The sequence below is a fragment of the Camellia sinensis genome, chromosome 6, assembly GCF_055761805.1.
Source record: "Camellia sinensis isolate YWXY chromosome 6, ASM5576180v1, whole genome shotgun sequence".
Lineage (NCBI taxonomy): Eukaryota > Viridiplantae > Streptophyta > Magnoliopsida > Ericales > Theaceae > Camellia > Camellia sinensis.
The window spans coordinates 28585275-28657363 of NC_138966.1; the positions used below are offsets into that span (position 1 = coordinate 28585275).

The 72089-nt window shown below is 39.4% G+C and overlaps 4 protein-coding genes across 4 annotated transcripts; 1 reads left to right on the forward strand and 3 right to left on the reverse strand.

The window, feature by feature from the left end:
• Positions 1–7419: 7419 nt before the first annotated feature.
• LOC114294967 (uncharacterized) lies at positions 7420–40280 on the reverse strand. Its single transcript, XM_082873041.1, has 4 exons — positions 40147–40280; positions 39941–40062; positions 8131–8258; positions 7420–7801 (listed from the first exon to the last, which is right to left on the reverse strand). The coding sequence occupies exons 1-4, from the start codon at positions 40196–40198 to the stop codon at positions 7657–7659; spliced, it is 447 nt and encodes a 148-aa protein (XP_082729167.1). The 5' UTR covers positions 40199–40280; the 3' UTR covers positions 7420–7656.
• LOC145792515 (uncharacterized) lies at positions 9857–13251 on the forward strand. The gene is made up of 7 exons (XM_082873192.1): positions 9857–9911; positions 10027–10058; positions 10295–10654; positions 11093–11363; positions 11581–11684; positions 11860–12218; positions 12609–13251. Exons 1-7 carry the CDS (start codon positions 9857–9859, stop codon positions 13249–13251), a joined length of 1824 nt encoding a protein of 607 aa, XP_082729318.1.
• Positions 33331–38020, reverse strand: LOC145792258 (uncharacterized). Its single transcript, XM_082873040.1, has 7 exons — positions 36854–38020; positions 36210–36345; positions 35194–36126; positions 34972–35062; positions 34777–34872; positions 33720–34169; positions 33331–33634 (listed from the first exon to the last, which is right to left on the reverse strand). The coding sequence occupies exons 3-6, from the start codon at positions 35247–35249 to the stop codon at positions 33939–33941; spliced, it is 474 nt and encodes a 157-aa protein (XP_082729166.1). The 5' UTR covers positions 35250–36126; positions 36210–36345; positions 36854–38020; the 3' UTR covers positions 33331–33634; positions 33720–33938.
• A 14221-nt stretch (positions 40281–54501) lies between the features above and the next one.
• On the reverse strand, positions 54502–60072 carry LOC114294970 (uncharacterized). The gene is made up of 7 exons (XM_082876008.1): positions 59217–60072; positions 58533–58958; positions 57941–58044; positions 57215–57655; positions 56197–56650; positions 55934–56067; positions 54502–54591 (listed from the first exon to the last, which is right to left on the reverse strand). The coding sequence occupies exons 1-7, from the start codon at positions 60070–60072 to the stop codon at positions 54502–54504; spliced, it is 2505 nt and encodes an 834-aa protein (XP_082732134.1).
• Positions 60073–72089: the final 12017 nt, after the last annotated feature.

Sequence of the window (72089 nt, forward strand, 5' to 3'; positions counted from 1 at the left end):
ATACTATTTGAATGCCTGTAGATAAAGGCTAATTGCTAGAATTGGGATGATTTGATCATTGTACATTTGAGCCCTCTTTTTAAAAGTGGCACATTCACAAACTCTTTTTTAAAAACATACATGAAATCAAATGTTCCAATTTTTGCAAATTAGTCTATACTTGTGTGCGTCACATAGTAAGTTAGTCTAATAAATCGATACAAGAGCATATAATGTAAATAAGAATCGCATCATGATTAGTAGAGGCAAAAAGATTAACTTGACCTGCACTTGCTCTAACGAGTGAATATAAGAAAGACTATAAGAATCACATCTAAGCAATTCACTTGTTTATTATATATTCACATATCAGTAACTAATAGTATATCTAACAAACTAACTAATCACCTAACAAACTAACTAATCATCAAGAAAACTAACTGTACAAGTGAATTGCTTAGATGTGACACAACACATGGCTTGTGATACAACTTTATTTTAAGTTTGCATTTGTTCAGCTTTCTTGGACTACAACTTGACCTGCTTTTGCTCTGTTTGGTCTGTTGCAGTAGATGCAACATTGGACTGCTGCATAATTCATTGATTCAGTGTTAAGTCTTCATCAAGTCTATCCAACTGGCTGTGGTTTTGAATCTTCATCCCTTTCACCCTTTGTTTAGGTGTGAACTCCGCTATGAAGTCTGCTAGGATCTGCCTATTAATTGCAATTCTTGATCTAAACTGTATATCATATTGTCTAAGCTCAACTGCCCATTTAGAGATTCTTCTCAATAACTCTAGCTTGTGAAGAATCTTTTTTAGCAGATGTTTGGAGTACACAACGATAGGATGAGACAAAAAGTAATGCATTAACTTCCTAGAAGTGGTTAAGGGGTAGGTGCCTTGTCTCTGCATCAAGCAAGGTTTGCTCATGTAGAATATGAATGACTACGTCCCCTCTAATGTTGTAATGAGTGCCGAGCTCATGGCATGATTGGAGACTGCCAAATAGACGTGCATCGTTTCCCCTGGTTCGGGACTAGTGAGCAAGGAAGGTGTAGCTAGGTATTCCTTTAATTCTTCTAGTGCCCAATCACACTCTACTATCCATATGAACTATGCCTTCTTTTTTACTAATTGAAAGAAGGGTCTACAGTGATCGGATGATCGACTGATGAATTTGTTGAGTGCGATAACCATCCCTCTAACTGCTTGTATTCTTTTAACCGTCGTGGGGGCAGCAATGTTGATCGGGGCTTGCTTCTATTTCCTGCTAAGTGATGATATAGCCAAGGAATTTCCTTGACCCTACCCCAAAGGCACATTTCTCTATATTCAACTTCATTATGAACCTTTGAAGGATCTCGAATGCTTCTCAAAGATCTACCAAATGATCATCACTTTCTCGAGATTCGATCACCATATCATCAATATGCACCTCCATGTTTCGTCCTATTAGGTCATGGAACATCTTGGTCACCAATCGCTGGTAGGTCACCCCCGCATTCTTTAATCCAAATGACATCACCTGATAGTAGAATGATCCTACTAGAGTGATGAATGTCGTCTTTTCCTGATAGTTCGGATGCATTACTATTTGATGATATCCTAATATGCATCGAGAAATCTCATCCCCTGACGCCCTGCCATGGCATCCACTAGTTGGTCGATCTTCGATAAAGGGAAGTTATCCTTTGGGCATACCCTATTCAGACTGGTAAAGAACACACATACTCTCACTTTTCATTATTTTTCTACACAACAACAGTATTGGATAGTCATTCTGGGTATTGAAACTCCCTGATGGCATTTGCTTCCAATAGTCTTATTACTTCCTTCTTAACTGCCTCGACATGGTGATGTGTCGACCTTCTGCTTTTCTGGATAGTGGTTTGTAGTTTAGGTCTATGTTAAGCCTATGGCATGCCACTTCTAGATCAATGCCTTCTATTTTGTAGGGAGTCCATTCGAACACATCTCTATATTGCATCAGAAAGTGGGTCAGGTGGTCTTTGTCTGTTGCCGAAGACTTTTTCTGATGAGAAAGAATTTCTCTTCGTCTTTTGGGTCAATAGACACCTTCACCAACTCTTTGGCGCTCTTTGCGGTGGGCTATCTGCTAACTAGTTCTTCACATACTTCTTCGGTGTGAATTTCATAGATTCTTTGTGTTGGATAGGACACTGTCAGACAATGTTTAGTGGATGTTTGATCTTTTCTTATTTCACCAATTTCTTCTCCGATCAGTAATTGTATGACCTGGTGAAAAGTGGATGGAACTTCCTTCATCTTGCAAAGCCACGTTTTTCCCACTATTGCATTGTACGGGGAGGGAACGCCATAACCTGAAATTCTACTTACTGAGTTATGATGCATGCCCTTATTGACAAAAAGATCTTGCCCAAGGGATAAAGCCGAAAAATGGTGACTCGGATGGATGTAGGTCGTCATGTGACAAACCTAATTTCTTGAACAATTCGTAGTACATGATTTTTGAGGAGCTGCTTTAGTCCACGAGAACCCTTTCTGACAGCGAATTCTCCAATTCGGAGGGTTACTACCAAGGTGTCGTTGTATGGGTGTTGTATCCACGGTAAATCATTGTCGGAAAACGAGATCTGTAGATTGGATGGTTGTCCTCTTTTTGTGGGGATCTCAGATAAGGGCATGACTTCCTTCAGGTGTGCCAACCTTCTTACCTCTCCTCTTCTCTGGTTCATCTGCTTCGTCAGTGGGATTGAGTATATCATGTTGATGGTTAGGGCTAGTCTCTTCTACTAGGTGTGCCGACCTTCTTGTCTCTCCTCTTTTCTGGTTTATCTGTTTCTTCGGCGGGATTGAGTGTATCATGTCTACCTCGTACTAGGTTTAGCATATGCCTTAGTCTTGTCTGTTCTACACTCGTCACTATTGGATGATGCCTAATCCGACGTCTCTCATTTATTTTATAGATTTGTCTTCCAGAAAATTATCTTTTATATTTGATTGTCCTCTCACACGCCTTGATTGGATGCCAAGTTGTTGTCAATTGTCCTTCGTGGGCTCTAAGGGATGGGTATGGACTTATCACTTTTTTTCTTAGGCTAGTGTGATTGGATTTAGGTATGAGCTCATATTTTTTCTCTCCACATAACCAAATATCACATGAGATATAACCAAACAATTCTAAGATCAAAACTAAAATAATGTCATAATCAACATCATAATGCGTCATGACTAATAACACAATAGATTACAACCAAAAACACAATAATCATAATAAAAAATGCATGCACACCCCCCTAGATTTTCCCCATCTTTTTGGTTAAGTGGATTTATTATTAAGGTAATATTATTTAACACTTGTTTTGGGAGAAATTACAATTCAGTGGTACCTTATCAAAACAAATAGGGTAAATTACACTGACACCCCCTGAGGTTTATGTTTATTACAGTTTTCCCTTCACATTTGGGAAATTGCACTGACCTCCCTTGTCAGTGTAATTATTTGACGGTGTTAACTTTTAAGTTAAAATGACATAATTACCCTTAACCTTTACATATACTTTAAAGGGTAAATTACATTGACACCCCTTGAGGTTTCAATTTAATACAAATTCCCCCCTAACATTTAAAAAAAAAAACTAATTAAATAAATTAAATATAAAGAAATATGTGAAACCCCATATTTTTGAGGTATTAATATTTTAGCAAAAAGTATTGGTGGTAGTTTGGTGGAGAGATTCTTAGATGAGAATCTAACTTATTTTTCTCTATTTATTTTATCTCTTTTTCTCTCCACCTCATTATTATTCATCTCCTTTGTTTTCTAATATTTTTTTCATTATTCTTAGGCACCAAGTAAATTTTATTTTATTATTTTTTCATCATTTCCTTGCTTACCAAGTAATCTTTTATTTTTAATTTCTTTAATTAAGTTACTTTGTCTCCAAGGAAGTTTCTTTTCTTGTTCTCCAAGTAAATCCCTTTCTTGCCCACCAAGTAAAGTTCCTTTCTTTAGCCCAAAGTCTTTCTTTTCTTTTGCCCCAAGTATCCTTGTCTATAAATTGAGCTCACATCTCAACTTCTTTCTATGGTTCTTCCCATATCACTCTCCATTTGTTATATAGATATAAAGTTTAGATTAAGAATATTTAAAGTGAGAGTAAGCATTTTCATAAAGGAGGAGAGTTGTAGATTTTGTGAACCCTTACATATCTTATTGCTTAAAATTTGGAAATCCATGGAGAAATATTGAGATTTGAGTGTTGCGGACGGAGGAGATTGATTTGAGGTAATCCGGGTGGTATACAATATGATTCCTTTAGATCTCTTTGCAAAGAGTTTATTTTAATTACTTCCAATTTGTAGTCCTCTTAATTATTGTGATCATTTGATAAATCCTGTGAAATCATTATCTGTTGACACGTTTGAGTTCTCTGGTCATTTGATAAGTTTTCTAAAGTTGTTCTGTGTTGTCAGTGTTGATTTGTCTAGTTAAATGACGTGGAAATGCTTCGCACATGGATTGAGTGGACCTTGCCAATAGTTTGGACCAATAGCCCGGATAAGCAGTTGTGCTTAGGTGAGGTGAGTGAGGCCAGTCACTGGTCATGTAGCGAGTAAGACCAGGTATTTGATTCTGGATAAATTATCATATGTCGAGTTGACTTGTTTGTGCAATTTGGTAAATTGTTTGATTATCGAATCTAATCGGTTCTGTAATTGTTGGATCTCTGTTGATTTATTCTCCGTCCGAGCCTTGTTACTCCTGTTGTATTGTATACTTCCTGAATTAATTTATTTTTCAGGTGTGGAACAAATATAGTGGCGATTGGAGTTGAAGGATTTAAAGGATTACCGAGTTGGAGATTTTTGGGCCTACCACTACAAATTGTTTTTGGAGATTTGTATAAATTATAAATTATAGACATTTCTGTAATTATTTTGGAGCTAATTTGTATTTTTGAGGTTGATTTGATTTATTAACGACTCAAAAGTTGGGGCATTACAAAATATATTTAATTTGTAAAAAATTATTTCTAACCACTCGAAAGATAAAAATTATATAAAAATGACAATTATTTTTTATTTTTTCTTTCTTAACCAAATTAATTTTTAATTTTTAATTTTTTTTTTAAAAATCAAACCATACATAGCCTAAGAATCTTTTGATAAGTCATTTCTTATGTTGATAACTTATTTAATTATTTGTCAATTTTACAACAACTTATTTAATTATTTGTTAATTTTACGACATTTTTACCATCTGAGGCTTGTTTGGTAACCATTTCGTTTTCAGTTTTCAATTTATATTTACAAAAATTTTAAAAACTGTCATAAAAACTTGTTTGATAATTTTTTTTTGATTTATAAATTTTTGTCTTAGTTTGTAAATTTGAGGAAAATACGTAAATTCAAAAAATGAGTTTACGTTGGTTTTTAAACAAAAATTTAAAAATTTGACTAACAAATTTTTTTTTCAATTAATTTTTTTTTTCAATTATTTTTTTTTCAACTAATACTAACCGAGAGGGCAATTGGTAATGCTACTTTAAACCTTGGGGAGGGGATTGTAATTTCTATAATGTGAGAGGTGTCAATGTAATTTACCCAGTGAGGGCAAAATTGGTATTTGAAAAAATTAAATTACTGACATCCGCAAAATCTGTTAGTTGACTGTTAAGAGAGTAATCTGTAATGAAACTTTAAACCTCATGTAGAGGGATGTAATTTCCAAAATGTGAAGGGGAACTGTAATAAATATAAACCTCAATGGATGTTAATGTAATTTACCCAAATAAATAAAGATTCATAAAAAAATTTATGACTTCAACCATTATAATTTGTAAAATTTGCTACTAGGGCTGCAAATGAACCGAGTCGTTCATGAACAGCTCGAAACTCGGCTCGTTAACAGCTCGTTCGATTACCAAACGAGTCGAGCTCGAGCTTTGTTACCAAGCTCGATTATTAAACGCATGGAGCTAATATGAACTCGACTCGATTAGACTTGGCTCAATTACATTATATTATATCATATCATATTATATATTAGTTACAAACAAAACAAAAAAATAATTGAAAATATTAATGATAACTCAGTTTCCAAGTCATCAACAAGTAATAAAGTCTCCAAGTCATCAAGAATTAATAAACAAATAATAAAGCATTGTCCCACAGAAAAGTGAGAGAATGGAAAACAATTTATAAAGGGTGAGATTACTTCAAGTTTCCTTATCATTCGACGTGGGACAGCCACTGAATGAAATTCACAAAAAAAAAAAAATATATTGTAAGTGACGTATCCAAGGTTTGGGAATCTTCAAGTGTCCCACATCGCTTCTTTTGACACATTCAATAGGGATAAGGGCTCTATATAAGTGGAGGAAGCCAACAGCCCGCCTTTGCTTATGTGGTTCAAGTGACTATTTATTATAAAGTCGAGCCACACGAGCCGAGCTCGAGTTTTGCTACAGCCTAATGAGTCGAGCTTGAGTTTAGTGGTGTTAAGTTCGATTTTAGCTCGAGCCGAGCTTGAACATTGTAATATTCGGTTCGGTTGATTTGTAGCTCTATTTGCCACGAAATTTATTATTATTATTATTATTTTAATAGGGGTAAGTCAGAGAAGGCAAGCTAGAAATTAGTAAGACTACAAAAGGAATTTATAAAGTAAATGCAAGTTTGCTTTCCTTCCTGTGTTCTTCTTCTTCACAATCATCTTCCGTCAAATTGAACAAAATAAGAAGCATATATAGCAAATCTGAAAACAAATTCATTCCAGGTATACATATGCCATATGTTTGTTTTGTTTTATTTATTTATATTATATATATTTAATTAGTTTAACGGTTAATGGGTAACTGACGTATGTCTACTATCTCATATGGTAGTGTCATGAGAGTTACAACTCCCCTTACAACTTCCCTGATGGTGGGAAGTTATAAAGAATTACACTTGGATATGAGTCTAACCCTTACAACTTTCCTGATGGTGAGAAGTTATAAAGAGTTACACTTGGATATGAGTCTAAGCCTATCTATTTGTGAATAGAATAGGTTTGAAACTCTGTTTTTTCTACTTTTCCCATATGGTTTTGTAGAAGTGTTCAGTGAGTAGGTTTTGTTTATACATTCAAAGATAAAGATTCAAAGGCTTAAACATCATAACAGGAGATACTCTCTTTCTGAATTAAAATTATTTTAATTCTCACAATACTTACATAACTCTTTGTTTGAAAAACAAGATTAATAATAAAGGATTAATAATCTCATGAATTAGTATAGGATTAGTTATCCAATTAAATTAGTGAAATAATCATTTATTATGTATTCATTTTATTTTGTTTTGTTTTGTTTTTTGTTTTGTTTGTTTTTTGTTTTGTTTGTTTTTTTTTTTTTTTTGTTTTAATATTGAAATTATGATCTTCAACCTTTTTCAATATTAAAAATTCATCAATTTTGTCGAATTAAATATACGTTGTACATGTTATTCGATTAATAAAATTTACAATCAAATATGAAATTGTGAATCCATAAATTAATAATGCCAATCCTATGTTATAATCTTTCTAATAAAACATTTAGGTACTGCATGTACATGGTAGCAAAGCACAACTCTGTTATATGCAGTATACATAGATATATAATATATAAAACATATACAGGACCCTATTTATATATATGTATATATATATCAGCTACTAATTCCAGTGATGGAGGATGGCTTGGAGGTGGCAATGCCAGCTGCTACATGGTACCGTGATGCATACTTGTTAGCAGGGCTTTCTGCTGCAATTACAGGAGGTTCATTCAAAAATGCAGAGCCGCTTCTAGTCCACCTGCAATCCATGATGCTGTTACATAAATTTTGAGCAAATAGAAAATGACAAATTATATTGGTAGTCCATATATTTTATTTTTTTGTGTCATTTTAATCTTTATAGTTTAAAGAAAAATGTTTGGAAGAACTAATTTGGCACCATCAATCTACCTTTAATAACACGGAACGGATCATGTGAAGGATTGTGCCCACACTCCCCTCTCTATTCTCTATCTTTCCCGTCATTAGAGATAGATAATAACTTAACTTCAAAATAAATAATTCAACCATTCGTTCTAGCACACATGATAACAAAAGGGTCAATTTAATTAAGTTGTAGATACATACCATCCATTTTTGTTTACAAGTTTCTCCAAGTTTGTCGGATCAGTTTCCATTTCCAGTTGACTCTCCTTTGTATTGGGCAAAGGCAGAGAGCTCGATCTCTTTCTTTCAGACTCCATGATTATGCTTTTCTGTCATAAAGGTTTCAAAACCACTATTGTTCAATTTTATCTTACAATAAAATTATTCAAAAAATGTATATCTATAAATAACAATTATTTTGAGTGTGATTAACATTTCGTAAATTCTAAATTTATACTATTCATTTTATTTTCAAGATAAATTTTAGAACAAAAATTTGTGGTTCATAAAATTTTTCCAATGTACCATACTAAACTTCAAAGACAAATGAGGAGATGGTTAAAAGTTTTCTTCTAATTTTTAATCTATTTTGGATTACATCATTTCTCACATTTTTTATACATTTTTTTTTAAAAAAAAAAAAAGCCAAAAAAAAAGAGAGAGAAGATTTTACCTATTTTCTCAAAACAACCCAAAATTTTCTAAAATTAAGGCTGTAATTCGGCCAAAATTGGTTAGGCCAAGTTTGGCAATCCAAGAATAATCAATCTTTTTATCTTTTTATCTTTTTTCCATCACATCACCTCTCTACTTTTATGCACATCTTTTCGTAAAAAGACAAAAAGTACACTTATTTAGATTGAGGGATTGCCCTAGCCCAATTCTCGAGTTGTGAAACCCATCTAAGCTTGACGCTAAACTTGAGCTTGTCAACTTAAGTCGAACCGAAGGCAATAAATTGAACTAGAGGTAGCCTCAAGCTAATGACATATTTGAACCGGGTTATTTTTATTTTATTTTATTTTAGGTTAATTTTTTTAAAGGAAATGCATGAAAAAATGTATGAAAATATGTAATCATGTTTTGAAATATGTGCAAAAAGTATATTGAGTTTTTAATTATAAAAAATGATCCGGACCCTCACTGGCCTGTGATTGGCCAGTTTTTTTTTTTTTTTTTAATTAGCATGACTTTTTTTTGGGGGGATTTTTATTGATAAATCCATCTTAGAGTTGTTATAACCCATTAAGTCCACAAAGGAATATTATAACCTGATTAGTCCCATATACTTTTCTTTTTATTCCATAAAGTCCATTTTTCTAATTTTATATTTTTACATGGACTATTATGCCCTTATATATATATATATATATACATATATATACACTGTCTTAATACATAACACATTCCTGTGATTTCGTGATTCAGTTTTGGCAGTTTTTATCATTCTAATTCAAATGGATATGTTTCTATCTTGCATGCTATCGTTCTATCGTTCTGAGGCTTTGATGTGCTAGGGTTTCATTGTTGATCTGGTTCGGTGATTTTCAAGTGAAGACGACGAATTTCATATTGTTCGGTTCTCACATTTTCTAGAGTATAACTACTTCAAAGCAGTTGTTTTCGAGTTTCTGGACAATTGTAGGATTGCATGATTAAGGTTAGTATCATTTTGGTTATGAATACATGTTCACTTTATGTTTTGATTTCTAGGATGGATCAGATGCTTTGTTTTTTGATTGCTATGGATCGGATGCTCTGGTTTTTCAATTACATGCATCATACGTGGTACTGTGGAGGAGAGGTCATTCAGATTATGTGAAGAATGTTATAATATTCCTTTTACGTTGATGTATCCATAATGAGGCTCTGTGTGAGTGATATAATTCAGAGTTTATGGATCAATGTGAATGTTTACATCGTGGTCATGTGGAGGGGAGGTCATCAAATTAGTGTTGAATGTGGATCTGCTATAATTCAGAGTTTGTGGAACAATGTGAATGTTTACATCATGTTAGTGTTATGTGAAGAATGTGGATGTTTGCATTTTACTTTGATGTTTGCTTAATGAGACTCTATGTGGGTGATATAATTCAGAGTATAGTGGCAATGTAAATGTTTACATCGTGGTAATATTATGTGAATAATGTGGATGTTCTCACTTTACTTTGATGGTTGCTTAATGAGGCTTTGTGAGGATGATATAATTCAGAGTATATGTATCAATGTGAATATTCACATCTTGCTAATGTGAATCATGGATGTAACACTTGAACTGTACACGTATTCATCTAATTTTTGCACAATGTGAATTTTCATATCAGTTTGGATTATTGTTGATTGTTGTGTTGTTGTGTTTTTACAGGAGATGGATACCTTTATGATGTTGGTGTGTACATATGGTTGCAGTACCACTATAATAAATGCTGCCCGCGCATTGTGTTATTTGCGTTTGGTGGACTGTTTGTGTGAAAAATGGGAGGAGTTGTCTGCTAGTTCTATTTCATTGTTCTGTCGGTTACCTGGGATTAGTAGATGTGATTTGGACAATGAGGAAGAATTTCAAAACATGTTACTGCTTGCTAAATCAATAGGGGTACAACAAGTAGAAGTTGTGGTTGAGTTGAAAAGTGATATTGGTCAGTCAAGTAGCTCGGGATCGTTGTGTGTGGGGGTTGAGGAAGATATTGATGCGCTACGGAGATTTTGCCACCATAAGGAGAAGGTGTTGTTGTCAGCCCCTTGGGCCAATGGTATTACGCATATGGGACAACGGTTTGTTGGAGGTGCACAAGAATTTCGTGAGGTTTTATGTAAGTATGCCATCCAATGTGGGTTTCAGTTTACGTATGTCAAGAACGAGACAACAAGAGTTACTGCTGTATGTGCGATGCGTGAGGAGAGAGGCTGCTTGTGGGCTATACATTGTAGAGCACAACGAGCAAATGGTTTTTTCTACATCAAGAGGTTTAGTGATGTGCATAGTTGTGATACGGATGTTCGAACATCGAAGAATCCGCGAATTAGTTCGGATTTGGTGTCGAGTACCATATCTGAAATTGTGAGGGACAAGCCGTTGACTCGGCCGTGTGAGGTGGTGACTATTTTGAAGAGGGATTATGGGCTAGATGTGAGTTACCATGTCGTATGGTTGGGTGTGCAGAAAGCAAAGGCTGGTATTCATGGAGATCACTCATTATTGTTTGACCAGCTGCGGTGGTATTCGGATGCTGTGATGCGGTACAATCTGGGGAGTTACGTCAATATTGACTATGATGCTAGTAGTCAACAGTTTTGTCGTTTCTTTGTGTCATTCGCTGCGTGTATTTCTGGCTTCAATTCTTGCCGGCCTTTATTATTCCTGGATGGAACATTCCTCAAAAGAAACTACAAAGGTCAACTACCTGCGGCAACGGCGAAAGACGGAAACAATGGTTAGTATTTTTTTTAGCTGTCTATTCATGTCGATATTCATTCTCTGCAGCATAGTCTGGACAAATGAGTGATTGAGAAATTATAAGTAATGCGAACATTGACATTAGTATGCACTGATGTGAATGTTCACATCTGTGTCTGCTAATGACAGTAATGTGAACATTCACATTAGTATACGCTAATGTGAATGTTGACATCAGTGTACACTAATGTCAGGTGATCCATTAATGAACATTATTGTGAATGTTCACATTATCAATGACTCAACAATCAACAATGAATCATTAATGGTCGTTAATGTGCATGTTCACATTGTTGATGTTTGCGAATCCGAATCCAAAAATAACAATAGTAATAGGGCAATGTAGATATAAACATTCACATGACCTGTTTCGTTTATACTATTTTCTATTCACTTTGGAATATTGTGAAGAGTTGTGTATTGGTGTTGTGTTGTAGGTTTGTTTCCTGTTGCATTTGTGATTGTTGATTCAGACCACGACCAATTGGTCGTGGTTCTTGCATGAACTTGGGAAGGTTGTTGATGGTAAGTGCCAGATTACTTTCATTTGGGATCGTAATCTTGGTCTGTTAGAAGCTATGCCAAAGGTGTTTCCATCGGCTCATCACGATTATTGCTTACAACACTTGAAGAGCAATTTAAGAGACTGGATGAAAGGAATTGATAATGGATTCAGGGATCACCTAGTAAGTAGTTTGGATGACTGTGCTTACGAGCCAACTGTGGTAGGGTTCCATGAAAAGCTTGCAAAATTAAAAGAGGAGGGTAAACAACGAGCTCATAATTTTTTCAAGGACTTGGCACCTGAGCACTGGGCAAATTCGTACTTCAGGTAATAATAGTTTCCTAAGGTGTTCCATTTGTGAAGTTTAGAATGGTAGTGATGTGAATTTTTAGTTTAGAATGGTAATAATCTTCTAATTGTGTTTCATGTTCAATGTAAATGATGTGAATGTTCACATCTACTAAAGATGACTGGTGTGAACGATGTGAATGTTCACATCTGTTAATTTGTCAAACAGTCATGCAATGTATTACAAATTTCAATGTTGACACCTATCATATTTTATTGTTGTTAACATTCACATCTGTCAATCATTTAAGTTGACAACATAATAAGCATATAATGTTCACTGGGAATGACATTAATGTTCACATCTGTCAACGTGAATGTTCAGACCTGTTAAATTCCGTATTGTACAATGTTTGTGATGTTGTGCAGGGGCATGCGTTATGGGGAGATGACATCCAATGCGGCGGAGTCATTTAATAATTGGATTAAAGAAGCACGTAATCTTCCTATCACTCAAATGGTGGACACAATTCATACTCAGTTGATGCGGCAAATGTCTACACGACATGACCAAGCAAACAAATGGAATGAGCTTATTTGTCCTACATTCGAAACAAGGCTTATGGATTTGTTCAATGGCAGCAGGTCTTGGCAAGTTAGCAAAGCCAATGAGGATGTGTTTGAAGTTCATTCGATACCATCTGTTACTGTTGATGTGGCGAGGCGTACATGTTCTTACTTCAAATGGAAAATCAACGGATTCCCATGTGACCATGCTGTTATTGCCATTCAGAAGAGCCGTTACAATCTCAATGATTGTGTGGAACATTACTTTCATGTAGAGACATATTGTGCAGCCTATTTGGGTGCCATATTCCCTATGCCATCGGTGGAGAAGCCGCATTTTGATCCCACAGACTTCACTATATACCCGCCAACTGTGAAAAGACCACCCGGAAGGCCGAAAAAGAATAGGATCCCATCAAGGGGCGAGAAACTGAAGCAAATAAGGTGCGGGAGATATGATAAGTTGGGGAGCCATAATCGGAAATCATGCACGGAACCGATATAGGATGTACATTTTTCATTTCAACATTGTGTTTTACATTGGATTCTTATATTCATTTTTGAGATAAGATTGTGTCGGTTGGCAAAGATTGTGTTGCAATAAGATTACGTTGCGTTGGCAAACATAATAATGCATTAGTAATTGATTTGTGTTTTGTTTTTAATTTTTAAGGTACCAATCTGACATTTATGTTGTTGTGTTTTGGATGAATGCATGATGTTAACTTTCACACTTGTGTAATATAATCACATTATGTGAATAATTGCACATGGGTTGAAATTTTAAACATTTTTGTGGTGTGAATGTTCACTTTTTTGTTACTGTTAACAGCATCAAAGTAGATGACATGAACGTTTACATCAATGTAACCATTCACATCATCAACTCATAAGATGTGAATATTCATGACATCATTGCTGCCATTCAAATAATTAGAAGCTGTGATGTGAATATTCACATCATAAAATTAATAGATGTGAATATTGACTTGTGTTAAGAAATATCATATTCACACCTGTCATATTGTGTTACACGAACACTTTAAGAAATATTCATATCCATGTAGTTATAGACGCGCCTGTGGGCCCCACGCTACAGTTCGGACTCCATTTTAGTCACGGTTCTTAATCTGAACCAAAGAGTTCAAATCCGGCAAATCGTTTTGAGAAAACAGATTTTTAGAAAAGAAGTGCCAAACATGGACTGCTTTGCTAGATACAGAGTCGCCACTTAAATATTTTATTTTGGGGGAATTTAGGAAACCCTGACTCATTTGCCTAAGGCCACGTGTCCGTCATCGCCAAAGTTGTCTCGGCTCGGGAACTTGGGTACGATTGGGGAAGGTCAGCTATGAGCACCCCCTCTCGCCCGATCCAAAGATCGGTCTCTACTAACCATGATATCTAGTTTTGAAAACATTATGCGTTCTTATTCCGGTTATTAGCCTAGATTTACTACGTGATGCGCACAACACACAAGTATAGACTGGATCGCCTGAATTGGAACGAAATATATCATGTTTGTTTATTTGAAAATGGTTTGATGGTGCTACCCGCAAGTAGGCTTAAGACATGAATTTTGTCACCCTCAAGTGGGCTTAAAACTTGCATTCAATGCATTGTTCCAATTTAAGTAACCCAACTTTCACCCACAGGCATTCAGGCAGTTATAACACGTAAGCATATAGCCTCATGGTAAGCATGCTATCATGGCAACACTCACACTCATGCAAGGATGCTAAAACATAAATGCTTACCGAGTACTCCAAGCCAAAACAGAAACTAGTTAGTAATCACATGCATGATCCTAGTTCATGTTTAAAATGGCTAATGCAACACATGCAAAGATACAATCTAGACAGGCTCGGCTATCCTAAACATGGCATGTGAAATGCAACAGATAACACGTATTCAATTTGGGATTGAAATATAATGCAGTTAGCATGATGCGCCGAGCTCGGCGCATGCAAGAAAAATGTATGAATGCACGCATGCATAACATAAGGTATGCTAATTTAAATATGTCCTAATACTAACCATCGAAAGCTAGTAAATAAAAGGGAAGAAAGAAATGGGGGTTGGAAAACATACACACACTCACACACACTTATTACACAATTGCCCTCGCTCGGAGGGTCCGAATAAATATTATAAAACAAATAAATAATTAACTCTTCTAACTAATTAAATATTACATATCTTCTATTTAATTAACAATTTAAATGCAGAAAGAGGATGGCCGCAGCCCCGCCTCGGAATGCTTGGATGATGCATGCTCGACTCGCACCGTCCGGAAACCCGTGCCATGCCACTGTTGCCTCTGTTTACACTGCTTTGCTCCCATGAAAATTCTGAAAGTCCCCAGACCCATTTTGAATCACCCTCTGAGTGCTCTGGGGTGTCACCGGCCACAATTCAAGTTCACCGGCCATGAGGATGGACTTATCGGCCAAAAGTTACACCACCGGCTGGACATTGATGGTCGGTCGGCACTATATGTGGCCGGCTGGCCATTTCTTCCTGCAACAACCTGTTTTTGACAGCAGCAGAGGGCAGACAGTGCATGGCAAGGAAATTCAAAGCAATGTATGCATGGCCACTCTCCCAATCATGCTATGGACTCATGGGAGTGTGACCCTCGATACTCGGGCCATCAATCGCGCATTTCGATGCATGATGGCCTAAGGCACCAAGTTTGCAACTTAATGTAAATGCATGCATAAAAGAGATGAATGACTTATGCCCTATCATGTTGGGGTCAAGGGCATTGGCGACCGACGGTTGAGGCGTGTTTCTTCACTTTGAGTACGAACACACCTCACCCCTCATGCTTGGTTTGACACCCCAAACCAAACCATGCAATGCATGTTTACAAACATGGCTAAAAAATGCAATGTGGCTCAAATATGCAACATGAGGCTAAGTTACAAGGCATGCCAAATGCAAGGTAACCTATCATGCAAGAATGTAAAGTGCCAAGTATGCAATGCTACAATGCGATGCAACCTAACATATGATGCAAGCATGGTATAATGTAAGCACGTAATTAGAGGCAGTATGTCAAACATGCAACTATACACAAGGAGGGACTTAAACCGAAATGGGAGGCCTCAGCCACACCCCAAAACAGTGGCCAAAAGATGATGCAAAAGGGGACAAATTATGCATGCAAGTGTGCACACACCAAGGCCCATCACCCAAGCATGGAGGACTACTCTCAAGAACACTCAAAGGTGATATACATGGACATTAAACACTCATGTTAAACTCTGAAAAGCATTCCAAGAATGATGCCAAAACATGCTAGGGAATGGATGCAAAAATGAAAGGGATTCAAGGCCACAAAAGAGAGCATTGCTCAACACCTACCCCAAGCACTCATGGCGTGAACTAAGCAACCAAAAAAAAGAGTTTCTATGCAATCAAAATATACCCCAAAACCCACTGATATGGTAGCCTCAAATGCCTAAACATGGTATCATACACAATGACTCATTTCTAGGCATAAAAGAACAATCCTTCAAGGCATGAAAGGAATGATGAATGCAAGCATACAAGCATGGATTAGGGACTGAAATAACATGGGAAGTGATTCCAAATCGCTGAAATAACCCGACTAAAGCATGCTCATGACTCACACCCTCAAGGCTCACAAGCCAAAATACAAATGGGCTACCCTAAACACGGCAAATATGACCAAAACAGTTCCCAACAGACCTCAAGCATGGTAAGACATGGCTAAGAACTTCACAAAGTTAGGCCAAAACATGAGAGCATGGTAGACTAAATACATGATGCACTTATAGGCAAAAGAGAGGAATACAAAGCAAGTATATTAAGCATGGAAGGGGTCACTAATCTGACCAAAAACAGAGGCATAATATGACCCAATAACACCCAAAAACCTCTGAAATGAAGCCAAGAACAACTAATCATACATGCTACCCTTATGGGCCAAAAATGCAAACAAAAGAGAGACCAAGGGAGAGGGGTGTCCCTCCCCTATGCAAGACTTCAAAACCCCTTCTTCACCACTGAAAATCCACTGGATTTCAGTGGTGAGAAGGCCAATACACAAAAGTCCCCAAAGCTTATCAAAGAGAGCACAAAAAGGGCCAAACAAGGCCTAAGAGGGAGAGGTCGACCCCCAACACCGAAATGACCTTAATGAAAGATCTTAAGCATGCAAATACAAGACTTTTTTTAGTTATACACAAAGCTTAAATCAGCATGCAAGATAGGCTACAGACTAGTGAAAGATTGGGGAATATAAAGTAAATAGTGTTACCCTTGAAGAACACTTCAAGAACAGCAAGCTCAGCCCTCTTCTTCTGATCAAAACCGACCTAAAGCTCCAAGAACAAACCCTCAAGACCTCCAAAGTCGAAGTATGGTGTAATAGTAGGTGACTTAGTACAAAACTAAGAACTAAATACACTTTTAGACCCTCAAAGACACACAAATGAAGAGAGAGTGGGAGATATAGAGAGAGAAGATATATATATCATAATATATATGTTTTAGGTCTGATTTTGTTGAACCTCTCAAATGGAGAAGAGAGGTCTTCTTATATAGACAAGGCAAAGGCTTGAAGCGTCTTAAAGAAGCTAAATGAAAGGGTCAAAGGGACCAAGCTTCTAAGAGAAGCTATCCCAAAGATCCAAGCTTCTTGAGGAAGCTAAGACAAAGGGCCAAGCTTCCTCAAGAAGCTTGAGCAAACGGTGTAATCTTCTAGAAGAAGTTTGGATCAAAAAAATGGGCAAAGGGGCCAAAACAGCCACACACGTGTGTGGGGGGAGGGTCTGTGCATCCCAGCTGGCACAGTTGGCATGCACCATGCCTGCAAGAGGCAACAATGTGGTACCGGCCAGAAAAGGAGGCCATCGGCCAACTAAATGGTCGGTCGACCACACAAAGTGCCGACTGGCCATCACCAATGGCCGGTGGCAAGAAGACACGGCCGGTGGCCTCAAGTCATGGCCGGTGAGGAGTGGGGATGGCCAACAAGCCATTCCCTGCCCTCCAGACAAAAACACAAGTGTTTGGTGCAAAACCAAACACAACACAGTCGAGTCGAGAGGTCCTAAGGCAAGGCGTGTAGCCGAGACCTCCGGGAACTCAAGACGAACACAAACGTGAATGATCACCGAGTGTTCAAACGGTGACGTCCAAGTCTTGAGGGCGGTCAAAAATGGGGTGTCTACAGTTGCCCCTCTTTGACAGAACTCGAAAGTCATAACAATGACGGAAGTGAGTATCAAAGCCCAGAGACGGCCCATTTTTGACAAGACCGAAGACTTGGACAATGGATACAGGCTTCAAACAAAGATATGCGCCCGAAGGCAAGGGCAAAATGCAACTAATAATGCAAGAAGCTGAGCATAACTTATGATCATGCAAAGAAAACTGTAACGAAGCATATACATACAATAAATGCAACAGTTTTAAGCAGTCTAACATGAATCCAACTACACTATAATGCAGAAAGGATGTAAGAGAATTATGTAATTCTCGCTACGTTTCACGCGGAGAATACAATACCTGTTCGGTTCGTCTGGTTGCACCAGCCTCAAATGAACCGTACGTACAATATCATGTCTGTAAAATAGAGAAACTTAACAGGTACAATATCATTAGCAGCATGCATGACAATGCAATTGAAAGTTCGTGATAACGCAAATTGAGTGGGAAGCATAACAATGCAACTAAAGGCAAGCATAACAATGCTATGAAGGCCTAAACACATGTAAGTAAAGAACACGTGACAACGTGCACAATGTGTGAAGATATAGACACATGTAAGTAAAGCGTACGCGACAACGCATGCAATGTGTATAGAAAGGGATTCGAATACATGTAAGTAAAGCATAACGCGACAACACATGCAATGTGTATAGAAAGGAACTTGAACACATGTAAGTAAAGCACAACGCGACAACGCATGCAATGTGTATAGAAAGGAACTTGAACACATGTAAGTAAAACATAACGCGACAACGCATGCAATGTGTATAAAAAGGAACTTGAACACAAGTAAGTAAAGCATAACGCGACAATGCATGGAAGGTGTATAAAAAGAAACTTGAACACACGTAAGTAAAGAATAACGCGACAACGCATGCAATGTGTATAAAAAGGAACTTGAACACATGTAAGTAAAGCATAACCGGACAACTCATGCAATGTGTATAAAAAGGAATTAGAATGCATGTACAGCATAAGTATAGTGAAGGCATGCTACTCGCATTTGTTGAGATGCAACCAAATCAAGACGAGACATTTGTTGAAGGCAGGATGCGTAATGAGCGTGCTAATCATAGTCATATCAAAGTAATGTAATACAACATGTTTAAAGCAATTTGCGGACACCACGAGGTACAAAAGGATACGGGAAAGGATGCTCCTTGCACGCACCGAACATCGCACACAGGAGACATGGCTCGAGGTCAACACGAAGACCAGTTAACATTCCAAAGCGCACTTTCTTGCACTATCTCGAGTAATGAAGGTGCTAAACCATATAATTGACCCAAACAAAGGCGCGGGAGGTGCATCTATCATAGGGGGAGGCCACCGGTGTTAATCCAAACACTCTGCTACCATGCTCTCCCTTTGCTTTACTTTCCTTTTCTACTGTTAGTTTTAAGCACATTGCACTGCCTCGGGCAGATTTTACTTTCTTCAAAACTATACATCTTTTTGCAGAAGACATGATGGAAATGAAACAACTATTTTGTTCAAAAAGGCGTTACATTTGCACGTTCTATGCACCTCATCGCATGGCATCACATAACAATGTGAATGAAAATGAAATTTTGTTTGAAAATTAAGCACTTGCATCATAATAATTAGGTGGTGAGCTGACCAACGACAAAATAACTCGATAAGCAACAACAAAGAACTCGATAAGCTGACCAGGTGTAAATACAACTCGATAAGCAAATGCAAAGACTTGAGGAATGTGACATACAACTCGATAAGCAAATGCAAAGACTTGAGGAATGTGACATACAACTCGATAAGCAAATGTACAATAGCTCGATAAACAAATAGACGTGACTTCGCAAGATCACCACCGGAAGGCATCGGGGGAGGTTCCAACCACAATTCTTTAGCATGTTCAACTCATAAACAGCTTATGGAATAAGAGGGAGGGCCATCGGCCAGAGGGAAAGGCCATCAGCCATGAGAGATAGTCATCGGCCAAAAGTGGTGGTCGGTCGGCACTACATTTGGCCGGCCGGCCAAAAATGGCAAAGACCACCAGAATGCTGACACCTGTCCTCCACTCACACTTTATCCCCTACAAAGAGCCTCAGCTTCGTAGTTTTCCTCAATTCAACACTGATTTGCTCCAAATGGAAGAGTTTCTTGCCCAGAATCACATAGCTTGGATTGCCAACTTGGATGGCTCGGAAAAGCTAAATTTTCGAGGCTTCAACATGAATGCACTATTCACTCTGAGTCGTACTCCGCTGCACCTTCCGTTTCTCTATACCGCGGTAGGGTTTTGGAATCCGGTGACACATGTCTTTAGCTTTGGCGGGCAAGAGGTGTGTCCTACATTCGAAGATTTCCAAGCTTTGATGGAATCTGAGCGCAATGAAGAAGTCTTGCCTTAGCTTCGCTTCGGCCACGCCCAAGCCTTAGGAAAAACGTGTGGGCTCTCAATACCCGACGCTCGATCTTTGATTTGTGACGGAACGTTGGATGTTCCGAGTTTGACTTGCCGATTTTCCGATGCCGGTGACCGCGGTGACCATCATTGGCAAGGTTTTCGGCAATATGCACTTTGTTTGTGCATGCTATCTCATTTCTTACTTGCCTCAAGCTCCAGAGGATCTAGTGTCCGGTTGATCGAGGTTGCCCAAGGCTTGAAGAAGGGCAAAAGCTACATTGCCATGACTCTGGCCGAAACATTGATGGGCTTGGATGCCTTTTATCACCGAGAGACGACCAGATTTGCGGGGAGTCCACTACTGCTACAGGTAATGTTTTCCACCCAATCTCACATATGTATTGCTTACATCACTCGGCCCTCGAGCTCGGTTTTTCTCACAAAACCCTTTTCTCACTTTTCTCTCATCGTACACCTCTCTATTCTTTATTCTCTCATTTTTCATCCCTTCCCAGGTGTGGTTGATGGACAAGTTGCATGTTGTGGACTCTAGCCCAGCATATTCAGCTCGTGGCTACTTCTTCCGACAACGCCTGGTCGATGCCCTTGATAAAGGCTGGTGGTTTGACTGGATGTACAGTTTGTCCGCAGACCACATTGCTTGGCGGTGCCCTTGGCTTAACCTACCGGCGATAGGCTACAGCATGTCCCGGTAGACCGAGATTCAGTTGATTGGCTTGGCGCACTACGTGTTCTACTTTCCTTTTCGGTTCTAGCGCCAGTTCGGCCATGATCAGATTTGCCCGCCGGAGGAAATAGAGTACCCAGCTGCATTCCCAGTCCGAGGTGCGCAACTTGCTTGGTACGCCATAGCATGGAGGACTAGAGAACTTCTAGCCCCCGCTCCCACTTTCAGTTGCACTTTTTTTGATGAGTGCATAGATTGGCTTAATGAAGAGGCACAAATTGGGCCCAGCTTGGCATCGGAGGCTTTAACCAGCTCTGGGAGGGGGCGCAGGAGCACCTGACTTATCTATGCCCCGAATTTATTGCTTTATTAGTACTTTCAAGTTTTCTTTATGAATGTAATAAAAAGCAACTTCAATTTGTATGCAAAAGCAAGAGAACTCTGTATTGAAATCAATTAGATTGAAGGTTGTGGGTACTGAAAATTTTCCTCTTTGGTCAAAAAATGGTCTAAGTTGTAAAAAGGTTAATTTGAACAAAGTCAACTTTTATCAAAACTTTTCAAAACCATTTTTGATATGGATCAGAACTGGACACGCCTAAGATTTGTCACTGAGATGCACAACCTCGGATCCTAGCAACTGGAAAGTTCCCCCTAGTCTGAATAGTACCGCCGCACTTCATGGCAACGGAAAGTTGCCCTTAGTCTGAAAAGCACTCACTGGAGATCATAACCGAACTCTTGAATGCTGAATAGACAAAGATGGCCGAGATGATCAAATGGACAAAGTTGATCGGGAAAAAGTTTATGGCTGAACTTTAGGATGAAGTTGCCTACGTATTCCAAAGATAGGAATCAAGCCTTACGTAGTTCAGGCTAAGGTATACTCGAGTATTTTCACTCTTCTTTTGCGCTCTAACTTTTGTCAAGGCCGCCATTTGCGGGTTTTCAACATTGCGAGCTCAGTTTTTATAATTTCAAATTTTCTATGCTCTAACTTTTGCCTAGGTCGCCCTTTCCGGTTTTCGGCCTAGCAAGCCTCTCAGGGGTAATATTTCTTCAACTTGTCCATGTTGATCGGCTGTGAGAACTCTAGGCCATCTAGGTCCATCATAACCATAGCTCCACCTGACCAGATAGACTTGATGATGTAAGGGCCAGTCCAATTGGGTCTGAACTTGCCCCCAGGGTCATGGATGGGAGCTCAGTTGTCTTTGAGCACCAAATCTCCTTCTTTTAGATTCCTGGACTTAACTTTCTTGTTGAAAGCCCAGGCAATTCTGCGCTGATAACCTTGAACATGGTACAGTGCTTTCAGTCTTCTTTCGTCAAAGAGCATGAGTTCCTCAAATCTACGCTGCTGCCAATCTGCTTCGGCTATTTGACATTCAGCCAATACTCGCAATGACAGAACCTCAATTTCAATAGGTAGAACAGCCTCCATCCCATAAACTAATGAGTATGGGTCGCCCCAGTAGAAGTTCTAATCGAAGTCCAATAGCCCCACAGAGCAAACGACTGCTTATCTAGCCAATCCCGGCAGGTTTCCACCATCTTCTGCAGTATGTGCTTGATGTTCTTGTTGACGGCATCAACCGCTCCATTGGTTTGTGGCTGGTATGTGGATGACTTATGAAAAGCCACGTTGTATTTCTCCAACAAGTCAATCACTTCCTTCTTGAAGTGGGAACCATTATCTGAAATGACATCATTTGGGACCCCATATCGACAGATGATGTTGTTTCTGATAAACTTTGCAATGTGCGGCGCCTTCAACACCGCATAAGATTGGGCCTCAACCCACTTCATGAAATAATCTATCGCAACTAAGATGAACTCATGCCCATTTGACCCTTTCGGAGTAACAGCCCCGATCACATCGATTCCCTAAACTGAAAATGGCCATGGCGAAGTCATATTGTATAGCTTCGACGGCGGAATGTTTATATGGTTTGCATGGATCTGACATTTGTGGTATCGCCGAACAAAGCCGATACAATCCTCCTCCATGGTGGACCAATAATAACCTTGTCTGAGGATCTTTCGCGCTAGCATTACCCCATTCATATGCGCACTGCATTCCCCTCCATAGATGGCCTCCATCAGGCGTTTCGACTCTTCAGCTTCAACGCACAGCTTATGCATTCCCAGATGACCTCTCTTGTACAATTTACCACCGCAGATGATGAACTGAACGGCCATTCTTCTGATTGCCCTTTTATCCTTGGCATTTACCCTTGGTGGATACGCTTCCTTCTCCAAGAAATTCCAAATATCGTAATACCAGGGGTTCTCATCTTGAACCTCATCTATAGCGGCAATTGACTCGTAAGCCGACACAAATTTCTGGTCGATAATGACTGGACGCATCCGGACTCCAAACAGGATGTCTATCATGGAAGATAGAGTTGCAAGTGAATCTGCGAACCTGTTGTTTTCTCTTAGTAGATAAGTGAAGTTTAGCTTCTCAAACTGAGGAACCAGCAGGTCCAAGGTCTGATGGTACATTATCATCTTTTCTTCTTTGACTTTCCAATCCCCCTTAGCTTGGGATACAACAAGGTTTGAGTCCCCAATAACGTCCAATAGTCTTGCCCCTAGTTCCAGGGCTGCTTCTAGACCGGCAATGCATGCCTCATATTCTGCTTCATTGTTCGAGACTTTGAATCAGAGTTTAAATGCTAAAGGGATACGAGAATGGTCAGGTGCTATTAGCAACACCCCTATCCCATACCCATATTGGTTTGACGCTCCGTCAAAGTACATCGTCCAAGTTTCGTCTTCGATATGCAAAATGGCCTCATCTGGGAATAAATACTCAACTGCTTCACCTCCTTCCATGGGATGATCGGCTAAGAATTCTGCTACTGCCCTTCCCTTGACTGACTTGCGCATCACATATTTCAGATCGAATTCGGAAAGCAACAACAACCAACGAGCTAGCCTACCCATAAGTGCCGGTTTCTCGAAAAGATATTTGATGGGATCCAGTTGTGAAACCAACATTACGGAGTGAGCTCACAGGTAGTGCCGCAGCTTCCTAGTAGCCCATACCAAGGCTAAGCAAGCCTTCTCTAATGGTGTGTAGCGAGTCTCATACTCTAGCATCTTCTTGCTCAGATAGTAGATGGCTCTCTCCACTTTGTCCTCTGATTCTTGCGCGAGCATACAGCCCATTGTAGTCTCAGTTACTGAAAGGTATAATATCAACGGTCTCCCCGGTTCTGGCAGTGACAACACGGGTGGATTCTGTAAGTATTCCTTGATTTGTTCGAAAGCAGCTTGGCATCGGCCATCCCATTGGAACTTCTTTCCTTTCTTCAGGAGGCCAAAAAGTGGTTCACAAGTCGAGGTTAATTTTGAGATAAACCGTCTTATGAATTGCACTTTACCCAGAAAGCCTCGCACCTCCTTTTCAGTCCTTGGAGGTGGCATTTCTAAGATGGCCTTGATTTTGGAAGGGTCGACTTCGATACCTCTCTGTGTAATCAGAAACCCCAGTATTTTTCCCGCTGTAACGCCAAACGTACACTTCTGAGGATTCAGCCACAACTGAAATTCTCTGATCCTTTGGAAGAACTTTTGCAAAGCGGGGTAGTGGCCCTCTCTTTCTTTCAACTTGACAATCATGTCATCCACGTACACCTCTACCTCTTTGGGGATCATGTCGTGTAATATTATGGTCGCGGCCCGTTGATATATAGCTCCAGCATTCTTCAACCCAAATGGCATTACTCTGTAGCAGTATGTCCCCCACGAGGTAGTGAAAGCAGTCTTCTCCCGATCTTTAGGCGCCATCACAATCTGATTGTAGCCTGAGAAGCCATTCATGAACGAAAGCAAAGCATGCCCCACTGTGAAGTCTACTAACTCATCGATATGCAGTAAAGGAAAGTCATCATTCGGAATGCCTCTGTTCAAATCCCTGAAATCCACGCATACCATGATCCTGCCATCCTTCTTCGGTACTGGAACAATATTGGCCAACCAAGTCGGGTATTCGGATACCAGCAAGAAGCCTACGTCGATTTGGTTGGTGACCTTTTCCTTAATCTTGATGGCCCAGTCCGGGCGGATCCTTCTGAGTTTTTGCTTGATGGGTCGGGCCTCGGGATCAAGAGGGATCTGGTGCTGTACAATCTCAGGATCGATTCCAGGCATGTCTTCGTAGGACCACGCGAAAACATCTTTGAAATCCTTGAATAAAGCAACTAAGCGCTTGCGTTCCTCCGAAGACAACGTGGACCCAATCTGGACCAGCCGCGGGTCCTTCTCAATACCAACATTCACAGTAGTGATTTCATCCACTAAGGGTTTAATGAATCTCTCCTGCTCTTGTTCAATTAAGCGTTGCAAAACCGGAGAAATTTCTTCCTCGTCGTTTTCATCAAAATTTTGAAAGTCCTGATCAAAACAATTAAATCAAAGGCATAGAAAAGTACTCAGAAACTACAGCCACATCATTCTTATTAAGCACATCCAAATCGTCCAATTCTTCGATTACAACAGACTCAAAAGAGAAAGAAAAAGACGACCTGGACAGGACTGTGGCATCTGGGTTGTCACCCCCAGGAATACCCAACTCAGACTCAGTCGAGCTGGAACTTGATTCCAACTCACAAGACTCGGTGGAATCAGATTCCGGCTCACTACCTGACCTGGTGCTGCTTGACAAAAATCCCTCCTCGTACTACCAAATGAGAGAAGGTGCGATAGATGCATCCAAAATGTTTGCGGGTAGGTCCGCAGCCATTTCATTCCCGATCATGGACACCGAGAAGTTATCCCCCAAGCACTTCTGTTCGATCAGAAGATCAGAAAGTAGACAAGCCAGTGCTACGCCCATTTCAATTTCAATGTCCTCAGACTTCAATTTCTTGCTCTGCTCAGCCTCAGCTAACGGGTTCGTCTGCTCTTCGGCAACGTCATCCCCAGATAACTGTAAGTCGAAGAAGATCTCAAACCCTGGCACGCGCTTCCTCTCCGCGTTCAACCATGGCTCTGGGAAGCCACAAAGCGGAAAGTCCTCCCCTTCCCGGACGAAGCGTCCGTTTAGGGTACCCTGGATGGGTCGGTGCATTAACTCAAAAGGCTTCCCTGCCTGCTTCGCTCTGGTTCTCCCAGCCATCTCCTTGCATTTCCTTATCCAATCATCTTTGGTGCGCAGATAACCCAAGCCAAAGGTATGTGGGTTGTGTGGCGCTTCGGCCAATGTTGCGACGCCCTTCCGGCCACTCTTTCCCAATCCCATCACGGGGATGTGTTGGAGCTTATTCATGAGGTATACTGACTGAGCACTGACATACAACCCTTCATTAACAGCCATGATGTTTTGCACAACCCAAGCCTCAGCTAGGGTAAAACCCGACATGAACACATCCTCCATACCGTGCTCAATTTCCAAAACTGGCGTAGATACTTCCGGCGGTGAATGGATCGACGAATTTCCAAAAACAATGGCTACTCTTTTCCATGGGGGTATTTCACCATCTGATGCGAGGTAGAAGAAACTGCCTTCACTTGATGCAGCCACGGCCGCCCCAAGAGTAGATTGAAAGTGGCGGGAACCTCTAGGACGTGAAAGTCAATTTCATGCTGCCCCAGCCCAACCTTGGTCTGAATTTTCACTGTCCCCATGACTTCTCTGCTTGTGTTGTCGTGTGCCCGAATCACCTGGGCTGTCGGCACAAAGTCCGCGGTCTTTAAATCGATTGCATAGGCAGTCTTTGCTGGACACACATTGATGGCGGACCCTGTGTCAATAAGAACCACCGGTATCCATTTATTTCTACACTCCACAGAGATGTAGAGTGGCTTGTTGTGATTCACATCCTCAGGTGGCAATTCCTTGTCGGAGAAAGTTAACATCGGGGTAGCTCCTCCCAGAAAAACTAAGCCCACCAGCTGTTCGGGCGTGGTGTCTATTGAGAGCTTGGCCTTGTCCATGGCCGATAAGACAGCTTGTCGATGCACTCGCGATGCTATAAGCAGTCCCCAAATAGAGATGTCTGCTTGTATCTTTTTAAGCTGTTTGAGCACAGCCTCATCTTCAAGTAACTTCTCCTTCTGTTTTTCAGCTTCCTTATCCTTCCCAGACGCCTCTGGCTGATCTAGATGTGGAGGCTGGAAATACCGTCCACTCCTTGTCATATGATTGACCTCGCCGATGTACCAGGTATCATCCGGCTGGTTACTTCCCCAATCCTCATTCGTGTGGGCAAGACATAGATCGTCGTCTTCCCACCACATTCTATCGGCAGTCGACAGACACCTGTCCGGCTCCGGTATGATCACACTCGCAGTACTTTCCATCCACATGCTCGTAGCATTCTCCGTCCTTGTATACGCAGCACTTTCAGTTCCCACATGGGCTTTAGCTTTCCTGATTCTCTCAAAATCCTCAAACCTTTCTTGTTCTGACTGTGTCAATACAGCTAGCTGTTCCATAATTCCTGTATTCAAAATGCTCCGATCCTGAGCGAAATTCTCGACACCGACGCTCTCCGGCGATGTACTCTGTTCTTCGGCCCTTTCGGCCGTCACTGACATTCTCGCCCCTGTCGTGCCTCGTTCTAGTTGGAACTCTTCCACAACATCCAGTTGATCATCCAGCCACCCGGTAGCCTCTACCGATTCCTCATAATCAAACCAGTTGACTGTTGCGTCCCCTGGATCTTGGTCATTGAAAACTAGAGGCTGGCAAGGTCCTCTTCCACAGTCGTCAAACCATCTGTCCTCTATCCAAATCCATCCCCTTGGATCACACACAGTTCTGCCCCTGCCGGCAATTCCACACTTGATCTATCCTGGCCTGCCGACAAAATGTAGTCACTCGGACTGTATACCTTTTCAACGAAACTCCCAGATTCCTTAGATTCTGGCTCAACAACCCCATTCTCCTCTGAAACTTCCCCTGTTCTGTCTTTGACAGTCACCACCATTGGTTCAGGTTGGGTTCTGGAGATGTGTAACATGCACAAGTCAGTGCAATCAAGAAGGAACACCTCCGGCTTAGGTAGGTGGGAAGGAGTGATATATATGCTAGGATCGTAAGCCACGAGCCCAGTCTGGATAAAGTTGATTCTTTTGGGAGGTGGAGCTTGGTTGTGCGGTGGGAGAGGGTTTGTTGCAACATTGGGTTTCTCGGGAGGCAAAATCACCCCGTTATCAATGAGATCTTGAACCTCATGACGTAATCGGAAGCACTGGTCGGTGTCATGACCGTGCTGTTGGTGAAATGCGCAATATTTGGCTGGGTTGTGGGTAGGGAGAAGTCTTTCCGGTAATGGCCGCGACTCTAGGGGCTTCAAGTGCCCTTTTCTGATTAAAACCCCCAGAGCTTTGGACAGGGGCATATACAGTGGAGCGAAGGTTCTTTGGTTTTTGGGTGGGTATTTGGCTGTTTGTGTATGGCTTCCGGACGCACCGGAGAATGGCGTAGCTGCCATGGGTCTTGGAGGGGGAGGCGGAATGGTGGTGACCACGCTCACTTCTGAGGCTCTTGCAGTTGTAACGCCGCTCGGGCCTACATTGTTGTTGCGATTGAAAGTTCTTCTGGGTTGCTCCCGGTCATTATCAACTAAGCCCTGCTTCAAGGCATCCTCGATCTGTACTCCCATCTCATGCAGATCTGAAAAGGTAGGGAAGGGGAGCACGATCATTTTCTGCATCAGCTTAGGCTAGAGATTGCGCACAATCATCCTGATCTGATCTTTATCTGTGGGCCTTAGGGTCATCATCGAGGCCTTGGCCCTCCATCTGGTCACGAACTCCAAAAAGCTCTCCTTAGGCTCCTGCCTTGTCGTCTCGAGGTCACGGGTCGTAATCTCGATTTGCATGTTATACGAGTATTGTGCAATGAAGGTCTCAGCCATCTCGTCCCAGTTTCTCTTGACATCATCTTCTAATTTGGCATACCATATGGCCGCCACACCCGACAGGGTCCGGCCGAATAGAGACAACTTCTGCAGTCTGGTGAGGCCCATTGGCCTTAAGATATCTGAAAACAATCTCAGGTGCACCATGGGATCCCCGGATCTATCAAATCAGTCGATATGCGGCATTTTGAATCTGTCAAGCAGTGTCACAACTGTATCGGTATATCCATCTTCAATGTCAAGGATGGTCTTGACTCCTTGGGATTTCTTGAACAGTTTTTCAAGCTTGCTCAACTTCAATGCTGTGGCATCTGTCTCGAACTCGAAGGGGGAGTCCAGTAGGTTGGTGGGTGTTTTGGATAACTGGGGTAGGATCGGGGGCGGAGGTGGTCCTGTGGGAATGTCCGTATCATTCTGAACATTAGCTGTCTCCCCGAGTGTTGGAACTCCTGGTGAGGGAGGAGCTTAATGCAAAGCAGATGCTCCGGCTTGCTGTTGCAGCCTTACGATTAACTCTGCTTGTTTAGCCACAACTGTGGCCTGTTGTTTGGTGAACTCCGCTTGTCAGACAACGTCTTGCTGCATTGTTTTCATGCTCTCTTGAAGCTGGCGCACCATCTCCTCTAAGCTTGCCATACTACTCTGATCTGATTGAATTACTGGTATATATTCCCTTTCTACGGGAGAAACAAAACCTTGATCTCGACTGTACTCAGGTGGAGTAGACAAAGCCCTCTAAACTGACTGCTGATTTGATATCCTCTGCCTAACTGTCCTCCGTTTAGTAACCGAGGGTAGTGAGTAGTACACTGGTTGTCCATCTACCAGATCCTCAGATCGATGGAGTCGACGACCTCTAGTCCAGAGTGCTTGGGGAATATCTACTGGGTTAGAAGCAATCGTGCTAAACAACCCTAGCAAAAGGATAAATAAAGCATATAAGGAAATAAATAAACAGACAAACGGACAGCATAACGGCTTAAATAAACACATGACACGCAGTTGGGCACAACAACACGTAGTCAATAAGCTGAAAAGACTGTTCTCAAATGCTGATTATTATCCCCCCGGAATCACTGTCCTCGAAAAACTGAATCTGACACCCGCAGATAACTGATTCTCAAACACTGGTGCCCGCAGGCCTGATTCTCAAACTTGCAAACTGATTCGCGCATTCCCTGTAGAGATACACTCTAAAAGCACATAGCAAGTAAATGAGAGCCAATACACCCCTATGTTGGGGTAGGGTTTCCCTGTCCTATTTTGTCAGGAGCTAGGGTTTCACTACGCACGCAACGGTTTCAAACAACCTATTATCGGGTAAGCAACCTGTCCTAGTTTGGAATGATCACTATGGATTCCGAATATGCACTAGGTCGAATGTTCAAAAAGGGTGCCCCAGTAAAACCGGGGTTTGTGTTCCCATACCGGAAGAGCCCGCAACCGGTCAGCCTTATGGCACGCTTCTCAAACCGAGCCTCCGATAAATCGCTCAGGAATAACAGATGGCCAACACGGTATCCTAGGCGCACCAATGCACATGCAATGCAAAGAAACACATAAGCGTAGTCAAAACAAGATATCATGAGTTCGAGTCAAGTTCTCTAAATCCCCAACGGAGTCACCAGAAACTGTAGACGCGCCCGTGGGCCCCACGCTACAGTTCGGACTCCATTTTAGTCACGGTTCTTAATCTGAACCAAAGAGTTCAAATCCGGCAAATCGTTTTGACAAAACATATTTTTAGAAAAGAAATGCCAAACATGGACTGCTTTGCCAGATACAGAGTCACCACCTAAATATTTTATTTGGGGGGAATTTAGGAAACCCTGACTCATTTGCCTAAGGCCACGTGTCCGTCATCGCCAAAGTTGTCTCGGCTCGGGAATTTGGGTACGATTGGGGAAGGTCAGCTATGAGCACCCCCTCTCGCCCGATCCAAAGATCGGCCTCTACTAACCATGATATGCAACATGAGGCTAAGTTACAAGGCATGCCAAATGCAAGGTAACCTATCATGCAAGAATGTAAAGTGCCAAGTATGCAATGCTACAATGCGATACAACCTAACATATGATGCAAGCATGGTATAATGTAAGCACGTAATTAGAGGCAATATGTCAAACATGCAACTATACACAAGGAGGGACTTAAACCGAAATAGGAGGCCTCAGCCACACCCCAAAACAGTGGCCAAAAGATGATGCAAAAGGGGACAAATTATGCATGCAAGTGTGCACGCACCAAGGCCCATCACCCAAGCATGGAGGGCTACTCTCAAGAACACTCAAAGATGATATACATGGAAATTAAACACTCATGTTAAACTCTGAAAAGCATTCCAAGAATGATGCCAAAACATGCTAGGGAATGTATGCAAAAATGAAAGGGATTCAAGGCCACAAAAGAGAGCATTGCTCAACACCTACCCCAAGCACTCATGGCGTGAACTAAGAAACCAAAAAAAAGAGTTTCTATGCATCAAAATACACCCCAAAACCCACTGATATGGTAGCCTCAAATGCCTAAACATGGTATCATACACAATGACTGATTTCTAGGCATAAAAGAACAATCCTTCAAGGCATGAAAGGGATGATGAATGCAAGCATACAAGCATGGATTAGGGGTTGAAATAGCAAGAGAAGTGATTCCAAATCGCTAAAATAACCCGACTAAAGCATGCTCATGACTCACACCCTCAAGGCTCACAAGCCAAAATACAAAGAGGCTACCCTAAACATGGCAAACTTGACCAAAATAGTTCCCAACAGACCTCAAGCATGGTAAGACATGGCTAAGAACTTCACAAAGTTAGGCCAAAACATAAGAGCATGATAGACTAAATACATGATGCACTTCTAGGCAAAAGAGAGGAATACAAAGCAAGTATATTAAGCATGGAAGGGGTCACTAATCCGACCAAAAACAAAGGCATAATATGACCCAATAACACCCAAAAACCTCTTAAATGAAGCCAAGAACAACTAATCATACATGCTACCCTTATGGGCCAAAAATGCAAACAAAAGAGAGACCAAGGGAGAGAGGTGTCCCTCCCCTATGCAAGACTTCAAAACCCCTTCTTCACCACTGAAAATCCACTAGATTTTAGTGGTGAGAAGGCCAATACACAAAAGTCCCCAAAGCTTATCAAAGAGAGCACAAAAAGGGCCAAACAAGGCCTAAGAGGGGCAGGTCGACCCCCAACACCGAAATGACCTTAATGAAAGATCTTAAGCATGCAAATACAAGACTTTTTTCAGTTATATACAAAGCTTAAATCAATATGCAACATAGGTTAAAGACTAGTGCAAGATTGGGGAATATAAAGTAAATAGTGTTACCCTTGAAGAACACTTCAAGAACAGCAAGCTCAACCCTCTTCTTCTGATCAAAACCGACCCAAAGCTCCAAGAAAAAACCCTCAAGACCTCCAAAGTTGAAGTATGGTGTAATAGTAGGTGACTTAGTACAAAACTAAGAACTAAATACACTTTTAGGCCCCCAAACACACACAAATAAAGAGAGAGAGGGAGATATAGGGAGGGAAGATATATATATATATATATCAGAATATATATGTTTTAGGTCTGATTTTGCTGAACCTCTCAAATGCAGAAGAGAGGTCTCCTTATGTAGAGGCAAAGGCTTGAAGCTTCTTAGAAAAGCTAAATGAAAGGGTCAAAGGGACCAAGCTTCTAAGAGAAGCTATCCTAAAAGTCCAAGCTTCTTGAGGAAGCTAAGACAAAGGGCCAAGCTTCCTCAAGAAGCTTGAGCAAAGGGTGCAATCTTCTAGAAGAAGTTTGGATCAAAAAAAGGGGGGCAAAGGGGCCAAAACAGCCACACACGTGTGTGAGGGAAGGGTCTGTGCATCCCAGCTGGCATAGCTGGCATGCACCATGCCTGCAAGAGGCAACAATGTGGTACCGGCTAGAAAAGGAGGCCATCGGCCAACTAAATGGCCGGTCGACCATACAAAGTGCCGACCGGCCATCACCAATGGCCGGTGGCAAGAAGACACGGCCGGTGAGGAGTGGGGATGGCCAACAAGCCATTCCCTGCCCTCCAGACAAAAACACAAGTGTTTGGTGCAAAACCAAACACAACACAGTCGAGTCGAGAGATCCTCAGGCAAGGCGCGTAGCCGAGACCTCCGGGAACTCAAGACGAACACAAACGTGGATGATCACCGAGTGTTCAAACGGTGACGTCCAAGTCTTAAAGACGGTCAAAAATGGGGTGTCTACAGTAGTATGGTTTAAAACATAAGAAGGTGTACGATCATTCTGTGATGTGAACATTCACATCATGCCATGTGTTAGAAAAAAAAAAAAAAACACAATCTCAATGTGCATGACCAACGCAAAATAGCCCTGAAAATGCATATACATATATTGATTGAAAAATATTTGTACAAGCAGTTATATGGACTTGATTTACAATTAAGCTAGTCTCCTCTAATATGTAAAACGTATTGATACTAAATTGTCTTCAATGTGGATAACAGATTTGGGTAACATTGATAGGTGGACACCCCCCCACCTATAGGTTTTCACATTGCATTGTCTTTCTGTGGTTCAGAAAAAGGTATACTAATGAGTCTCTTATTTGACACTATTCAAAGCGATCTAGGCTGGCAACAATGTCTTCACGGTATACATGCGCCCTCATGATGTAACAAACTATAGGTCCGCAATCCACCCTGAAAATGCAAAATTCTTGTTAGATTTTGAAAATTAGGTGGGTAGTGGTTGTGGAACATGTGTACAAATCGATTTTAGGCTTACGAATTTGATGCTTGCTGAGGACAGATGTCTACTGATATGATTGTTTGCGAAGTATTTTGGCTTGATAATTTGGTCCATAATGGTGATGATGGTCCAATGTTGTGCACCAAAGCCTCTAAGTAGTCCCTTTGCCAACAATGAAATTTCATATTAGGCACCAACCAAGGCAGTGCATACGTCCAAGTTCCAATATTACACATCATACAAGTATTATATGTGTCAGCCACTTACCACTATTTGTGTTTTGTCAATATGTGGGTCATGTATGCCTTCTCCTGGGCGCAGCGAGTTATAATGCCTCCATACATTCTCTATCACGTCGTACACAACAATTGTCCAGTGGAAGTTGTCGTGTATTTGGAAGATTAAGAATCTCTGGCCTTGATACTCCTTGACGTGTACATCAATCAGTTTGTTTCTCTTGTAAGGGGGGTACTTTTGCATGATTTTCTGCACACAAAGGGCGTACAATGATGTACCCAGTATTTATATCAATGTTCGATGTGAATGATGTGAATGTTCACATCTGCTAATGGTGAGTGATGTTACTGATGTGAATGTTCACGTCTGTTAATGTGAGTGATGTGAATGTTCACATGTGCTAATGGCGAGTGATGTGAATGATGTAAATGTTCACATCTGTTAATGTGAGTGATGTTACTGATGTGAATGTTCACATCTGTCAATGATTAGTGATGTGAATAATGTGAATGTTCACATCTGTTACTAATTAGTGATGTGAATGTTTACATCTATTAATTTGTGAAACAGTCATGCAATGCATTACAGATATGAATGTTCACACCTGTTATATTATGTTGTTGTTAACATTCACATTTGTGTATCATTTAAGTTAACAACATAATAGGCATATAATTTTCACTGTGAATGATGTTAATGTTCACATCTGTCAATGTGCATCTTCTCATATGTCATTTTTATGTTGTCGTCAACATTCACATCGGCCTATCATTTAAGTTAGCAATATAAGCATATAATGCTGAGATGAACATTCACATCTATTGAAACATAAACAAAGCAAAAGTCTAGTGGTTACCAAACATGTGCTTGTAAAGATGAATGCTGAATCCTCCAAACTTGGGTTGACTAGCCCTTGTAGTTCAAGTAGAATTTCACCATATGCATGTATCACCTGCAGAAACAAAGGGGTGGCAGTACATTGTTTACAGTGTCTTTACAATGTGTGTGTCTGTGTGTGTCTGTATTTTGTACACATTTACAGTTTCCATACGTTGTTGGTTATTGATTCTTCCTTGATGATATGTATGATGTCATCAAAATACACATCTTTAGTCTTCGAGTCCCCTTGCCACACTAGCAACCTGTGCATTGTGATTACAGAAAATTTTAATGTCAACATTGCACATTAATGAAATGATCTAATTTATTAAGTATGTATGTGAACTGAACATGAGAAAAAAAAATTCAGTTGGGGATATGTAAGATCACTTACTCATCACCGTCGTTCTTGTGCAAATTTTGGACCTTCTGCTTTTTGAGTTTGCTCATGCTGGCCCAAACCTTGAGTTTGTTGTTCAAGGTTAACTTCTTTTTTTTTTTTTTGTGTTGGCTCTTTTTTCTGTGGTTGCTTGTCTAAATCTTGTGCAATTTGGATTGCATGGGATTGCTCTTCGGCTCCCTCTTTCCCTTTCTTTTGACCAGGCAAGTTAGGGTATTCAAACTCATCCAACCGGTGCTCTTTCCACACTTTCTGCTTGATGCGCTTTACCCTCGATGGTGGGCTGATAATGTGTTCCAATGCTGCAGTGGGATGCTTGTTAAGGCTGTCATGAGCCTTTTGTGCTTCAACTTGAGTGATAATGTGGACGGACTGATCGTCAAAAAGGTCTTGAAGAATTGTTTTTTCACATTCCAAGTTCACGACCAACTTTGTTAGCCGCTGAATTTCTTAATCTTTCCATTCCACGCAATTCTTCATGTCCATGTCCATATTGGATAGGCCCGATTGGTCAAATAGTTTGGCTTCAAGGGCAGCAATCACCCTTGCCCTCAACTTCCATTATTCTTCCAACTGTTTGTATTTCCCTTCCCATTGTCTTAGAAGACCCCAAGCTTTTTGGTTTTCTTTTATAAGTACATCCACAATGTTCGGCTCAGTTGGTTGTGCTATGATGATACCTCTCTCAGCATTGGGGGTGTTAAAGTTGGGGTTGATGTCATGTCCAACATCATTTAGGTCCATTGCATCGCCAGAAAATCCATCACTGTCATCACTGTGTTGATTGTCTTTTTTTTCATCATCAGTGCTTTCATCTTGCTTTGCTAGTGCACTTGACAAAACCTCAGGTTTGGGCTCCACATTCAATTTTGTATGATGGTACATCTTTGCTTCAGTTGGGGATACCATTAGCTCGCCGCCATATACCTGCAGTTGGAGACATTATGTTAGTTAGATAGTTCCTTGTCTGACTATGTGAATGGGCACAATATTTTTGGTTGTACTTCTACCTCATTTAAACCAAACTTAGCCAAAGATATGGACTTTCATGTTGCTATGTAAGGCTGTGAGGTCCCACTTTACACATCGTGGAATGGCATTGGGGTTGCGGGGTTGTAAGATTGTTGTATTCTTACACAACCAGTACTGAAACAAATAACAAATGTCAGTAATGTAAATGTTCACATCAATTAACACTGATGTGAATGTCTACACCAGTGGCCAGTAATGTGAATGTTCACATCAATTAACACTGATGTGTATGTTTACACCAGTGGCCAGTAATGTGAATGTTTACATCAATTAACACTGAGGTGAATGTTTATACCAGTGCTAATAATGTGTGTTTATATATTACTGAACAGTAATGTGAATGTTCACATTATTGATGTCAACTTCCACACCATTGCCAAGTAATGTAAATGTTCACATCAGTTATGTGAATGTTCCAAATTTGTTTTGGTGCTACCATCACATCAATCTACACTGATGTGAATGTTTATAGCAGTGTCTACTAATGTGTGCTTGTACATTACTGAACAGTAATGTGAATGTTTACATCATTGATGTCAACTTCCACTCCATTGCCTAGTAATGTGAACATTCACATCAGTAATGTTCATATTAAATATAGAATAAGTTTTATGAGATTTACCATTAACAACATCACACATCCGGTGACTCGTCCTGGTTTTCCACAGTTTTGGCCCAATGAACCCATCAGGGTTGCTCGAATGCTCTCAGCCCAATCATACTCGATCATGTTGTCTAATGGGTCCATGTATGAGTAGAAAGCCCATCCAATTGTTTCTCCGGACGTAGAGAAGAAGAGCTTGACGCATGCATACATGCAAACTAGTTTTGCGACCTCTTCATTGTCTTGTTTCTTGGTGCCCTTTAATAGTTCGCTCAGAATTTCTCGTATTTTGGCAGCACTTAACCAACTAACATCCTTGCACATCTGGTGTGTGATGCCAGTTGTTAGTTTTGCACCATAAAAGAGGTCCATCGACTTTGTGCTGCAGTCCACCCCCAAAATTAGTGATACATCGCTTCTAAAAATCTGGATGTTCTTATCCCCAATGTAAAACCTCCCACTAGATGGCTCGAATGTCTGCACTATACGTACAATGACATCATCATATTTCATGCAGTGGTTGAGGTCAACTTTATTACTGATCAAGCAGTCAAATAATGGCCACAACGGTGTTTTTTGAAGGCACTTCAATTGGCCACTTGTAATTTTGGTATCCTTTAACAGTTTGACCAATCTAGTTAAATTTGACCGGTAGTTAACTTTTTTCATGTTCACTTCTTCAGGAACAACTGTTTGATCAGGTTTGGCTTTGGCACGGGTTTCGCCTCTCTTTCGCTTGCCATAAAATCTATTGGGAAGACCTGGGTGTTCAAATAAGAACATTTAATTGGCTGAAAAACAGAGAATGGAACCAAAAGTACCAAACAACATTCAACAATCAACAGTGACAGTAATCTCACCATTCACATCATTGTACACTGATGTGAACGTTCACATCAGTGTATACTAATGTTTGTTTACCTAGTATAGTACTGTGAATGTTCACATCATCTATGTTTGCAAAATCAATTCTGAAAACAACAAAAGTTATAGGGCAATGTAAATGTTTACATGGGTGATCACATTATGTTATCATTGGCTAAAAATCAAAGTGTGGAACCAGCAGCACCAAACAACACCCAACAACTCAAACAAGTATGACATTGATATGACAATATGAATATTTACATCATATTCCATCACATTGTTGAGTGAAGATTGGGGGTTTTGTGGACATCAACAATTAACAATATCAACAGTGACAGTAATGCGAACATTCACATCAGTGTCTAGTAATGTAAGTTTATCCAGTAATCAGCACTAATGTGAATGTTCACATCATATGTGTTTACAAAATCAATTATGAAAACAACAAAAGTTATAGGGCAATGTAAATGTTTACATGGGTGATCACATTATGTTATCATTGGCTGAAAATCAAAAGGTGGAACCAACAGCACCAAACAACACCCAACAACACAAACAAGTATGACATTGATGTGACAATGTGAATATTTACATCATATTCTATCACATTGTTGAGTGAAGATTTGGGGTTCTGTGGACATCAACAATCAATAATATCAACAGTGACAGTAATGTGAACATTCACATCGTTATACACTAATGTAAATGTTCATATTAGTGTCTAATAATGTAAGTTTACCCAGTAATCAACACTAATGTGAATGTTCACATCATCTGTGTTTACAAAATCAATTACGAAAACAACAAAAGTTATATGGCAATGTAAGTGTTTACATGAGTGATCACATTATGTTATCATTGGCTGAAAATCAAAGGGTGGAACCAACAGCACCAAACAACACCCAACAACACAAATAAGTATGACATTGATGTGACAATGTGAATATTTACATCATATTCGATCACATTGTTGAGTGAAATTTGGGGGTTCTGTGGACATCAACAATCAACAATATCAACAGTGACAGTAATGTGAACATTCACATCATTATACACTGATGTGAATGTTCACATTAGTGTCTACTAATGTAAGTTTACCAAGTAATCAACACTAATGGGAATGTTCACATCATTATACACTGATGTGAATGTTCACATCATTATACACTGTGTTTACAAAATCAATTCTGAAAACATCTATGTTTACAAATTCAAATCCGAAAACCAAAAGGTGGATGTATACATCGGTGATCACATTATGATTGAAAAGCAGAAGGGGGGATGGTATTTCTTACTTTTGTTCCTCATGGTGGGTGGGTATGGTCACTCTCAGTGGATGAAATAAACTCAATCCAACGACGAAGAAGCACCCTCCTTCCGATGTGAACCTTCGCAGCGGTGAGATGAAGAGGAATCTGGGGTCGACAGTGGACGATGATAACGTTGGTGAGGCGATGTGAATCTAGGGTTACTGGAGGCGATGTGAATCTGGTTTCATGATTTAGTTTTTGTTTTGGAAATTTTGTGGATTGAATAGTTGGAATGAGAATGGGTTTTGGCAGAATCGGTTACACGCGGGAGAGGCGGAGGAGGGGTATTTCGTCATTTTACAATTAATGGACCTAATGGAATATTCAGAAATAGTTTGGGTTTTATGGAATAAAATAGTTACAAATAAGATTTATCAAAAAAGAGCCCCTTTTTTTTTTCAAAAAATTGAGTCTTATTAACATTGAAAAATAAAATAAAACAATCATAAGTCTACATACTTCAATCTAACATTTTAGATAATTTTTGTATAATGAAACCGCTAATAGTTTACATTACATTTAACATTTTTAATTTATTGACATGTATAATTTGGGTTTCAAATTGTTCAAATTTCTAAGTATAGCTCTCCAAACTTAATCCCAATTTAATTTAGACTTTTTAACTGCCCTTTGATCACAATAAAATTTGAAAATATGTTGTCCTGGTCCAAAAAAAATACATAAATAAATAAATTATTCAGATTAGGCCCGGGTTTCTCAATTGGGCAACCCAAATTGCACCCTTACCCAAAATGTAGAAAGATGGTCCTATTAACCAAATTTATTTACTTATACGTGGTGCTTATTTTTTTACTTATCAATATCTAAAAAAAAGTATTGAGACAAAATAAATATTTTAAAAATAGGTATTTAGGTCCTCACATATATAAAATTCTAAACTGGCTAATTTACGATAGAGATCACACACCTGACTGCTCTTCATTAGTAGATCAGAAATAGCTCTGAGATGTTCTTCCTCAACTTTCTTTTTTGACCTCCAGTAAGCCTCAATCCCCTCATTTGTCAATGACTGGTTCCTCTGGATTTCCGCTGCAAAATCACACTTCTCCATCAGAAAAACCATTAAGAGTATTATTTTGTATGAAACCAAAAACAAAGAAATTGCAAGATTACCAGTTCTAGGATCAGGGACTTGTGAGTCCCAACCTGCCATTAGAGAACCCATTTGCCGAAAATCTTAAATTCCTTAACCAAATACAATTTTGTGTTCATTTTCAGGTAGTCCGTATATATCTTATATAGATATGATGACAGGTAGTCAATATATATCTTATATACAGATGATGACGCTGGTGTTGGGCCTTAGATATTCTTGATCTTATGCCCCAAATATTTTATGTTAGTGAATAATGTTTGGGAGTTTTAGGTCATGTTTGATTCTACAAGACTAATAGTGATGTATTAATAATCCAATCAAATTAGTGTGGTATTCACAATCTCACCCCTACCTCGTTACAAATAATCCTACAAATTTGTTGGATTAATTATCCATTGGATTGATAATCCTAAAACAAAATGTCAAAACAAACATAGGATAATTGGGCCCACGGATTAATAATCTCAATCCTATACTCTAATCTTCCAATCAAACATGCCATTAACGTAATTTTAATGATGTGTAAGGTATTTACATGAAGGTAGTGTTTACTGTCACATCAATACCACTCGTAACACTAAAAAGTTTGATAAATTACAAACACACTCCTTGAGATTTATTTAAATTACAAATTATCTCTTGTGATTTAAAAATTACATTATGCCCCTTAAAATTTTTAATTTCATAACAAATATGTCCTTTTATTAATAAACCATCAAGTTAATTAACAATTTTTAATAATGTTAAAATTTTATTTTAATTAATAATTCTGATAATTTTATTATTATATAGGTGAACATTTAGGAAATTCATTTTTTTCAATTAATTCTATTAAATAAATTTTTTTGATAGGGAGATATTTGTAATTTTTCAAATCACAATGGACAATTCGCATTTTAAACAAATCTCAGAGAATGTATTTGTAATTTACCCATAAAAAAATTTGTTTCATCACCGGCATTTGAGATATGATACAAAATATAAATCACTCAAAAAAATAATTTTGTTCACATTTTAATAAATAAAAAGAAAAAATTATAAATATACTATTTGAGATTTAATTAAAATATGAATAATTTTTTATGGTTTGAAAAATTATAAATATTTTCTTGTCAGAATTTTTTATTTAACAAAGTTGACTAAAAAAATAAATTTTTAATTGTTCTCATATACAATAATAAAACTATCTAAATTATTAATTGAAATAAAATTTTAACATTATTAAAAATTATTAATTAAGTTGATGATTTATTAATTAAATTTTCTATTTGTTATGAAATTAAAAATTTTAAATGATATAATATAATTTCTAAAATTATAAAAAATAATTCGTAATTTAAATAAATATTTATTGTTTACGCTAAAATGATAGACCTGTCATTTAAAAAGTAGATGGACTCTATTAAACAAAAAATAGAGTCAATACGAGGTCCATTAGTTCACATCAATCACAAGTTGAGTTTGTTTATGTACTTAAAATTGTGAATTCTGTTATTTTAGACTAATTACAAAATATATTTTATTTATGTGAATAAGATTAGGATGTAGACAACGTGTCGGATACAATCATCCGTACATGAATTTAATATCATGATTTGTCGTTGTTGTTGTCACCTTGCATGTATGACGTACTTTTGTTGTATCTCTGTGTGCCGTCAGAGAGCAAGGATCCTCTAGAGTGATTTTTCTCTAAAGTTTCCTAGAGTGCTACATTGTATGGTTGAGATTTACTGGCAAGTCACATCAATTTTTCTGATGTGACTTGCCAGTAAATCTGAACCACACAATGTAACACTCTAGGAAACTTTAGGAAAATTTCACTCTAGAAGATCCTTAGTGCAATATTAGTCTCTAGTGGAACTTGGTCACACTCATCCAAGAAAAGGCCAATCTATAAAGTCCAAAGCTATCTCGAGCACTTTGTAACATCTATCATATTAGAATAATGTTTGGGACCCCTTTTGGGGGTCACCCCCTCACCTCCTTTGCCACGTGGCAGGTGGTGATTGGGGGAGCAAGAAAAAAAAGAAAAAGAAAAAGAAAAGGTAACCAATGAGAGAGAGAGAGGGGGTCAAAGGGGGTGGGAGGAAAAGGGGGGATGAATCATTGTTGATCATATTATTAAGTCAGGATTGAATTTAAAAGTTATTTGGAATGTTTTAAATAAGTGTATTTTTTATTTTTTTAGATTAAAAAATTGAAAAAAAAAGATAGATGTTTAGGTTAATTTTTTGTTTTTTACAAAAAATTGCGTAATAAAAAATTATATAAATTAATGTATAGAAGAAGTAAGTGTAATAGACTGTACGGCACCTTTTCTGGGCAGATTGTAGGAGATAAGGAAATGATTGCCTCCTTCGGGGGCAACTATTTGGACTGTGTTGTTCAGCCTGTGGGGCCCATCACGAGTCTCATTTTGATAATCTGAACTGTTCAATATGTAGAATTCATAGAGTACTATATGCCTGTAAAAAAATCATATTGATCGGATATCGAAATCATATTGATCGAATTAATTTTTGTTCACTAATTAATTATAACACCATCCGTTTTTTTTAATACAAAACTTGTTCAAACCTTCTTTATTATATTTTTATTTTTAAAAAAATTATATAAAAACGTATATAAGGTTTGAATTCAAGATTTAGATTTTTATTAAAAAACTATTACTACTTAGACAATATGTATACGAGGGTGTTTTGCAAGTTGGTAAAAAAATAATTTTTTAATTTTTTTAGTTTTTTTTTTTTTTTTTTTTGTGGGTAAGTTATGTGAGATGTGATATGATTCAAAATTAATAAAAAGTTGGAAACTGACTTTTTACCAGCTTCCTAAAAGACTCCATTATAATATTATTTCTTTAGTACTCCACCCATCTTAAAATATTTGTTTTTTTTTTGAAAAATTTAACTTTTTTGATAGTAAAATTATTACATTTCAAAAATATTATTAACTTTTCAAAATTACTTTTAGTAGTACAATTATTACACTTAAAAAATATTAATATTAATGAATTTAAAAGAAGGAAAAAAATAAGAAATTCATGTTATTTTAATTCTTGATTTTTAAAAAATGATTAATATTTTGGAATAATGAAAAATGAAATAAATGACTAATATTTTGGGATAGAAAGAGTATTTATTTTTATTCTTATTTGAATTCCACTAGTATTAAATAAATGTTAAAATTAGTGTCCAAGCCTTCTCTTCATGCCAGAAGACAGATTTTTCTATACTTCGTTTGGCAAGGGCTATTTTGGCTATTTTAGCCACAAAAGACAAAATAGGCTATTTTAGCCACAACAAACAAAATATCACATCCAACTCATAATCATTACACTCTTCTCTCATAAAAAAAGTTAAAAAAGTTAAAAAGTCCTTCCCAAACAAAACTTTTTAACCCAGACTAAAATAACCAAAAAAAAAAAAAATCAAAAAAGTCAAAAAGTCAAAAAGCCAACCCACTTCCCAAACGAAGGCATATATCCTAAAATTAAGTGTCTGAGCCTTCTCCCCATGTCACGTGGTAGATTTTTCTATCTTAAAATAAAAAGTTATTCAAAGAAATAATACACAAGGTTTAAACCCAAAATCTTCATTTTCATTAAGAATACTCTTACTATTTAGACAATATATATATATTATAATACTAATTTTATTATTATTATTTATTTAAATTGCACACATTTTATGTGCCACACACCCACTAACATAAAATATTTGCATAGCTCTAATATTAGAACTCTAAACGGATCTCTAGTGAGGTGGAAGAGAGAGAGAGAGAGAGAGAGAGAGAGGAAGGAGTGTAGGTTCTACCTTCATATGTGCACTCTCTACATTATTAAAACTGCATTAGAGCTCTCAAACATTATTCCACTGAGTAATTATTGAAAAAATTTTGGGACCCCCTTGGGGGATGACCTCTACACTCCTAACATGATCCTGGCCTTCTATGTATATGTGAGACCCATAATAAATAGTTTAGATTTATAAGAATCTTGTGAGAGTGAGAGTCTCAATTATTGCTCATAATTATTTATCGCGAGGAAATGCAGTCAAACGGAATTGGGCTTGTGAGAAAACTATCTCAAAATTTATATCGTCTCTTATGTACTTTAGTATAGTCTCAAAATTTTTATTCCTTTATTCCTGTCCACTCTCAATAATTTACGTTGCAAAAATTTTGAAACGTTTGACGAAAATAAAATTGGAGCATAAATTATGTACTTTAGTGTAGTCTCAAAATTAGAGATTGAGTTCATTTTAAATATGTCTCGCACTATATTAAATTTAAATTTATATTATATAGTATATATAACATTTCTCTTGTGGATATATCAAGTGGAGTTTGATTCGGAAAAAAAAAGAAGGGTTGTTCTTCTAGTTCTAGGTGTAATGTGAAGGCTCATCTTGCATGTGGCTTGAGGTCACCTAATCATCGTAAATGAAAGAGATATGTTATGAATTATGAAATTTACTTCAAATTTTATCTAGAACAAATTGTATAGTGTAATTAAAGTTAGTGGGATGTAAATTACACTTAAAAGTTATGCGACTATACACACTCTTTTTGACGTGTGTGTCATATGTAAGTTATAATATTTGTGAGATTGATTCATAACAATAAAAAAAAAATCAAATAAGATATAACCAAAAGCCTTTTCGTTTATAATTAAAATAATAATCACAATAAGTTATGATCAAATTATAATTAATATCACAATAAGTCATAATTAAATACCACAAATACCATAACTGGGCACATGGTAACACCCTAAAATAGAGTGTGTATAACAGAATTTCTCCATACATAAAATAATTATCATCTGTAAATATTTTTTTTAAATTTGTAGCATTGTTGTAAATAAAACTAAGGCAAAATTCATTTTACTCCGACGAGATTTGATCATTTTATAGTTAACCTCCTCACCGTTATTTATTTTGTTAAACTTGTGAGATTTTATGAAAAATGCACCAACATTGAGAGTGGATATGAAAAAAAAAAATATCAAATTTTATTGTAAAAGTCAAATTTGCCCTTTTTTCATCTTCTTCCTATTTCAAAACCCTAAACCTAATACAACCAGCACCTTCTTCTACCTCTCTATCTCACATGTCCAACAATTTTCTCTCTCAGAAGTTGTTGCTAGCTCTTTGCATTCCAAACCCCACGATAGATCATTGAAGTTTTCAATGAGCGTGGACATTAGGTTTAATCTTCACTTAATAATAATATAGATGGATAGATAGATAAATAGAAGATAGATGTAACAAAGTGTTAGAGATAGCTTTGCACTTTATAGATTGGCCTTTTCTTGGATAAATGTGACCAAGTTCCATTAAAGACTAAAAATATTGTTGCTAAATATTCTGGTAGCCCATAGAGATACAAACAAGAGTATGTAATACATGCAAGGTGACAACAACAACAAAGCATGCTATCAGGGGTGGTAGCTAGTGGTGAAGGCATTGTCTTCCTCAACAATGAGTCAAGTTCGACTCTAGGGGGTACAACATGCTGGGTATTTTCTAGTGGTTCTCTTCGGAGATCTCGCGCTATACTCCGATCGAACCTTCTCCCTGCTGAAGGTGGTTGATGAACTCCGCTAGTGACTCTGTGGTGGGTCCCTTCCAATGGGTTGAGTCAAATCAAGCCGGCAACCGATTATCCTAGGGCCTAGACCCATGGATGTCATGGGGACATCTCAGGATATACTTTTTTTCTTGTTAAAAAAGAAAAAGAAAAAAGAAAAAAGCATGATATTGAATACATATATGGATGCTGTCTACCTAACACGTGTTCATAGTTGTCTACATCCTAATTTTATTCATACAGTTGATAAAAAGGTATAAATAAAATATAATTTGTAATTAGTCTAAAATAATAGAATTCACAATTTTAAGTAGAGTTAATGTACTTTTTAAATAAGAGGTCCACTAGTTTAGATCAATTAAAAGTTGTGTTTTGTTTACTGAAGTGTGAACAAAAGTATTTTTTGAGTTGTTTGTACTTTGTATCATATCTCAATGGTCGGTGATGGAACTGTTTTTTTTAGCGTTACTAGTGGCATTGATGTGACAATGGGTCTCTTAGAAATCAAAGATGATAATGTGTGCTTGACACTATCAAAAGTGATTCTAAATAATTTTTTATAGTGTGGAAATGTGGTCAAACTGAACTAGGCTTGTGAAAAGACCATCTCAAAATTTATGTCCTCTCTTATGTATTTTAGTATAGTCTCAAATTTTTATCCCTATAAAAGGTGAGAAATTAAGACACAGGCTTAATTATTGAAGTCATCTCAATGAATATGGGTCAATACTTAAGAAAAATGGGTCAACTAGGAAACAGAATCAAATCAACCTACTTGGACCAAATGCGCCAAGAGCAAAGTATCGATGAGAACTCGCTAAGGAACTGCTTGTTGAGGTCCAGTTCTTGGAGCAAACTGTACCACAGCACCACCATTTTGTTATGGCGCCGCCTTCAATACTTATTACGAGGAAGAAAGCCGAGGCAACTCCAACCTTTGCGACTATCTTCTGAGGTATAGTTCCCCGAGGCGATAGTAACCTTTAAGAGAGACTTCCTCTATACAAAGTAATGTAAAAATATTTGGCACTGATAGCAGATCCCAAGGTATTAGTAGCTTAGGGCTGACAGTAGATCCGATGCGCACATAGCTTGACTGTAACGCCCTAAAAATATAGCAATAAAACCATCTCACAATATTAATTAAATAACAACATGTACCAAAGTAATTATCATTCATTTATATTATTCCATTATACAAAAGGTAACATGTGCAATTATGCGTTTATAAGTCCTAACCCTAAATCTATAGCATGTGCCACAGACAAATGATATGAAATAAAAGTCAAAACAGATAAATTAATGCCCTAATGGCTACAACTTTCGAAGAAGACACTTGGTTACAATAAAAATAAGTTTTAACTCAACACAATTTAAGGCCTAGGCTTGTACAAAAATAATTACAGCAATAATAAAAAGGAAACTCTTGGCTCTAAGTCCTTTTAAGCTATGGCCTTAGCAGAGGCATATCATCAGCACCTGAAAATGGTTTTCTACATAAGGTGAACCAAAGCCCAATAGAGATACTCTAACACAGTATATGAATCATAACAAAGTTATAAGGTGAATGTATATGTAATGGTTGTGTCAAAACGTTTTATATCTCTTTCTAAAAACCATGCAATGCCAGATTATATCACAATTTATGAGATTATTTTCTTTACAATAGAAAATAGGGCAGTGGATACAATACTGGAAATCTCTAGGTACATGTCTGCAAGTAGGCTATACAAGCACTACCAGTTGCCATTTTTACTGGTACTAACCGGAAGGCTTGGCACCTAACCGCGCGAGTTTCTGAACTTTCACCAAAGACACATAGGCCAACAATAATACCATAACCACACCCCCTACTTTGATTCACCAAGGTATTCAACCATTTTTCTCAAAATAATATACATTTTCAATGTGTTAAATATACAACAATGCTCAATGCAAATAGATATGAAATTAGTTTCAATTCTCCTAATTCTCATGCAATTTCTACAACAATCATAGCCATCCTCCACCGATAACCCAAAACAGATATCTCAAAACAGATAGATAATTTTCAATAAAGATAAACCTTCCAAAATGTCAAGATGGGAGTGATAATGCATATTCAACTCTACCACCACCACCATCATCATAATCATCATCATCATTCCAATTTCACAAAACCCATCTCACTTCCATTTCGTCTTTACAAAATCAAATATTCACATTTTAAAGCCAAATCCCATTTTCTTTATAAATCAATTCTAAGGGCAAAAATCCATCATTTTAACACAACCCAACCACATTTTCAATTCCATAACCATTTTCAAGGATCCATTTGAAAACACCTCTTTTGATTTTAAAACCAAAACCCTAGATTTTTATCCAAAAATCCTAAATTTACAATCTTGTTTTGAAAAGCAAACAACTAAGTTAAAAATCATACTAAAGTGCGGAGAATCCCTACCTCAAAGCTAGACAACAAGGGAGAGAGTGAAGAAATCTCGACGAAATCGAAAACCAACTTTTTTTGGATTAAAATGAAGCTCTAGGTGAGCTCTAACTTTTTATCAAAGGAACTAGGGTGTAGAGATCAATAGATTAAGAGTATTTGGAGGTTGAATGTGAGTTTTAGAGAAAGAAGGTTTAGGTTTAGGGTTTTGAAATGTTTAGAAAGATATATATATATATATATATACATATATAAAAGTGGCTCAAAAAGTGAGTTTTACGAACTGATATATACGCAAACCAGTTCTAGGATCAAGGACTTGTGACTCCCAACTTGTCATTAGAGAACCCATTTGCTGAAAATCTTAAATTCCTTAAACCAAATACAATTTTGTGTTCATTCACAGGTAGTTAATATATATCTTATCCCTCAAATATTTTATGTTGGTGGGTGTCATATGTAAAACGTGTGCAATTCAAATAAATAACAATAAAAATAAATAATAAAAAAATTAATATTATAATATGTATATTACCTAAGTAGTAAGAGTGTTTTTAATGAAAATGAAGGTCTTGGGTTTAAACCTTGTGAACTATTTCTTATATAACTTTTTATTTTTGGATAGAAAAATCTACCACATGAGGAGAAGCTTTGGACACTTTATTTTAGGATAGAAAAATTTGTCTTGTGGCATGAGAAGAATGTTTGGACACTAATTTTAACATTTATTTAATACTAACGGAATTTAAATAAGTAAGAATAAAAATAAATACTATTTCCGTCCCAAAATATTAGTCATTTATTTCATTTTTTCATTATCCAAAAATATTAGTTATTTTTCAAAAATCAAAGACTAAAAATAACATGAATTTTTTATTTTATTTTTCCTACTTTTAAATTCATTAACATTAATATTTTTTAAGTATAATAATTGTATTACCAAAAGTAATTTTGAAAAGTTAATATTTTTGAAATATAATAATTTTACTATCAAAAAAATTAAATTTCTCGAAAGGAACTAATATTTTGGACAGATAGAGTACTAAAGAGATTAATATTATAATATATATTGCTTAAGTAGTAATTGTCTTTTTAATAAAATTCTAAGTCTTAAATTCAAACCTTATGTGGCTCTTTATATAATTTTTTTTTAAATGAAAAATATAATACGTTGCATGAGAAAAAGGTTTGAACATTAAATTCAATCTTCACTTAATAACACAAATAGATGTTACAAATACAAAGTGTTAGAGATATCTTTCTTTCTTTTCTTTTCTTTTTTTTTTTTTTTTTTGAACAACCAAAGTCTATAAAAAGCCATTATGGCAAAGAGGAAGATACATCAATTCTAAGAAGAGCATTAAGGGCTTGAGGAGGGTTGGCAACCCAATTCAGAGCGAAGCTATTATAAGCATGAGCCTTTGTCAACCAGTAAGCAGCTCAGTTGTTTTGTCTAGGTGTCCATCGCAACTGCAGATTTCCTCGAAGTCTAAGCTGACGAATATCTAGCACGTAGGCGAGAATCTCCTAAGGCGGAACTGTCTCTAATACCCCCAGCTTTATGACTTCTTGGTTATCACTTTCTACAGTGGCTGAAGTGAGGTTGCAGGCTTGCGCCAGGAGGGCTGCCATGCGCACTGGATGGGCTTCTGCAGCAAAGGCAGAGATGGAACTAAAGGAGGAGACTAGTCCATCCACAAGTCGGCCTTAGGAGTCATGGAGGATAGCAGCAGTTGAGGCTATATTTCGGTTAGTGCTGAAACTTGCGTCACAATTAATTTTGAACTCCCCAACTGGAGGTGGATGCCAACCTTGCTCCCTAGGAAGGGTGGGGGGGAGGCACTCGGGGATGAGGGAAATATCACCATAGTGTTGGTGTTGGTCCTCTATCCCTGAGTTATTCTTGAGGCAATAGCTGGTTGGTTGATTGGGAGGTTGTTGAATATCAATTCATTTCGGGCCTTCCAAATGTACCACCCTGTGAAGAAAATTATGCTCAATAAATCACTCCCTTTCCCAACTCTTTTGTCTTCCTCCAACCATTAAGTCGTTCACTGCTCTATGTTGAGTACAGTCTTTTTCTCCATTCTAAGGTTAAGCATGCTACCAAACCACACAGCTTTGGTCCATGGGCAATCAAAGTGCATATGTTCCACTGATTCATCGTCCTTCAAGCAGATGGGACAGATCTGAGATTGGGAGTAGTGACATTTGTAGAGATTGACTTTTATAGCCACAGGATTCTTACACGCTCGCCACCAAAAGTGTTTGATTTTTGGGGAAGCTGCCACTTTCCAAATAGACTTCCAAAAACCAGCAGGGACTTGGAAGGAGCTTGATGGTTGGTTCCGAGACCCTTCCTTCCTAGAGGACTTAGCGAGCTAGTAACCAGATTTGACAAAATACACCCCCAATCTAGTTAGATGCCAAGCCAATGTGTCTGCTCCATCCTCCACAGAGATAGGAATAGATTGGATTGCTTGACATTCCTCCTTCGAAAGAAACTAAAGTAGATGTCCAAGCCTCCATTGTCTAAGAGTGGGATCAATGGCATCCGCAACATGCACCACATTGCAATTCGAAGGCTTCAGAGAAGATAGTTGGAAAGATCTTGTATCTGGGATCCATTTGTTCTCCCAGAAGCGAAGAGATTGGCCATTGTGCACCTGCCATCGAGTCCCCTTGTGGAGGAGGTCCCTTCCATGAAGCAAGCTATGCCATGCCCAAGAACCGCGTGCTCCTGGAGAGGCGGTTAGGAAGGTAGAATGTGGAAACTATAACCCCTTGTACTTTCGGGCCCAGTAGGATAGAGGATTAGAAAGCAATCTTCATCCTTGCTTTGTAAGCATTGCTTGATTGAAAGCCAAAAAGTCCCAGAACCCCATGCCCCCATGGAACTTTGATGAACACATTGACTCCCAAGAAGCCCACGGAATGCCTTTGTTCGTTGGATCGCCCTTCTACCAAAAATTCCGAATGACCGTATTAAGTTTGTTACAGAGAGATTTCGGAAATGTGAAGCAAGCCATAGCCTAAGCTGGGATTGCTTGAACCACCACCTTGATTAAAACTTCTCTTCCGGCATGGGAAAGGAGTTTATTTTTCCAACCCTGCAGCTTTGAAGACACTCTGTCTACCAAAAAACCATAAGCTTCGGATTTGGATCTACCCCACCAAGTTGGAAGCCCCAGATATTTCACATTCTGTCTAGCCAAAGGGATGCCCAACTCCCGACAGAGCTGGTCTTTTAACTCAGCAGGAGCATTGGCCGAGAAGAATGCCTCTGATTTTTTGAGGTTTATGATTTGGCCCGAAGCCTCGCTGTAAAGTCGCAGAAAATGCATTATTTGGGAGCATTCCGAGCTACTGGCCTTGAGGAATTGAAGAACATCATCCGTAAAGAAAATATGGGACAAAATAAGGCACATCCTTTTCATTCAAAGGCCTGATATAACCTTGTTCTGAATACCCCTAGTGATTAGATTAGAAAGAGTGTCAGCTACCAGAATGAAAAGGTAAGGAGATAAGGGGTCGCCTTGACGAAGACCACATGAAGGAGTGAAGGAAGCTCTATTCTCGCCATTCGCAACAATGGAGAATTGAACCGTAGTGACACAGTCCATCACCCAGCGGGTCCAAGTATCATGAAAGCCCAACCTTTCTAGCACTGCCTTGAGTAAATCCCATTGAATGCGATCATAAGCCTTATTAAAGTCTAATTTCAAAGCCAGATGAGCATGCCTACCCCCTTTTTTCTGCCTTAAAAAGTGAAACCCCTCATGTGCCACCAGGATGTTGTCTTGAATGAACCTACTGGGAATAAAGGCCACCTGTTGCGGTGAAATAATCTTGGTGAGGGAAACCTTGAGCCTGTTAGCCAAGATTTTGGTAATGATCTTCATTTTGAAGTTGTAGAGGCTGATAGGTCCGTACTGGGATAGCTTCTCTAGTGCAGCTATTTTTGGGATCAACACCAAGTTGGTATGGTTCCACTCTCAAGGAACATGTCCCCCAAGGAAAAAACTTTTGATGGCTAAACACACTTCTGGGCCCACAATCTCCCAGTATTTTTGATAAAAGATGCCTTCAAACCCATCAGGACCAGGAGCCTTTAGCACGCCGAGGTGAAAAGCAGTTGCTTTGATCTCCGCATCAGTGACCGGTTTAACAAGATCGGAATTCATTTCAGCAGAGACAACCGTTGTGACCGAGGACAAAGCAATTTTTGACCGTCCTCAAGACTTGGTTGTACTTATAGGTCCAGTTGTAGACACCCCCTTTTGACCATCCTCAAGACTTGGTTGTGCTTGCGGGTACATCCAGCCACAAGTTCGATTGCTCGTCGAGTACTCGACTTTTGCGGCGGAACGTCACAAGTTTGAGCTCTTCAAACCCTGTATCCTTTCTATCCCATTCTTGGACCATTTGCTGGTCCTTTCAGCATGCTTCTCATGTGCACTGCCGGCCACTCTCTGCCACTGTCGGCCATGCATTTATCCCTGCCTGCCATTGATGAAGCCTGCCGGCCATCAATGAGGCACTGCCGACCACCACTGATGGCCGGCAGAACATCTTGTCTCAGCAGATTTCACTCCAGATCTTTTGAGCCAGCTGGTTTTCACTCATCTCTCCTCCATACACGTGTATGGAGGGATGAAGCCCTTTTCAAGCTTGTTTAACAAGCTTTGCTTTGCATTCCTCTATATAAGGAGAGGCTCCTCCTCCCCAGCAAGGGTTAAGCAACTTTGGAGAAAATATATCTCTCTCCCTATATCTCTCTTTCTCTCTCTCTATATTGTGTTTGTTTCTGCCTTAAAGTGCATTTTCCTCTCACTTTTGCACTACAACACATAGTGATACACCACCATCTTTGAACTGAGGTTCTTGGGAGTGTTATTTGAGCTCTAAAAGTTGGTTTTTGGCCTCAGAGATTGCTCGTTTTGAAGTTGTGCTTCAAGGGTGAGTGTATTCCCTTTTAAGCTTTTGTTTGTATAACATATTGGCCATCCTTGCATATGGTTTTAGGCCTTGCTTTCAACTGAAAAGAGTTCTGTTTTTAAGTGCTTTTGATGATTGTTAAAGGCCTCTTTGGTGTTGAGGGTGTTCAACCCTCTTATGTACCTTGTTTGGCCTTGTTTTGTGCCATGTCTTAAGGCCTTTGAGTTAGTCTTTATTTGGCCTTTTAGCCACTAAAATCCTGTGGATTTTCAGTGGTAGACATGTGGCTTTGAGGCCTTAAATCAGAGGGGGTGATCCCCTCTCTTCTTATTTTGCTTGCTTGTATTATTTGCCTATCAAATGAGCATGTATCTCTATACTTTTGAGGCATGGTGTGAGCTTGTTTTTGTGAGTTTTTAGGTCTGGCATGACTCTGTTTTTGGCTAGTTTTGTCACGCCTCAAACTCGCCCCTAAAAGTTTGGGCATGACCTACTCAGAAACGGACATTTAACTTGATATACATAACATACAGGGCCTTGACGGAAGCATTCAATATTATAAAATTATAAAAACAAACTCCATTGAGCTATCACTACTATGCCAGGATCACAAACATCATAACAAATAAATAATACTCCAAAACATGCACCTGGGCATCGCGATATACATATACATAGACAGGCCCAGCCCTAAGATTGGGCGTATAACAAAAACAATTGAGATAAGGAAGTTATGTACAATCAACCTAAGACAAGAAATCAAAGTACGAGCCAAAACTTCACAAAACATAAGAGGCTTCGTCTAGTACCTGATCACTCAGAGGTTGACAAAAGGGGATGGATGTCATAGGTTAGGACTGACCTCCCGGTTGACAAAGTGAGCCAGGCTCAGTGAATAATAGTTATACCTTTATAATTTGATGTTCAACTTAAATCATAATACAAATCAATGCGTACTTAAATGCAGAGATTACATGTTTAATCTGATTCTGTATGAATTTCAGAACGGCCTTAGGCCCAATCTTGAAACATAATGGCTTTAAGCCCTTAAACGGAATGGCAATAAGCCCTTGAATATATTGGCATTAAGCCCTTAAACATGCTGGCATTGAGCCCTTGAACATATTGGCATTGAGCCTTTGAGTATTGGCATTAAGCCCTTAAACATGCATGTATGAACCCAAGAGGTGTCTCACACGGATTCTAGAGGCGACTCACTTCGTAGCACTTAGTTCCATGTAGCATTTTGTTTCATACCCTAACAACATAAACGGAATGGCCATAGGCCCAGATATCAAAGTCTTACAGAGTTCCGAAGTCATATAAAAACATTTAAATTCTTTTACATGGTTCATTCGCATCCTTACTAACATTCAACCAAGTTACATAATTGGCGTGCGTTAACAGAATGCTATTAGCAATCATTAGCTGTAGGAAAGCGTACTACAACAGTACTACTACTCACAGTGTTGTGACGACGTGCTAGTTCCTCCTGGAGTGTGTCCTGCACACATTCATAACTTGCAAGTCAGTTCATGTCTTTTGTTGAACGAGTTCCCGATTCATTTCACTTCAAATGAATTTTCAAGCATCAATAGGCATAAAATACAAATTCTAAAAATATCCAAGGGTCTAGCACGCAAAGCAAAGCAGACCATTTTTCCCAACATGGGCCGCACGTGCGGCTGTGAGCCCCGCACGTGCCTTTTAGGTAGAACCAAAACCTCAAAATTCCTCATTTCCCGCACGTGTGGCCGGGTTCCCACACGTGCGGCCATGACCCCCGCACGTGCGGCGATTTTGTGCAAAACAGTCCAAAAATTTATACAAAATCCCATCTTTTGGTGAATATATGCAAGGCTCAAATTAGCTTTCTTAATTGATAAAACATGGCCTAAAAATCATGTTAATAAGAGCTTCAAACACATACATCATTCTAGATATAAACTAGTTCTTGAATTCTTAAGCAAAACCTAGTTTTCTTTTGCATTCAACATCGCATATAACGTCACATATATATATTAGGTAACTTCTTCATGACCTTCATGAAAAAGTAAGAAATAAAAGATAGTTTTTCCACATATATACATAAACAACTTAGTTCCAACTCATCCAATTGATAAAACATGATCCAAGTCTCAATTCCAAGTCCTAGGTTACACAATTATGGTTGAATCACACTCAAATTCAAGAAAGGAGTTATAAGGAATGAATAGACTTACTTGTGGTCTTAACCTCCCAAATACCCTCTAGATTATCCAAATTTTGATCTTGAAGAAGCACCCTTCGAGTTCCTTTTCTCTATTCTCCCTATCCTCTCTCAAGAGACATTTTAAGCTAGGAAATGTTTTTAAGTCAAATGGCCAAAGAACACACATATATATATTAGAAGTGAATAGGACAAAAAATTAATCGTTTAATCATCCTAAATTGAAATTTCACATAAGTGCTTATTATTACTTAAAAATTACGCAGATTCTAAATATAACATCAATTTCAGATAATTAGGCCTCTAAAGCTTCTAATTTCTGCTTCAAACATTATAATTGTAACAAATGTCTTCCTTATTAGACAGATATACATCCATAAGCATAGGATTCACTTAAGTAATCTCAATTTCTTAGAGAATTTCACCGTAAACATGTGAAAGCACAAAATAGGGACTGAAAATATATCAAAATCGTATGTGAGGGTCGGGTTATTACACTCTCCCCCTCTAAATAAGTTTGGTCCCTCAAACTTGTTTTACCTTAAAACGGAAACAGATGCGGATATCGGTGGTGCATTTCCTCTTATTTTTCCCAAGTAGCTTCGGTCCTGTAATGTTCTTGCCATTCAACCTTTACCATTGGAATTTCGCGATTTCGTAACTGTTTCACTTGCCGGTCCAGAATTCGAATTGGTTTTTCCTCATAAGTTAGCTTGTCATTCAACTCAATTTGGTGGTAATCAATGACATGTGACGGATCTGGAAGGTATCCTCGAAGCATAGAAACATGGAATACGTTATGTACTTGACTCATATTTGGTGGAAGGACAACCCGGTAGGCTACCGGACCCGCTCTTTCCAAAATTTGAAAGGGACCAACATATCAGGGTGTTAACTTACCCATTTTCCTGAATCTTGGATGTCCTTTCATCGGAGTGACCTTTACAAAGACATGACTATCCACGTCAAATTCCAAATCCCTTCGTCGGTTATCCGTATAATTTTTCTGCCTACTTTGAGCAGTTTTCAACCTTTCCCGAATTAATTTAATCTTTTCAGTTGTCAACTGAACAATTTCAGGCCCTAGCAACGATCTATCTCCAACTTCGGCCCAACATACGGGAGAACGGCACGGTCTTCCATACAGAGCCTCATAGGGTGCCATTTCAATACTTGAATGGTAACTATTATTGTACGCAAACTCTACCAATGGTAGATGGGTTTCCCAACTTTCTTGAAATTCTAATACACACATTCGGAGCATATCCTCCAGAGTCTGTATCGTTCTCTTGGATTGACCATCAGTCTGAGGGTGGAAAGTTGTGCTGAACTTTAATTCTGTACCCATTGCTTCCTGCAGACTTTGCCAAAATCTGGAAACAAACTTTGGATCCCTATCTAACACAATTGAGGCCGGAACACCATGAAGCCTTACAATTTCATTCACATAAATTACCGCCAGTTTATCTGCATTATACTGAGTCTTCACTGGTAGGAAGTGAGCGGACTTCGTTAATCGGTCTACAACGACCTATGTAGAATTCATACCCCGAGGTGTCCGTGGTAACCCCACAACAAAATCCATGGTCAGATGTTCCCACTTCCATTCTGGGATTGGAAGGGGTTGCAATAATCCTGCTGGTCTCTGATGTTCCGCTTTTACTTACTAACATTGCAAACACTTAGAGACGAATTCTGCGATATCCTTTTTCATGCCTGGCCACCAAAAGTTTTGTTTCAAATTCCGGTACATTTTAGTACTTCCCGGATGCATTGAAAATCTTGAGGCGTGTGCTTCTTCCATCAATTTCCGTTTAAGTTCCAACACATTGGGGACACATATTCGGTTTTGAAATTTGAGCACCGAATCCACTAAGCTGAACCCTGGTTTTGGTTTTGTCTTTAACTCATCACATACCTTCTTTAGAGTTTCATCTTCCATTTGATGTAATTTAATTTCCTCAAGTAGGGTCGGTTGGGCCATCACTGCTGCCATTATAGCTTCCTGCCCATGTAGTACGAGATCTACTTCCATTCTATCCAATTCAGTTGCTAATTCCTTTTGTTCTGTAACCAAATTTGCCAAATTTCCCATATTCTTCCGACTAAGTGCGTCTGCAACTGTGTTGGCTTTCCCAGGATGGTAATGAATCTGTAAATCATAATCTTTAATAAGTTCCAACCACCGTCGCTGCCGCATATTGAACTCTTTTTGGGTAAAAAGATACTTGAGACTCTTATGGTTAGTGTACACTTTGCAGGTAGTGCCATACAGATAGTGTCTCCATATATTCAAAGCAAAGACTACTGCTTCTAGCTCAAGATCATGCATGGGATAATTCTTCTCATGGGGTTTCAGCTATCGAGAGGCATAAGCGATAACCCTTCCATTTTGCATAAGTACACAACCAAGCCCTTTATGCGAAGCATCACTGTAGATTACAAACCCTTCAGTACCGGATGGTAAGGCCAGCACTGGTGCTGTAGTTAACTTTGTTTTCAATTCCTGGAAAGCAGATTCCCGCTCTTCTGACCATTCAAATTCAACTCCCTTTTGAGTCAGTTGTGTAAGTGGCACAGCGATTTTGGAAAAATCTTGCACAAACCTTCTGTAATATCTAACTAATCCCATAAAGCTACACACCTCAGTTACATTAGTGGGAGTTGGCCAATTCATGATCACCTCAATTTTGTGTGGATCAACAGAAACTCCTTCCTTTGTTATAATATGCCCAGAAATGCCACCTCCTGTAGCCAAAATTCACATTTTTTCAGCTTTGCATACAGTTTCTTTTCCCTGAGGGTCTGAAAGATCAAGCAAAGATGGTTTTCATGAGCTTCCACATTCTTCGAGTAAATGAGGATATCATCGATAAAGACTACCACAAACTCATCCAGATAAGGTTTAAAGACACGATTCATCAGATCCACAAATGTTGCCGGTGCGTTGGTAACTCTAAAGGGCATAACCAAAAATTCATAATGACCGTATCAGGTTCAAAAAGCTGTCTTCTCAACATCATCAGCTTTGACCTTCAACTAGTGATATCTGGACCGTAAATCAATTTTAGAGAACACTTGTGCCCCTTGAAGCTGGTCAAATAAATCATCAATCCGTGGTAATGGGTACTTATTCTTGATCGTTACCCTGTTGAGTTCCCTGTAATCAATACAAAGTTAGAGTGTTCCATCTTTCTTTTTCACAAACAGAACTTGTGCACCCCAAGGAGACACACTCGGGCGAATGAACCCCTTATCAAGTAAATCTTGTAATTGAACCTTTAATTCCTTCATTTCAGCTGGTGACATTCTATACGGGGTCTTAGAAATGAGTTGAGTTCCCGGCGCTACTTTAATTGTAAACTCAATTTCACGGTCTATTAACTGCCCTGGTAATTCTTCCGAAAAGACATTCGAAAATTCACGAACGACTGGAATTATATCGGTATTCCCATTCATCACTTGCCCTTCCAAAACACTACACAAATACCCCTGACACCCTTTCTGAATTAATCTACAAGCCTTTGCTGCAGAGATTAAATAAGGTGGGAAAGTCACTTCCTGTCCCTGAAAAACAGACCTTGACTGTCCCAAAGGGTGGAAATTGATTTGCTTAGTCAAACAGTCTATAGTCACACCATATTCACTCAACCAGTCCATTCCTAGAATAACATCAAAATAGGTCATGTCGAGAGGTAACAGATTAGAATACACCCGACTATCCCCAAGTTAGAGTTCACAAGCTAAGTATACAGAAGTACAAATCATAGAATTCCCCAAAGGTGAGGACACACATAGCATATAAGATAGTACTTCCTCAGATTTATCTAAATTGCGAGCAAATAATTTTGACACAAAAGAATGGGTAGAGCCAGAATCAAACAATACATAAGCAGAATGACCGTGAACCATAAATGTACCTGACACCACCGTTGTCGCATTTTGCACATCTCTCGAAACCAAAGCAAACACCCTACCCTGTCTTACAGCATTTTTATTGTTAGTAGGTTTGGCAGCTGACTTGTTGTTGGTAGGTGGTGTAGACCCCGCTGAACTGGTAGTAGCCATATTACCATTTTGTTGCTTTCTCTGAGGGCAATCTTTTATCAAATGGCCCTTTTTACCATACCGGAAACAAGCTTCAGACTTCCGATGGCATGTTCCACGATGCTTCTTTCCACATTCCAGACAAACAGGAATTGAATCTTGACTAGGGATAGAAGTATTTGAAGTCCCTGAATTTTGTTTCTTATTTGGCGGAGTAGTTGTCCCCTTTGACCATTGAGTATTCTGCCTCTTCCCTTTCCATTCGAAAATTTGGTTCTGAGCAGTAATATTTCCTTCCGCTATCACAGCCCTCTCCAACACATCAACATACGTGGGTAACTTTAGCATATTGACTCGGTCCAAGATAGCACCCCGTAATCCCCCTTCAAACTTCTGTGCCTTCTTATAATCCGTGTCTACCATGTGAGGTGCAAACTGGGCTAACTCTGCAAATTGGGCTTCATATTCGGCAACGGTCTTGTTCCCTTGTTTGAGAGTTTCAAATTCCGTCACCTTCTTATCTCGCATACTTTGAGGAAAATACTTGTCATAGAATAATTCCAAGAATGTGTCCCATGTCAATCCTTTATGTATAGTTCTCGTAAGCATCCACCATCTCCGTGCCTCATCCTCAAGAGTGAAGGCAGCCAATTGCACCTTTTGAGCTTCGGTACAAGGGAAAACTTCGAATAACTTCTCTATTCCCAGCACCCATGCTTCAACTTTCATTGGTTCTATTCCTCCTTTGAATGACGGCGGTTTCATCTTTTTAAACTCCTTAGTAAGGGTAATGGTCCGGTCTTCAGCATGGAAGTCTTGTACTGCTGGTGGAGGTACCGGTGGCGGTGGCGGTTGCTGTTGTGGCTGTTGCTGTTGTTGCCGTAGGGTCTCCGCCATTTCCATAATCATTTGCTCCATCCTATCCAACAGTGCAAAAGTAGCATCTTCTAGGTCTTCTGTCCTTGTTCTCACCATAATCTACACAACAATCAATTATCTACTATAGACATAGTTCAAAATTGGTAGCATTATCAGAGTACACTTAACGTTGTCATCAATCTTTTCATATACTTTCAGGATGTCATGCATAATGCCTAAGTCTTTTCTAGATACCCTAAAGCTCAATGGATCTGTGTGTGAGATAGCAACTTGTGCTCTGATACCACTTGTCACGCCTCAAACTCGCCCCTAAAAGTTTTGGCATGACCTACTCAAAAACGGACATTTAACCTGATATACATAACATACAGGGCCTTGACGGATGCATTCAATATTATAAAATTACAAAAACAAACTCCATTGAGCTATCACTACTATGCCAGGATCACAAACATCATAACAGATAAATAATACACCAAAACATGCACCTGGGCATCGGTTATATACACATACATAGTGTAGCACGTCCGCGAGGGACCCCGCTACAGTTCGGACTCGATTTGATGTCACGGTTCTTAATCTGAACCAAAGAGTCCAAATCTGGCAAATCGTTTTGAGAAAACAGATTTTTAGAAAAAGAAGTGCGAAACATGGACTGCTTTGCCAGATACAGAGTCGCCACCTAAATATTTTTTTATAGGGGAATTTAGGAAACCCTGACTCGGTGCCAAAGGCCACGTGTCCGTCACCACCAAAGTTGCCTCGGCTCGGGAGCTTGGGTACGATTGGGGAAGGTCAGCTATGAGCACCCCCTCTCGCCCAATCCGAGGATCGGCCTCTACTAACCATGATATCCGATTTTGAAAACGTTATGTGTTCTTATTCCGGTTATTAGCCTAGAATTACTATGTTATGCGCACAGCAAACAAGTATAGACCAAATCACCTAACTTGGAACAAAACATAGCATATTTGTTTTGAAAATGGTTTGCTACTCGCAAGTAGGCTAAAATGCAGGTTTTGCCACCCTCAAGTGGACTTTTAGGAAAAATGGCTTTGCCACTATCGAGTGGGCTTAAAACTCGCAGTTTTAATGAATTATCCTAATTTAGGCAATTCGACCTTCATCCACAGGCATTCAAGCAGTTATATCACATAAGCAACTAGCCTCATGGTAATCATGCAATTATGGCAACACTCATATGCATGCGGCATGCTAAAGCATAAAAGCTCACCTAGTACTCCAAGCCAAAACAGAAACCAGTTAGTAATCACATGCATGATCCTAGTTCATATTTGAAATGGCTAATGCAACACATGCAAAGATGCAATCTAAATAGTCTCGGCTATCCTAAACATGGCATGTGAAATGCTGCAACTAACAAATACTCAACTTGGAATTGAAATACGAGTGCAGTTAGCATGATGTACCGAGCCTGGTGCATGCAAGACAAATGTATGAATGCACGCATGCATAGCATAAGGTATGCTAATTTAAATATGCCCTAGTCTACCATCATAAGCGGGTAAATAAAAGGGAAGAAAGACGTGGGGTTGGAAGACATGCACATACGCACCCACACTTATTACAAATTTGCCCTCGCTCGGAGGAACCGAAAGAATAATACAGTCCGAATAACAAATCAACTATCCTAGCTAATTAATTATTACAGACCCTTAATTAATTAACAAAATAAATGCGCACAGAAGGTGGCCGCAGCCGTGCCTCGGAATGCGTGAATGATGCATGCTCGGTCCATTTTGCCCGGAAACCCATACCATGCCACTGCTGCCTCTGTTAATGCTGCCCTGCTCCTCTGAAAATTGCCAAAGTCTCGGGGTATCTTCAATGAGAACTGCATAACACCACCGGCTAAGTGAAATGACCACCGGCCATGGGAAATTTCCATCGGCTGCTTTCAAGTCCATCGGTCTCATATCCTTTACCGTTTGGCATTCTTCAATGCCGGTCGGCAGAAACTTCCTGCAGAAGCTGGTTTTTGACAGCAACAAGGACAGACAGTGCATGGCATAGAATTTCAAGCACATGTATGCGCGGGCACACTCCCTATCATGCAAGGGACTCAAGGGAGCATGACCCTCGACCCTCGGGCCATCAATTATGCATGATGGCCTAAGAGGCCAAGTTTTGCAACTTTGATATCAAATGAAATGCAAGCACAAAACACATCAAAGGGCCCCAACCTCTATCATGATCGATCAAGAGGCAAGGGATGCATGCTCAATGAAATGCAACCTAGGCATGGAGGCTAAGTATGCAACATGAACATGCAAATGAGCAATGTATACTAGGCGCGCAACCTAAACATGTAAGTAAACATGGCATGCAACAACATGCGCTGATGGACTTAAACTGACATGGATAGCTCACAAGCATGCCAAAATCAGTGGCCATTAGATGAAAAATGAGACTCTCGAAATGCGTACACGCATGCACGCAAACCGAGGACTAAACCTAAGGCATAGTATGCAACTCTAACAAGGCATGGCAAGGCATGAAATATGGCATACAAGCATGTAATTCCAGCACTGAAATGTGATACAAAACAACCCCTAATCATGGAAACATGGCACCCGGTGCATGGAATGGCCCCGAAACACAAAACTAGGCATACGCATTGGCCTATAGCTATACAAAGCATGCATTATTTGATCATGAAGCATGAAGATAGATGCAAGACAGTCCCAAAACATGCATATTTCTAGTTCAAAGCATGGCCAAAAGATGTTAGCAAGATGGACTAAAATAGCATGCAACTTTGACTAGCAAACATGGGTTGTATGGCAAGTATATGATGCACATGGAATCTCACCAAACCATCAAAAATCAGTGAATAAAACATGTGAAAATAGGCCCAAATAACCACTGATATGCAACCATGGCATGCAAAAATGATGAGTTACTTTAGAGGGCCATCCAAGGAGTTATCAAGCACATGCAAGATAGACATTTAGCAAGACCAAACCAACTCTGGAAATGGCTTATGGGGGTCCTAAAACCCACTGAAAAATGCTTGAAACAAGGCTTGGAAGCATGCAAATAGGAGCCCCTTTGGAAGGCCAAAAAGGGCAACAAACAAGGCGACAAGGGAGAGGGTCACCCCTCTCCTTCTTAGGACCTCAAACCACCATCCTCACCACTGAAATCCCTCAAGATTTCAGTGGTGAGGAGGCCCAAACAAGGTGGTCCTGGAGCTCACCAAAATCACACAAAAAAGGGGCCAAACAAGGCCTAAGAGGGGGTAAACGACCCCAAACACAAAAGTGGTCTTAATGAAGTATCTTAAACACAAAAAAAGGAACTTTTTTATGTTATACGCTCAAATCAGCAAGCAAGACAGGCTAAAATGAGGTACAAGAAAGTGCTAAAAAGGGGAAGAAACTTACCCTTGAAGACCAAATTCGAGACCAGCAGCTTCAGGGGCCAAAAACCAGCTTTTGGAGCTCAATAAACCCTCCCAAGAACCTCAGCCCAATGGTAGTGGTGTATGGCTATGAGGTGTGGTGCAATAGGCCAAGAACAAGGGTCTTTGAACACTCTAACACACCCAAATGTAGAGAGAGAGGGTGATATATATGTTATATGTATGTATTAGGTCTGATTTTGCTGAACCAAAACAATGGAGGAGGATGGGTTTCTTTTATAGAGCAAGGAAATGGCATAAAGCTTCTCAAAGAAGCTATACAAAAGGGTCAAAGGGACCAAGCTTCTAAGAGAAGCTAATGCAAAGGTGCAAGCTTCTTGAGGAAGCCAAGACAAGGGGTCAAAGCTTCCTCAAGAAGCTTTGAGCAAAGGGTGCAAAAAAGAGGGTCAAAAGGGGTGCAAAGGGTGCAAAACAGCCACACACGTGCATGGGGAGCAGAGTCTGTGCATTCCAGCTGGCACAGCTGGCATCCATTCAATCTGTAGAATACTCCGGAAGGTCGTCGGCTAGCAAACTTGGTCTGTCAGCCATCTTTTCTGGCCGGTCGGCACAATAAATTGCCGGTCGGATAAATAGATTGCCGGCAGATGCTTCCAAGGTAAAAAAGTGGCCGGTGGGTGTCTATATTGAAGCCCCGGAAGTTAGATTTCCAATGGCACAAACCTTGCATTAAAATTCCTCCTATGCAAAAAGTTATGCCCTTTTTCGTGAAGCCGCGCAGATTCGATCGAACCGGGATGATGCCCAACTTCAACTGATCATATCTCCCCCACCCGGACTTGGATTTAAGAGATTCTTGAGTGAAACATGAAGCCCAGGAAGTGAGCTTTCCGATGGTGGTGGCCCCATAGCTAAAATCCAAGTATGCAGATTAATAAGCCCGATTCAGCGAGGACTGCTCGACTCCCTTCTACCTAGATTCATGCCTGTCTTCTCCTCCAACTTGGTTTCTTCTCTCTTACCCTCCTTTCTTCAACTTCAAACCCCTAAGCAAGGTGTTTTGAAAGATTTTTCAAAGATTTCATCTCTCTTTCATTCATTTCCACTTCGTCCCTGCTCGGTTTACCAAAAAGCGCAACGTTTGACAAAATGCGAGCCTCGGAACAACGCAGAAACTTTATTTCAAAAAAAAGTTTTGAAAGAGAGGGTTTTAAGGTCTAAAAACCATCCGAAATAGCTTTGGTCCAAAACGGGGTGTGAATTTGAGACTTGTCTCTCTCCTTGCCAAAGAAACTGGATCTTTGCCCTGCACACCTTTTATCACCAAGTAAACCATCAGTAACGCCCAAGTCTTATGGGCTGTCAAAAATGGGGTGTCTACACATAGGCAGGCCCAGTCCTAAGATTGGGCGTATAACAAAAACATTTGAGATAAGGAAGTTATGTACAATCAACCTAAGACAAGAAATCAAAGTACGAGCCAAAACTTCACAACACATAAGAGGCTTCGTCTAGTGCCTGATCACTCAGAGGTTGACAAAAGGGGATGGATGTCACAAGTTAGGACTGACCTCCCGGTTGGTTACCTACAGAAACAGACATAACACAAAGTGAGCCAGGCTAAGTGAATAATAGTTATACCTTTATAATTTGATGCTCAACTTAAATCATAATACAAATCAATGCGTACTTAAATGCAGAGATTACATGTTTAATCTGATTCTGTACGAATTTCAAAACGGCCTTAGGCCCAATCTTGAAACATAATGGCTTTAAGCCCTTAAATGGAATGGCAATAAGCCCTTGAATATATTGGCATTAAGCCCTTAAACATGTTGGCATTAAACCCTTGAGCATATTGGCATTGAGCCCTTGAGTATCGGCATTAAGCCCTTAAACATGCATGTATGAACCCAAGAGGTGTCTCACACGGATTCTAGAGGTGACTCACTTCGTAGCACTTAGTTTCGTGTAGCATTTTGTTTCATACCCTAACAACATAAACGGAATGGCCATAGGCCCAGATATCAAAGTCTTACAGAGTTCCAAAGTCATATAAAAACATTTAAATTCTTTTACATGGTTCATTCACATCCTTACTAACATTCAACCAAGTTACATAATTGGCGTGCGTTAACAGAATGCTATTAGCAATCATTAGCTGTAGGAAAGCGTACTACAACAGTACTACTACTCACAGCATTGTGACGACGTGCTAGTTCCTCCCGGAGTGTGTCCTGTACACATTCATAACTTGCAAGTCAGTTCATGTCTTTTGTTGAATGAGTTCTCGATTTATTTCACTTCAAATGAATTTTCAAACATCAATAGGCATAAAATACAAATTCTAAAAATATCCAAGGGTCCAGCACGCAAAACAAAGTAGACCGTTTTTCCCAGCATGGGCCACACGGGCGGCTGTGAGCCCCGCACGTGCGGCAGTAATGCCCCGCACGTACCTTTTAGGCAGAACCAAAACCTCAAAATTCCTCATTTCCCACACGTGCGACCATGACTCCCGCACGTGCGGCTGGGTTCCCGCACGTGCGGCCATGACCCCCACACGTGCGGCGATTCTGTGCAAAACAGTCCGAAAATTTATACAAAATCCCATCTTTTGGTGAATATTTACAAGGCTCAAATTAGCTTTCTTAATTGATAAAACATGGCCTAAAAATCATGTTAATAGGAGCTTCAAACACATACATCATTCTAGATATAAACTAGTTCTTGAATTCTTAAGCAAAACCTAGTTTTCTTTTGCATTCAACATCACATATAATGTCACATATATATATTAGGTAAGTTCTTCATGACCTTCATGAAAAAGTAGGAAATAAAAGATAGTTTTTCCAGATATATACATAAACAACTTAGTTCCAACTCATCCAATTGATAAAACATGATCCAAGTCTCAATTCCAAGTCCTAGGTTACACAATTATGGTTGAATCACACTCAAATTCAAGAAAGGAGTTATAGGGAATGAATAGACTTACTTGTGGTCTTAACCTCCCAAATACCCTCTAGATTATCCAAATTTTGATCTTGAAGAAGCACCCTTCGAGTTCCTTTTCTCTATTCTCCCTATCCTCTCTCAAGAGACATTTTAAGCTAGGAAATGTTTTTAAGTCAAATGGCCAAAAAACACACATATATGTATTAGAAGTGAATAGGACAAAAAATCAATCGTTTAATCATCCTAAATTGAAATTTCACAGAAGTGCTTATTATTACTTAAAAATTACGCGGATTCTAAATATAACATCAATTTCAGATAATTAGGCCTCTAAAGCTTCTAATTTCTGCTTCAAACATTATAATTGTAACACATGTTTTCCTTATTAGACAGATATACATCCATAAGCATAGGATTCACTTAAGTAATCTCAATTTCTTAGAGAATTTCACCGTAAACATGTGAAAGCACAAAATAGGGACTGAAAATATATCAGAATCATATGTGAGGGTCGGGTTATTACAGGTTTGGTTGTCTCGAGTGGCTAATACACTTGTAGTGTAATTTTGTCGTACTAGCCTAACATGCTTGTCTCTTTAGCCTATTATTCTAGCTCATTTTGGCTATACCCCAGCATTCTTTTGTTCATATTTCGGCATGCTTTAGCTCTATTTTGAGGCTTCTTGGTTGAATGATGCTTGTCATGCATGCTTGTAGTGCAAAAGCTTTGACTAGCCTTGAGTTTTGAGGAATCTTGCATGCTTAACTTGAAGTATTTGCATGTTTTGGCATCATTTGGAATGATATTTTAGAGGATATAGTGTTGTTGCACTTCCATATTTTCCATTCTTTAAGTGCTCTTAAGAGTTGTGCCTTTATGTCTTATTTGTGAGTCATTACATGAGCCTCATTTTCTTGCCTTTCAAGCCATCATCTCAGTCCATTTTGGCTACTATTTTGGCCATTTGAGCATTGTCTTGCATGCCTCTAGTGTAATACACTTCCCTAGCTTTGACGCTTGAGCCTTTCAACATGCATTACATGGGTTGTTTGCATGATTCTAAGTCATTTTGCATGCCTTTTCAGTGCTGAAATACATGCCACCATATTCCATGTTTCACTCTTTCAATGCCTTTGGAGAGTTGTGTTTTGTGCCTTAAGCTTGGGCTAATATGCATGCATGTTTGTATAGTCCTTTGAGCTTCTATCTTAGCATGTTTTGCCACTATTTTGGGCATGGTGTAACTTTGTTTGGGGCTGGTTTGGTTGTTTAAGCGTTGTAGTACATTCTTATAGTGTCACCCTCTTCACTAGCCTTGGTGTTCTTGGCCCCTTAACATGTTGTGCATGAAGGCTTGCATGTCAGAGTAGTGCATTTCATGCCATGATTAGCATGTTGTTTACATGTCATGTTGTTTGCATGTTTTGCATTGCGTTCAATCGGACGTCATATTGAACGCAATGAAGATTGGTTCATTTCATACTTGAAGTGATGAAATGAGCCAATCTCCCTTGGTCTCCATTTCCTATGATTCCTCATGATAAGGAAATGGTCTTGGTGTCTTATTTGTCATGCATTTATCGAAATTTGCACATGTTGGATCTTTGGCCATCATGCATCGAGATGCGTGATTGATGGTCTTGGATTCGATTATGCCTCTCCCTTGATATTTTGAGGTGATATGGAGTGGCATAGTGCATACATACCCTTGGGAGACCCTCCATTTTCTCTATTTTTTGCTCTGTTACAGCTTGGTGTCACAGCACACTAGTGGTTGACACCCCCTTTATTGTTGGCTAGCAGTGTGCATCTCTGGCCGGCAGGAGGGTCGGCAGCAGCTCCTCATGGCCGGCAAGCCACTGGTGCACTCCTCAGCACTATTTTGGTGAGATCCAGCAGCTAGTTCTCAAGGACACCCTGCAGACAGAGCCTCTAAAGAGCAACTAGAGAGCTTTTCGAGGTGGCAACCGAGCATGCATCCTCTTCTTCTTCGAACAAAGCTGGAGCAGCTTAGTTTAATGCTTACTTGTTAGTTAGTATCAATTTGTAATTAATTAATTTGTTAATTAGTTAAGTGATGTAATAATTAGTAAGTAGATTGCTTATTATTCAATTTAGTTGTGTAATAATTAGTCTAATTATATTATTAGATTAGTTTATTAGCTTAGTATAGCTAGCTTAGTGTATTCATTCGAACCCTCCGTCGAGAGAGCGAATTTTGTAATAAGTGTGCGTGCGTGTGTGAATGTCTTCCAACCCCACGTCTTTCTCTCTTTTACTTAACCGCTTGCAATGGTTAGTTCTAAGTCATGTTTTAATTAACATCCTTATGCTCGCATGTTTGCATCCATTCATCTGTCTTGCAAGCACCGGGCTCGGCGCATCATACTAACTGCATTGTATTTCAATACCAATTTGAATACATGTTATCTAGTTGTATTCACATGACATCTTAGAATAGCCGAGCCTATCTTAGTTGCATTTTGCTTGTGTTGCATTAGGCATCTCAGCATAGTTAGGATTCATGCATGATTTCTAATTAGCTTCTTTCTTTGGCTCGGAGTACTAGGTAAGATTTTACGCTTTAGCTTATTGCATGTGTGTTGGTGTTGCCATGATAGCATGCTTGCAATGAGGCTAACTGCTTATGTGATATAACTGCCTAAATGCCTGTGAGTTAAGGTTGGATTACTTGAATTGGAACAATTCATCGAAATACGAGTTTTTAAGCCCACTTTGCAAAGTTGCAAAATCATGTTTTCTTAAGCCCACTTGACGGTGACAAATCCACGTCTTAGCCTACTTGCGAGTAGCACCTTCAAACCATTTTCAAACAAACAAACATGAGATGTTTTGTTCCAATTCAGGCAATCTAGTCTATACTTGTGTGTTGTGCGCATCACATAGTAATTATAGGCTAATAACCAGAATAAGAACGCATGTGTTTTCAAAAACAAGATATCATGTTTGTAAAGGCCGATCTTTGATCGGGCGAGCGGGGGTGCTCATTGCATGACCTTCCCCTCTCGTACCCAAGTTCCCGAGCCGAGGCAACTTTGGTGATGACAGACACGTGGCCTTAGGCAACGAGTCAGGATTTCCTAAATTTTCCCAAAAATAAAACATTTAAGTGGCGACTCTGTATCTGGCAAAGCAGTCCATGTTTGACACTTCTTTATAAAAATTAGTTTTTCAAAACGATTTGCCGGATTTGGACTCTTTGGCGATTATCGATCTTGCATTGCACTTTGCAAGATTAGATTCAAAACCGTGACATTTGAGTCCGAACTGTAGCAGCCTAATGAACAAAACAGATTTCGCGTCCTATTCGCTCGCAGAGCCCAAGATGTTTGGGCACGTCTATAGTTTCTGGCGACTCTGTTGGGGATTTAGAGAACTTGACTCGAACTCATGATATCTTGTTTCGATTACACTTATGTGTCTCTTTGCATTGCATTTGCATTGCTACACCTAGGACACCGTGTTTTCCGTAAGCTATTCCTAAACGGTTTGCCGGAGGCCCACTTTGAGAAGCATGCCATAAGGCTGATCGGTTGCGGGCTTTGCCACGACGGGAACACAAATCCCGATTTTTATCAAGGCACCATTCTTGACCATTCAACCTAGTGCATATCAGAATCCATAGTGACTATTCCAAACTAGGACAGGTTGCTTACCCAATTATAGGTTGTTTGAAACCGCTGTGTGCGTAGTGAAACCCTAGCTCCTGACAAAATAGGGTAGGGAAACCCTACCCCAACATAGGGGTGTTTTGGCTCTCACTTGCTTGTTATGTGCTTTTAGAGTTGGCCTCTACAGCAATGCACGTATCAATTTGCAAGTCTGGGTATCAGGCCTGCGGACATCAGATTCGAAGAATCAATTTTTACCTGCGGGTATCAGATTCAGATTTGGGGCAATGATTTGGGAACAGTGATCAGTGGTTGAGAACAGTCCATTCAGCTTGTGTTTACCAACTGTGTGTTGCCTTTATTTAAGCTGTTATGCTATCCGTTTTTTCGTTCATTGTTTCCTTATTATGCTTTATTTATCTTTTTGCAAGGTAGTTTAGCACCATTACATCCGACTAGGAAGACATCTCCCAAGCACTCTGGGTTAGAGGTCGTAGACTTAATCGATCCAGGGATTTGATAGACGGACAAGCAGTGTTCCTTTCTTTACTCCTGGTTACCAAACGGAGGTCAAAAATGCGCAGTGTATCGGTATAGCGGTCGCCAGATTAATGGTCTGCCCCACCAGTAATAGTCAGGCTGAGGTCTCAGTTTTCTACTATAGGGACAAATATACCGATTGTTCGGATAGATCAGCACAATATGGCAGGTATAAAGGAGATGATGTGTCAGCTCCAGGAAAGTATGAAAACCATACAGGAGGATGCTGCCCGTCAAGCAGAATTTGTCGCACGCTAGGCTGAGGTTGTGGCACAACAGGTAGAGTTGATTGCTAGACTGAAGCAACAACAACCACCGCAGCAAGCCGGAGCATCTGCTTCGCACCAGGTTCCTCCCCCACTAAGAGTTCCCATACTTGGGGAAACCGCACACGTCCAGGATGATACGGACGTTCCAACAGGGCCGGCTCCGCCCCTAATTCTACCCCAGCTATCCAAAGCACCTACCAACCTACCGGATTCTCCTTTTATGTTCAAGGTGGACCCCACAGCATTAAAAGTGAGCAAGCTGGAAAAGTTGTTCAAGAAGTCTCAGGGCGTAAAGTCCATTCCAGATATTGAGGATAGGCACACCGACTCGGCCGTGACTCTGCCAGATCGGTTTAAAATGCCGCACATAGACCATTTTGACGGGTCTGGAGATCCTATGGTGCATTTGCGGCTGTTCTTGGACATATTAAGGCCGATGGGCCTCTCCAGATTGTAGAAGCTTTCCCTGTTTGGCAAGACCTTGTCGGGTGTAGCGGCTATTTGGTATGCAAAACTGGAAGACTCTGTTAAGAGGAATTGGAAGGAGATAGCTGAGGCCTTTGTAGCTCCATACTCTTACAATGCACAGATCGAGGCCATAACTCGTGATCTTGAGACAACTAGGCAAGAGCTGAAGGAGAGCTTCTCCGATTTTGTGACCCGATGGAGGGCCAAGGCCTCGATGATGATCATCAGGCCTGTTGACAAAGATCAGATTCGGATGGTTGTGCGCAACCACCAGCCCAAGCTCATGCAGAAGATGATCGTTCTCCTGCTCCTCACCTTTGTAGATCTACATGAGATAGGGGTGCAGATCGAAGATGCCATGATACAGGGCCTCATTGATCATGAGAGAGAGCATCCCAAGAGGGCATTCAACCGCAGTACGAATGTAGGCACAAGCAGTACTACAGCTGCCAGAGCTTCAGATGTAAGTATGGTCACCACCACCACCACACCGAGAACCCTTGCAGCTACCCCATTCCCCAGTGCGTCCGGAAGCAGCTCGGAAACAACCAGGAACCCACCCGGAGGCCAGAGAGTCTTCACCCCACTATACATGCCTTCGCCCAAAGCTTTGG

Coding starts and splice junctions, on each gene's coding strand:
- LOC114294970 (XM_082876008.1), bottom strand. CDS start 60,072: ATGAAAGTTGAAGCATGGGTGCTGGGAATAGAGAAGTTATTCGAAGTT. Junction 58,959..59,216: donor TGCGACAACGGTGGTGTCAG/GTACATTTATGG, acceptor ATGTTATTCTAG/GAATGGACTGGTTGAGTGAA. Junction 58,045..58,532: donor TAAGGGGTTCATTCGCCCGA/GTGTGTCTCCTT, acceptor TTTTGGCTACAG/GAGGTGGCATTTCTGGGCAT.
- LOC145792515 (XM_082873192.1), top strand. CDS start 9,857: ATGTGGAGGGGAGGTCATCAAATTAGTGTTGAATGTGGATCTGCTATA. Junction 10,655..11,092: donor TTTGCCACCATAAGGAGAAG/GTGTTGTTGTCA, acceptor TTGGGTGTGCAG/AAAGCAAAGGCTGGTATTCA. Junction 11,685..11,859: donor TGCATGTTCACATTGTTGAT/GTTTGCGAATCC, acceptor TTGTTGATTCAG/ACCACGACCAATTGGTCGTG.
- LOC114294967 (XM_082873041.1), bottom strand. CDS start 40,198: ATGGGTTCTCTAATGGCAGGTTGGGACTCACAAGTCCCTGATCCTAGA. Junction 8,259..39,940: donor TACTAATGAAGAGCAGTCAG/GTGTGTGATCTC, acceptor CCTTTATGACAG/AAAAGCATAATCATGGAGTC. Junction 7,802..8,130: donor CTTGTAAACAAAAATGGATG/GTATGTATCTAC, acceptor CATGGATTGCAG/GTGGACTAGAAGCGGCTCTG.
- LOC145792258 (XM_082873040.1), bottom strand. CDS start 35,249: ATGAGCAAACTCAAAAAGCAGAAGGTCCAAAATTTGCACAAGAACGAC. Junction 35,063..35,193: donor CACAAGAACGACGGTGATGA/GTAAGTGATCTT, acceptor CACAATGCACAG/GTTGCTAGTGTGGCAAGGGG. Junction 34,873..34,971: donor AAGAATCAATAACCAACAAC/GTATGGAAACTG, acceptor TTGTTTCTGCAG/GTGATACATGCATATGGTGA.